The following is a 72089-nucleotide window of genomic DNA, read 5'->3' on the forward strand; positions in this document are numbered from 1 at the left end:
GGACGTACAGTGTGATGATGATGATGTTGTACCCGCTGCTGCTTCCTTTGCTGAGTTGTCAGATACAAGTGAAGCGGTTGATGATGACGATGCGTCTGTGGATGTCACGTGGGTGCCCGCTAGAAGAGAAGAACAGGCGGAAAGGTCAGATGGGGAGACAGAGAGGAGGAGGAGGAGGAGACGAGTTGGAAGCAGGGGGAGGTCGTCGCAAGGAGCTAGTGGCACAGTCAGACAGCATGCATCGGCACCCAGGGTCAGCCAGACAGCACGCCAATCAACGCATGCTGTTGCCACCACCAGAATGCCGTCATTGCAGAGCTCAGCAGTGTGGCATTTTTTTTTGTGTGTCTGCCTCTGACAACAGCGATGCCATTTGCAACCTGTGCCAAAAGAAACTGAGTCGTGGGAAGTCCAACACCCACCTAGGTACAACTGCTTTGCGAAGGCACATGATCGCACATCACAAACACCTATGGGATCAACACATGAGTACAAGCAGCACACAAACTCAAAGCCGCCATCCACCTCCTGGTCCAGCATCTTCAGCCACGTCAACCACTGCTGTCCTCCTTGCCCCCTCTCAACCATCCGCCACTCCGTCTCTCGCCTTGAGCAGTTCCCGCTCATCTGCCCACAGTCAGGTGTCTGTCAAGGACATGTTTGAGCGTAAGAAGCCAATGTCACAAAGTCACCCCCTTGTCCGGCATCTGACAGCTGGCTTGTCTGAACTCTTAGCCCGCCAGCTTTTACCATACAAGCTGGTGGAGTCTGAGGCGTTCCAAAAAATTGTAGCTATGGGGACACCGCAGTGGAAGGTACCCGGCCGAAATTTCTTTGCACAAAAGGCAATCCCCAATCTGTACTCGATTGTGCAAAAGGAAGTAATGGCATGTCTGGCACACAGTGTTGGGGCAAGGGTCCATCTGACCACTGATACCTGGTCTGCAAAGCATGGTCAGGGCAGGTATATCACCTACACTGTGCATTGGGTAAACCTGCTGACGGCTGCCAAGCATGGAATGCGTGGCTCTGCAGAGGAGTTGGTGACACCGCCACGACTTGCAGGCAAACCTGCTGCCACCTCCTCTACTCCTCCTACTCCATCCTCTTCCATAACCTCCTCGGCTGAGTCCTCTTCTGCTGCTGCGTCTTGCTCCACATCAATGGAACCCCCCCCAGCTCCCCAGGTACTATTCCACATCCCGGATACGGCAGTGTCACGCCGTCTTGGGGTTGACTTGCCTTAAAAAAGAGTCACACCGGACCAGCACTCCTGTCCGCCCTGAACGCACAGGTGGATCAGTGGCTGACTCCGCACCAACTGGAGATCGGCAAAGTGGTTTGTGACAATGGAAGAAATTTGTTGGCGGCATTGAATTTGGGCAAGTTGACACATGTGCCGTGCATGGCACATGTGTGTAATCTGATCGTACGATGCTTTGTGCATAAGTACCCAGGCTTACAGGACGTCCTGAAGCAGGCCAGGAAGGTGTGTGGCCATTTCAGGCGTTCCTACATGGCCATGGCGCACTTTTCAGATATCCAGCGGCGAAACAACATGCCAGTGAGGCGCTTGATTTGCGACAGCCCGACATGTTGGAATTCAACACTCCTAATGTTTGACCGCCTGCTCCAACAAAAAAAGCAGTTAACGACTATTTGTATGATCGGGGTGCTAGGACAGCCTCTGCGGAGCTGGGAATTTTTTTGCCACGTTACTGGACGCTCATGCGCAATGCCTGTAGGCTCATGCGTCCTTTTGAGGAGGTGACAAACCTAGTCAGTCGCGCCGAAGCCACCATTAGTGACATCATACCATTTGTTTTCTTCCTGGAGCGTGCCCTGCTAAGAGTGCTGGATCAGGCCGTAGATGAGCGTGAAGAGGAAGAGGAAGAGTTGTGGTCACCATCACCACCAGAAACAGCCTTATCAGCATCGCTTGCTGGACCTGCGGCAACGCTGGAAGAGGATTGTGAGGAAGAGGAGTCAGAGGAGGAATGTGGCTTTGAGGAGGAGGAGGAAGACCAACCACAACAGGCATCCCAGGGTGCTCGTTGTCACCTATCTGGTACCCGTGGTGTTGTACGTGGCTGGGGGAAGGAACATACCTTCAGTGAGATCACTGAGGACGAGGAACGGGACATGAGTAGCTCGGCATCCAACCTTGTGCTAATGGGGTCTTTCATGCTGTCGTGCCTGTTGAGGGACCCTTGTATAAAAAGGCGGAAGGAGAACGACCTGTACTGGTGTCCACGCTACTAGACCCCCGGTATAAGCAGAAAGTGCCTGAAATGTTACCGAATTACCGCAAGTCGGAAAGGATGCAGCAGTTCCAAAATAAATTAAAAGTATGCTTTACACAGCGTATCAGGGTGATGTCACAGCACAACGGGAAAAAGGGGAAAAGGTGAAAGTAATCCTCCTTCTCCCACGGCCACGCCGGCAAGGACAGGACGTTTTACAGACGTGTTGTTGATGGAGGACATGCAGAGCTTTTTAAGTCCTACGCATCGCCACAGCCCTTCGGGGTCCACCCTCAGAGAACGACTCGACCGACAGGTAGCAGACTACCTCGCCTTAACTGCAGATATCGACACTCTGAGGAGCGATGAACCCCTTGACTACTGGGTGTGCAGGCTTGACCTGTGGCCTGAGCTATCCCAATTTGCGATAGAACTTCTGGTCTGCCCCGCTTCAATTGTCCCGTCAGAAAGGACCTTCAGTGCAGCAGGAGGTATTGTCACTGAGAAGAGAAGTTGCCTAGTCAAAAAAGTCTAGATTACCTCACCTTTATTAAGATGAATGAGGGATGGATCCCGAAGGGACTGACAGTGGGCGATACATTCGACTAAAAAAGGCCTGATGAGGGGGACGTAACAGGGATTAAACTGATAAGAATAGTACTGCTTAACACACCACTCCTATCTGGTCGCACATTAGATTACACGTGCAGTGCCCCAAATTTGAAGTAGGAGGACCAACCAAGCATCTTTTTCCATCTCCCGGTTCCTAAAATCGATGCCATATACACGTCCCCTGATAGGGGACGTAACAGGGATTAAACTGATAAGAATAGTACTACTTAACACACCACTCCTATCTGGTGGCACATTAGATTGCATGCGCAGTGCCCCAAATTTGAAGTAGGAGGACCAACCAAGCATCTTTTTCCATCTCCCGGTTCCTAAAATCGATGCCATATACACGTCCCCTGATAGGGGACGTAACAGGGATTAAACTGATAAGAATAGTACTACTTAACACACCACTCCTATCTGGTGGCACATTAGATTGCATGCGCAGTGCCCCAAATTTGAAGTAGGAGGACCAACCAAGCATCTTTTTCCATCTCCCGGTTCCTAAAATCGATGCCATATACACGTCCCCTGATAGGGGATGTAACAGGGATTAAACTCATAAGAATAGTAATACTTAACACACCACTCCTATCTGGTGGCACATTAGATTGCATGTGCAGTGCCCCAAATTTGAAGTAGGAGGACCGACCAAGCATCTTTTTCTATCTCCCGGTTCCTAAAATAGATGCCATATACACGTCCCCTGATAGGGGACGTAACAGGGATTAAACTGATAGGAATAGTACTACTTAACACACCTTATAATAACGCAGAGAGAGGCAACGCAGAGAGAAGAGTCTGAAGAAGAGGAGTCAGAGGAGGAAGGTGTCCCAGGGGGCTTGTTGTCACCTTTCGGGGACCCTTGGTGTTGTACGTGGCTGGGTGGAGGAAGAGACCTTCAATGACATCAGTGAGGACAAGGAACGAATCATGGCTAGCTTGGTATCCAACCTTGTGCAAATGGGGAGTTTGCGGTTGTGCAAATGGACTGTTTGCAGTTGTTTGCGGTGCGTTAAACGGGGAGTTTGGTCTGTCACTGTGAAGCGGGCGTAACCCTTACACTACCTGATCGATACAAAATCATACCTGATGTTTTAAAGCACGTTATTCCAAACAATTTAGGAATGTTAGGTGATTTATGCCCTTTATAGATTAAAACCAGACTCTGCATCAACTGTGTAATTTTCCATGGGAGTTTTGCCATGGATCCCCCTCCGGCATGCCACAGTCCAGGTGTTAGTCCCCTTGAAACAACTTTTCCATCACTATTGTGGCCAGAAAGAGTCCCTGTGGGTTTTAAAATTCGCCTGCCTATTGAAGTCTATGGCGGTTTGCCCGGTTCGCCCGTTCGCGAACATTTGCGGAAATTCGCGTTCGCCATTTGCGAACGGAAAATTTTATGTTCGCGACATCTCTAATTATAAACATATAAACCTGATTCTGAGTGTCTGCTACCAAAGTAAAAAGTATGAAGGAGATAAAACCTGATTTTATAGAAAGACAGGAGACTCATATTATGCATTAACATTCTTTACTTAACTCCAGCAGCAAAGACATTTTTTTCAATAATGTTTAGTGAATAAAAGACAAAAAACTGAGTAACTGAGATGGAACACTTGGTAGCAAATCAGTATTCAGCATAGTCTATATAGTGAAAGATCCCCAATATTCTTCCTCTTTCGAGCTGCGAATCTAGAAAAAGTATCTACTAGAGTGAACTCCAAGGTTAAGAATGAAACTCCAAACAGGATTTAGCTTAAACATAAAAAAGGGTGGGCTAATGGGAGAGAAACAACTCACCTCCTGTCTTTAATAAAAATCTATATTTTCTGACGGAAAATTTTGAATCTTATAGCAAGACAGGAGGCTTGTATTATGCATGTTAAAAGCTCAATAATCATTGAAATATATATCAAATACATAGTTAAGATATTACAAAATTATTTTTGAAACATGCATGCTAGGTGTAAAATAAAACGGTTTAAAATGTAGATTCTGAAGACCAAGTTGCAGTTTACAGATCTGATAAAGAGCCTCCTGCTTGAAACACTTTAGTTGTCATAGTTCAGGGGTAGGCAACCTTCGGCTCTACAGATGTTGTGGACTACATCTCCCTTGATGCTTTGCCAGCAATATGGCTGTAAAAGCATTATGGGAGATGTAGTCCAAAACATCTGTAGAGCCGAAGGTTGCCTACCCCTGTCATAGTTCCTTTTAAAGAGTGAGCTCCAAACACTGAAGTATCAATACTTGCCAAAGACATAGTTTGTCTTACCCATCTGGCTAAAGATGTAGAGGAGACAGGCAGAAAAGGTTTACGAAAAGAGATTAGCAATTGAGAAAAATTAGAATTTCTTATAGATGAGGTTTTAAGCTCATATGTTTGAAGACAATTGACAACACATAAAAAAGGATGGTTAGAAAAAGGATAGAACAAAGAGCGGAGATTCATTTTGGTACGTCTAACAATAGAAAAATTAACACCATCAGGAGTATATTGTCTATTATTTAGGTCTAAAGCCTTAATGTCAGAAACTCTTAAATTAATTGAGGCATAGTAATGTGGTAACCTTAAACAACATCAATTTTAAGGATAAGGAGTCATTGTCACTCCACGATTCTATTAACTGGAGTACCAGAGTAACATCCCAAGTAGAATAATATTTAGTGCATGGAGGATGCTTAAATCTGATAACCTTCATAAGTCTGCAGACTAAGGGATGTTTGCCCACAGCGAAAAATTCAATAGGGTCGTGGTTTGCTTAGATAACTGATCGATAGACATTAATGGTGCGATAAGCTTTGCCTGAATTAAATGAGGCTGACAAATTTTTTTAAATGTTTGCTAAATCTAAATGTACAGGACCCACAGCCCATGCACCAATTAAGCCAAATTTTCCAGGCCGATCTGTAATTTGCAGTGGTACCTGGTGCCCTTGCTTCTGAGAGAATGTCTCTAGTTGAGTTTGAAAATTCACTACGAGATTTGTATGACCCGAGATGAGAAATGCTATTAAAGGTAGTTGGCCTGATATTACTAGAAGATGAAGATTTCCATCCGGATCACGGAGAACATCCCAACGCATCTGTATGAGTTGTGGGTAATCTATCAGCATGCTGAGAAGCTGAGGGAACGATGGTTGTGATGGCCAGATAGGGGTTATTAACACTAGGGTTGATTTCTGAGACCATGCTTTCAGAAGTGCCCAAGATATCGCAAATAGGGAAATGCATAATTGACTCCATCTTTCCAGCATTGGAGGAATGCATCTTGATCTCCTGCCTCTGGATCTGGACACCAACTAAAAATGTTTTCCAATTGGCAATTGAGTCGTGATGCAAACAGTTCGTATTGAAACAGACCCCACAGGGAAAGTAATCATTAAAAGATGCTGGGATCCAACATCCAGTCACTGGAAATGGGAATTCCAATTTGCAACTGTATTGGAGAGGCCGGGAAGATATTCTGCTGTTTCAATCAAAGCAAAAGTGCAAAAAATCTTTGGCAATGTCCGCCAGTTGCTTGGATTTTGTATCTCCTAAACAATTTATGTATTGGACTGCTGATATGTTGTCCATTTTGAGAAGAATACAACAATGGGATTTTTGTTTCGCAAAGCTACGTAGAGCGAAAAATTCTGCCATGAGTTCCAGGCAGTTTATATGCATACTCATACTCTTCTAGAGACCATTTACCTCCCATAGACTTGCCTCCAACGGGCTCCCCAGCCTACTTGACTCAAATCGGATTCTATAATCAGATCTGGCAATTAAGTGAAAATGTCTTTCCCGTTCCAAATTTGAACGTGATCTGACCACCAGCATAGTTCTGTTCTTGTCTCTGGAGTCAAAGAGATCTCGTCTGAATAAAGGAGATCATTGCGTAGATGTTCTCTTTTTAATCTTTGAAGGGCCCGGTAGTGAAGGGAACCAGAAAATCGTTAAAGCCGATTTCTCATAATTTATTACAAAGCCAAGGCTTGTTAACAGATTCAATGTCCATTGAGAATGTAGTTGAAGAGTTTGCCCACTCTGTGACATAATCAATATGTCGTCTAGATAGATTATCATTCTCACTCCCCTGCTTCGAAGTAGGGATACTACTGGTTTGAGCAATTTGGTGAAACACCAAGATGCAGAGGATAAACAAAATGCCAATAATTTGAATTGCCATTTCTTCCCTTCCCATATGAATTGTAAATAATGACATGAATGGTGAATAGGTACCATGAGGGACGCATCCTTCAAATCTACTTTGATCAACCAGTCGTTGAGTATCAATAGGTCTTTGAGATAATACAATCTGACAAAATTGTTTAAATATTTAAAATTTATGACTGGTATGTGACCAGTATCTTTCTTGTTCACCAAGAATAAATTGCTTATGAAGCCTGGACTGCTCATGGGCACCTGTATGATTGCATTTTTTGAGCATAAATTTAATATTTCTTGACGGACCAGAGTTAGGTTTGGATGTTACCGGGAAAGGTACTTTTTCTTTGAATGGGATATGATATAAAATCTATTTTGTATCCCAGAACTGTGTCTAGTATCCAAGAATTGTTTGTAATCTGACTCCAAACATGGAAATAATGAGTGAGTCTGCCTCCTAACCCTTCTAGGGAAGAAAGGGGAATTGTCGTACTTACCGGATGAAGATCTGAAGCGAGACATTCCCCGATGGCCTCTTGAGCTCTGAGGTCTTCCACATAGTGGGAAGAATGGAGTTGTTTGGTGAAAGGAGCGGCTGGACAAGTGGTTCCTTCCTCTTCCAGCCCTTCCAAAAACCTTAGGGTTGAATACTTTCCTCATAGATGACTGAGCCTTATCAAGGGAGCTAAATAAATTGATATATTTATTAATATCTTTAATAAAGGATTCTCCGAATAGGAGACCTTCAGCAACTGGTCCAGGTTCAGAAGTGGCTAAATTCGACAACTGAGGGTAAATTTTCATTAAAATAGACCCGCTGCATTCACTGGTCAGAGTTCCTTTAGCATTCTCCAAAAAGAATACAATGCGTTGGGTCCAACCTCTCAAAATATCAATGCTGGGAGGAATTCCACAAGCTTCAGCTTGTCTAAAGTCTCAAACATTTTTGCCACGGGACCAGATATGTCCATTAATTTATCTTGAAAGATTTTACTGATCTGTCAATTCCTTTACTTGAGTTCTTCCCTGATTTTGTTAAAAATTGCACAACAGTGGGATCTAGGGGTCTGTGCGACTCTCTTAGACAAAGTTGGTCTTGAGCATTCAGCTCCTAGCTTATTTCTAGCCACTTGGTCAAGGGGTTTCCTCAACCAGCTTTCAAGATATTTGGCTACACTAGCCATGGGACACCATTCGGCTGTCCTAGGGTGCTTAATATTGTCTGGGTGAAATAATGGTTTTCCATTATAATATTCCCTTAATCAGATTTAGAAAGAAGCTCAAGTGCCTCTGAAACAGATGAATAATTTGAGGAAGAATCAGATTCCAATTTTTCATCTGCTGAGCTTGAAGATGAGTCATCATTCGAGGAGGTTTTATGGGAGTCAGGTTTGCTACTGTGAATTGTCTTTCGATCTTGTCTGTCTTCCTCACGAGCAGAGGGTCTTTTGGGTGGTTGATTGCACTGTTCAGTTCTGCATGAGACACTCATTTTGTTTTGGTCTTGGTCCTTCCCCATCTTATGTGACTTAGCACAGCCAGGGGATTCAAAAGGACAGTCAAAGCAGTGTTTGCATTTCTGGGTGGCCTTCACAGACCTCATGAATCCCTGAGCTAAATTCCACAGGTGACCAGAATTGGGCTGAAAGAGTATTAATTAAGTGAGTCTTATCACTAGGTTTTGAATTGCTTATGGCCTGGGCCACAGATTTTGCAATTGGTTCTTGCATGGAAGACATAGCAGTATAAATTGCAGATGAAACTGATTTGTGAACGGATAAGTCTACAATATTTTGTAAAGAATCCTCAGTGAGGATTTCACAGTCATAAGTAGAACCAGGTTTTTTTGACCGAGAAGAAGTTTGTCTAATTTCTTTAGAATTCTTTGTTCAATATTGCAACAAATTGTAATTTGTAATTACTATTAGTAAATAGTAAAATAATGTTGCAAAAGATTAGGTAAAATACTGACAGGAAAGTCAAATAATTTCAAAGTTATAATAATTACCTACAAAGAGCAACAAAGTTGTAGAGAAACACTGTGCTGAGGTAAAGTCATCAATCTATGAAGGACTAACTGAAATCACTCGTACAGTGATTCGCATGAAAAACTGGCAAATTAAACTTAACAGTGAAATACACGTTCGTACAAAAAAAACGCGAACGCGAGTATGATAAACTAATACAAAAAAAATGAATGGCTGCAATTCGCAAGAAATCTACTCAAATCTACTCATTCAAAATAACTGAATAGTAACAATTCAAATGAAAACTACTGAACGCGGACAGACCATGAACTCAATTCAGATGAAAAGGCCAGTGTATATAAACCAAATATATATATATTTAAACAAAAAATAATAATATTGATTATAATACTGATTGGCTACCAAGTGTTCCATCTCAGTTACTCTGTTTTTTTGTCTTTAATTCACTAAACTTTATTGAAAAATGCTGGAGTTAAGTAAAGAAAGATAATGCATAATACGAGGCTATAAAATTAGGTTTTATCTCCTTACTTTTTACTTTTTACTAGCAGACACTCATGACTTGGAATCAGATTTATGTTTATAATACATTTTATTTGCTGACACCAGGTTAGTTTAGAGGAAATAGATTTGTTTTTTATGCATAATTGTCTGCAAAAGACCGCTTCTTGACAGAATTTCTGTTTAGAAATCTCCCCGCTAATCACGAGCTTTGCTTTCTGTATTAAAATTAATAAATAACTTTTGGTTGTACTTGCGGTCTTGATGAGGTTGCTGTCCAGGGACACCTGTCAACAACAGGAGAAAATGTATTCATGCTTACCATACTTTTCTTTTCCTGGTCAAAGGCCATCGCAGCACAACAATGGGTTAGCTCCTCCCATCCCCAGATAAAAAAAAAGAACCTAATTAAAATAAGTGCATAAGTACACCCTCCTACCCCATCAGCCCTCAGTCTAAGTTCGAAAGCCAAATCCAAAGAGGGGGGGACTTTTGTGCTGTCATGACCTATGACATGGAAAATATGAATACATTTTCCGGGCAATACCCCTAGTAGCATACAAATGGGTAACACCCAAGCAAAGACCAAGAGAGGGAAAGAAAACATTTATAAATATGTATAAACCAAAAGTGTATTGAAAATCAAACGTGAAAACATTAAGCCATCATTTAGTTAAATATCCAACATTTTGCCAAATTTGTTTTACTGAGCAGCTCTAACGTCCAATTGGTAATGCCCGATGATAGTATTAATAGAGAACCACAATGCAGTCTTACAAATCATATCAGGTGAAGCTTTAGTCGCTGCTGCCCAGGAGGAGAAAAGTGATCTAGTTAAGTGGGCATTAAGTCCATCTAAGACAGGAACCTGCACAGCTTGGTAAGCTTGAATAATAGCTGAAACAATCCATCAACCGATTGCATCCATGGATGCTTGCAATCCACTCCTTGCTCCATTTGGAATAACAAAAAGCCTATTAGAAGCGATCCACTGTCAATGTAGCTCCTGAGACATCTGACTAATTCCAGGTCTGAAGATTCTACTGTGTCTTCCTGGGCTATGCTCAATTCAGGAAGAACTATATTCTCATTCAAATAGAAGGAAGATGTAACCTTAGGTCTAAATTCTGGTACAGTTCTTAGTATAACTCTATTAAGATGGAGAACTAAATAAACTTTCTTTGGGGAGAGCCTGTAGTTCCGAAACCTGTCTTCCTGAGGTCAAAGCTACCAGGGGGACTGTTTAATTGGTAAGAATGTGAGTAGAGAGACTCCAAAGGTTTAAATGGAGCAGATTTCATATCCTCCAGAACGAAAGGCAAGTCACATGTAGGATAAACAATCTTTATAGGAGGGTGAATATTAAGCACTGATTTCAAAAATGTGGAAACATCTATGTCAAAGGCCCGTTTGAAATTAGTGAGCACAGATAAGGCCAAAACATGTACCTTCTTGGGTATGTAACTTAGTCCTTTATGCAAACCTGCCTGAAAAAACAAGATATCCTTGGCGCATATATTATGAACATCTATACTTTTGTCACATCCTGTTCCTGGCAATGGCTTCTGGTATCCAGTGCTCTTTTTGCAATTCTTGCTTAGTTTTCTTGGTTTTTCTGTTTTTTTTATTCCATGCCTGGTTTCTTTATGCTGGGTTTTCTGGGTTAATTCCTGTATTCCGTTCCTGGAATTCCCAGTCTCTTGGATTCCTTTAAATGTTTGCTTTATGTTGCCACACCCGTTCCTTTTCCATGAACCTTTTGTTTCAGTTGTTTCCTGCATGCAGTTGCTACAAGTCCTCTGCCCTTTTCTTGCAGGTAAGTGCTGTTTGTGTTTATTATTGTTTATTTAGTCATGCATATCTAGGTAGATAGGACCCACCTTAATTGGAGGACTTTGACGCAGTTGGTGGGCTGCATACATCTTATCCATTTATGTATGTCTAAATCTCCAATGTTTTACATATATAGTACTTAGTTATGTCTCCTCTTGTTTTGCCTTGTATCTCTTGTCTTGTTTTATTTTGTCTTGTATTCCCAGTTCATGTACAGTCCTATCCTGCCCTGTTCTTGTTTTCCTCATGTCTTGTGTACATGTTCTGGGTTCTGCTTTCTGTCCTGCTCTGGTTCTGGGTTCTCCTAGTTTTGTCTTATTTTCTTGTTTGGTGCCTATTCTAGTCTTTCCTTGTTTATGTACTGGATACATATCTGCTGCAGAGCCTCCCTATCCAGTTCCTGAGAGGTCTGTTTCTTGTCATCTGGCACCTGGGATCCGCAGTAGCTGCATCAGGGCCTTGGCATGTGACTGCACAAATGCTGGTGCTCAACGCCAAGGGGCGTACTGTTACCCTGCACCAGGTCCTGAATGTCTATTTCCACACAGTGACTCCTAATATCAAGATCCTGCATACTGGGTCCCGGTCACCGGACCGCCACCGCTGACAACTTTTGGATTTTGGCCAGGCTAGGAAAGCATCCCTTACTCGATAGTAGGTGGATAAGGGAGAACATTTCCTCGATTTCATCAAAGTGTTTACTACATCTGGGGATAAAATTGTTGTTTAACCTCTCCCTTTCAACTTATGGAGGAACTGGGGGAAATGCCTACCTCCGTACGAAGTCCCATTTGCTGAATAGGGCATCCCTCCTGATGCTTTATGCTGACAGTAAGATGATAATGATTAATTTCATTATTACATTTATGTGTCTGTTGTACTTATAGTTTTTTTTTAATAATACTAATAATTAAATTAAATTATTTAACCAGAAAAGTTACACTTGGGCTTTTTTTCTAGAATGTCTTGATGTCTAGATCAACCCAACATAATCATACTTATTTTATTGGCCTCAGAATAATGGAGGATTGTGTTGACCTTTCTGGGAATTGAATATTTCATTTAAAATACCATACGAGCCTTGTCCACTGATGTATCATAACCAATAACAATGAGATTCATTTAAAGTAATTATATTTTCAGGACATATCTGGGATTGCCTTTTGGTTCATCAAATGACATGAAAACTGCTCAGGTCTTTGTATAATGTATTTTTTATCTGGAATGTGCAGTATAGATATTAATTGTGAGTATGAATCTGCTTCTTGTTTCTATAACATTGTCTCTTTAAGGTTATTACATATAATAGCATTTATTTTCACTTTACATTTAATATGCTTTCATGGTCACTTTAATCAACTGAGCTTCTTGTACTGTATTTGTAATGGTTTGTGAGTTAATTTTGCAAGAGGTTTGTTAAGAACTCCAACATCAGAATTTAAATTCAACCTCTAAAAGATAACCTTGTTTTGCCTGGTTGTCTGTACATTCTACTAAATATGTCTGAAATGTGAGTCTATTTGTCACACATTCACATTCATCTTTGTTTTTTCCAAATATGATTTTGTTTAATATAGTGTAATTTAACAGCTTGTTTAATTATCAAGAATAGTGTTTCAAAAATCCATTAGGATTACATGATGACACACAGTGTTCATAGGTACATTCTGGCTGATGGTTGATAGGGGGCACTGTAACTCTATTCTTTATTGGAATGCTGTTGCTTTAGAGATAAATAGAACCTGCAGAGGGACAGATTTTACAAAGAGATGAAAGGAACCAAATAATGAATCCCGATGAAATTTCCTGGGGATAAAGCGTGGTAGGATTGAATTACAGAATGTCACATGGTGATAGGTGAAGGGGGTTTCAAATGAAATGTCCTTCGTTTTTAATCAAAGTTCAAACTTATTACCAATATCTTCCAACACATGAATGAAAGGACTAGTAATCTAAATTGTATTGTTTTTCCTACGCTAATTGTAAATATATGACACAGAAGACCTTGCACATATATTTTCTCCATGCAGCAGAATGCTAAAAACCAAATGCAAGCATAAGAACCAGAGCAGATAAAATGAGAACTTTGAAATAACACAAAATTGTATTGTGATTATCTCAAATGTGAATGCTAAAATAATTGCATGCTAAAAATGCAATTATCATACTGAATTGAAATAATTTTTTTTTAAAGAAATACATCTCATACATTGTAAACATAATGATTAAATGAAAATAATAATTTTAAAAAACCTATAGGGTCAGGAACAAAAACATATGTTTCTGATCCTATAGTGTTAAAACCACCATGTAGCCCCCCTGGCCCTCTCTTGCCTCCCTAAATATAGTAAACTCATACTTGTATTTAAGCATGAAGCTGCTGGCTCTGCTCCTGTCTGCCTCAGACATGCAAGCTGTCTGCTGACATCATCAGAAGTGTTATTCTAAGCCAATCACAATGATTCCCCATAGGATTGGCTGAGACTGTGAAGGAGGCAGATCAGGGGCAGATCAAACACAAGTCAAACACAGCTCTGGCCAATCAGCATCTCCTCATAGAGATGAATTGGATTAATAACTCTCTATGAGGAAAGTTCAGTGTCTGCATGCAGAGGGTGGAGACACTGATATGTTGTGATGTACACTAAGCAAGACAGCTTAAGGAAGCAACTCTAGCAGCCATCTGAGGAGTGGCCAGTGACGTTATCACTAGGCTGTAATGTAAACACTGCATTTTCTCTGAAAATAGTGTTTACAGCAAAAAGCCTGAAGGTACTGATTCTACTCACCAGAACAAATGCAATAAGCCGTAGTTGTTCTGGTGACTATAGTGTCCCTTTAACTGAGCCCCGAACATCTTTCAATAATAGAGCACGAGAATATATGTTTTTGTATAGAAGAAACCTTTCATAATGTAAGACACTACTTTATTAAGTAAAGTGGAAATTGAGTAAAATTGGTAGATAAATATAAAAATGATGACAGTATTCTTAATTTTTAGGACAATATTTTCAGTGTCCTATTTTTATAGTTCAATTATTTTGGATTAACATTTGTAATTGTATTGATAATTCTCCATAATTCCCAGATTTAGGAAAGAAATGTAATGTATAAGAAATGTACAAATGTATGTGGTGAATTGAAATGCAAATTTCACCTCAGTCCCAGTTCCTTAACTTCACTTAACCACAACTTACTGGCATTCCACTATTTCCATTGAGTACTTTATGCCAGTGGTGTAGTGTGGGTTGCCAACACCCAGGGCAAGGCAAGTATTGTGCCCTCCAACCCGTGGACTCTTTGCACTTCACTGAGTCCCTTAACTGGCACCTAGGTAGTCTCACTCCTCATTTCCTACAAGCCTCTTCTTCATGATGTAAGTCACACTGATAGTTGTGTATGTGACGGAAGTAACCTCGACACTGGTTTTTGGAGGGGCCTGTTTGCTAGCCTCTTACCCTGTGACTATGGCCCCTGTGTTAAACCCTATTTGAAAACACCAATTGTGCCTCCTGGACTTATAACAGACTCTGATCGTGCAATTGGGACTATATGGGTCGTTTACCGAACAGCCGCACAAACTGGAGACCACAATGGAGCTTGTTAAGCTTAATTGATACATGGTTGCAATTCCACCTCTGTGGTCTAAGTGTTTGTCTGGGTGGTCGCAATTCCTATGGATGACCACGAAGTGGCGGCCAACGTGTTTGCATGGACGAAAACCGTGAAAAGACTACAGGGGGTCTTAGCCGCAAATGCCCTCGAACTATTTTTGGCATGAAAACCTCACAGTTCCTGGTCGGTCCTCCAGCGGCACTTAGCCGCGATTCTATGGAACTATTTTCAGCTATGGGACCATGCCTGTGGTCGGTAAAAACTATGACTTTCATAAAATTTCTGAGCCCCTGAACTGATTTGGATGGTTTTTGGATATGTTGGTCACCCAGATCAGGCCTATCAGGGGATATAACATTTGTGAGGTTTAATGTATTATTAGGGTACTTTTGGGGTGTTTTAAAAAGTATGCTTTTTCTGTTCTTGGAGATAATTGGATTAGAATTAGTACAGTTACTGATCCAATTATCTCCCAAGCAGGAAGGTGGGATTGTATTTTTGTTATGGGAGTGTCGGGCATTTAATCACTGTTCTTATTGATCTGTGTCTTTGTGTTGGAGTCCCCAACAAGGTCCTTGTGGGCGTACCCCTTGCATGGGGATTCTCATAAAAGGCCAAGTGTGGCTCCCATTAAATTGAGATTTGTTTACCCCTTCTTGGAGTCTTGGCTCATGTTTGGGGGATTGGAGAACTACATACACTCTGGGAATTGCTATATCACAATACTCCCCTGAGTATAATCACTAGTTTTTATAAGAGCTGTTCCTGCTACGCTCTGTGGACTAGGAGAGGTCTACCCACTGGAAGCTGGATCCTGGTCTTGGATCCAGGGTGGGTGGAGGACAGCGAGACCCCAACCAAGCTGCGGCGGTTCGTGGAGTCTACGGTGGTTATGGTGTTCCAGTACAGTGCTTATGGTGCCCACAAGTACTAGGAAGCAGCGATTGATGGAGGTACCCGGTCGGAGTGCCAGGCGGTTGTCACAGTGTAATTTTTAAAATCCACCTCATGCCCAAAGTAAAGTGTATAGTGGATTTCAAAAGTTAAGCAATGTAACTATCAGTGCCACGCTACTAAAGAACCATTATGATACCATTTAATAGGTATTTACATTGAAATTGAAATTTTGCACCCCTGCAAATTTCACGCCACTGTTTTATACTTTGATTCCAGACCCTCATTCCTTCTCAATTTCAGTATTACCTTTAATACTTGATCTGCACATGTTCCCCCCTTTCCCTTATGTTTTTACTTGCAAAAAGGCTTCACTTTTTACCTGCTGTATACTCGTTTATCTTTATAGTGATCTCTTTACATCTCTTCTCCTCTGAATATATCGGCAAACATTTACTTGACAATTCTTCATAATTCTCAGGTTTATCAAATAAATATCAATAGGAGTTTATTCACTAAACATGATATTGACAGCCCAGTCAAACCCATTATATTGGTGATGGCCCATGTTATATAGAATATATGTTGTAAATGCAGGGAAACACCAGTGAATCAGCTGGCCTCTGATAGCCCATGACTAACGTTATACCTGCTTTAGCTCTCAGTTTGTAACCAAATTGTTTGTAGCTAGCAGGCATAAACCTATTTTATTCCCATGATTGAGACATAGGCAACTGCCATTTTTCAATATGTTATGAAATCTGTAGTAGTGGATACTAAGTTTGCCAAGAATGGTATATTAGCTATTTTAATATTTTATACTTTTTAGATGTTTTTATTTCAAAATACATGAGCAGGACATGGTGTGCATTTTCATGAAGACATTAGATGAATGAAGACATATGTGACAAATGCATTTACCTAATGTTTGTTTTCTTTGTTTGCTTGCTTGTTTTTATACTTACCGTTAGTACATTTGAAAAGGTCTTCAAATGCCATGAACCAATGTCAGGACAATGCTTTATAATATAAAATAAATTGTCCAGTTGCATAATTTGTAAATATACTTGCATAAATCAGAATGCAGAGTTAAACAACTTTTGAAAGGATTTATGCACCTGCCCTTTAACTGAATATATAAAGTCATACACAGTGTTCCAAAAATATCCATCATAGTTTTCTTCATGTTTTTGCAAATAAGTACTGTTATGACTTTTTATCTCTGAAAATAAGCTAGAATTGCATAATATTAAGCTATTAATTTGAAATAGTATATTATCTTTCCATCGTAGTCTCTAAAAGGTGAGAATTAAATTACACGCATAGTACAGCAAACGGTCAAACTGAACAAAGGATAGCCACAGCTTAAAACCGGTCCTTTGGGATAAATTTGAGAGCTTATTGTCTCTTCTTGCGTCTTTTTTGTCATTATACATATAGAAATCATCCATAAGCATATCCCATTCAAATTGATGGTTTAAACCCAAGATATCACAACGTAACCCATCAGTAAGTTATTATTGGTCTCTTTCTTGGCATGCTTTGGTGAATAAACCTGCTAGACATTTTCTTTACTCTTTGGAAGACTACTAGGAGTGCTCACAATATCACACTGTACATTAGACAAATAGAAAGTAACAAATTGTACCAATGTGCTGCAGCTCCGAACTTTGGGGATTTAATAAAATACCTGTCAATCTAGAATGTCTGTCTGTCTATCTGTGTATATTTCTCTCTGTCTCTCTCTCTCTCTCTTTCTCTATCTATAGATCTGTATATTTTTCTATCTCTCTATCTAGAGTTATAGTTTCCTCACGTCACTGTGAATTTTATCATCTATTCTTATAAACATAAGTCCATTTTGACTAGGAGATGACTTTGATGACTCCGTCAATTCTGGTCTCCCTTTAAAATCAATGTAGACAGCACCCCATGTGAGCATGTTTCTCCTATTGATCTATACAGGGTCGGCGCAACCGTTAGGTGAACTAGGCATTCGCCTTGGGCGCCGGCCTGCTGGGGGCACCCACTGGGATGTTTCCTGGTGGGCTGCCCCTGTCTGGGGCACAGTGCTGGGCGAGCGGCTCTTGAGCCATCAGGGCCGATCCTCAAGGTGCCCGAAGGTGGGGGCGCAGTGAGGAGCCATGTCACAGGGGGCCAGAAGGTGGCCATCTGGCCACCTCAGGGTGCCCTCGAAGCTGTGCCGGGTAAGGCAGAGCAGGCACCTGCTTACCTTGATGGCAGGTGCCTGCTCTGCCAACAAATGTCGGTGACCGGCGGAGAGGGCCCAGCTAAGGAGAAGCCAGGCGATGAGGGAGGCTGTTCTTGCAGCCTCTCACTCCTCCCTCATGCATCCTCTGTGATGTGGGGAGCCTGAATATGATGTAATTCCAGCCCTGGCATACTAAACAGCGCGCTGGAGGAGTGAGGAGCTGCCCCACACTTGACCCCAGGGAGGTAGGGAGGCTGGATGGGCCTCAATATATAAAATTGTGTTTCTGTGTCAGTGAGTGTTTGACTGTCAGTGAGTGTCTGCCTGTGTGTGTCTGTCAGTTAGTGAGTGTTTGTGTTTGTGTGTGTCTGTAAGTGAGTGAGTGTATGTCTGTCAGGGAGTGTGTGTGTGTGTGTGTGTGTGCGTGTGTGTATATCTGTCAGTGAGTGAGTAGTATGTCTGTCAGTGAATTTGTGTGTGTCTATGAGTGTATGTATGTCAGTAAGGGTGTGTGTGTGTTTGTGTGTGTGTCTGTCAGTGAGTGAGTGTATGTCTGTCAGTGAGTGTGTGTGTGTTTGTCAGTGAGTGAGTGTATTATACTGAATGTACAGCAGTCTTTCTTCAGGCTTAAGTTCATATGAGAGAGGTTAGATAAAGGTGTATTCAATGTAGGGAGGGTAGGAAGGGGGGGGGGGTGGGTGGGGGTGGGGGTCTCCAAACATTTCTAATGTACTATCATGTAAACTGTGTTATATGTATTGCCAAAATATTGAAAAATGTGCTAGGGGGAGACCTAATAATCAGACTCTAGTTTACAGATACAGAAAAAGCAGTGAGGAATCTAAAACACTATTAAAGAAATAATGTGAACTCACACTGGCTTAACATACAAAACCGCATCATGTTTATGTAGATAACGAATGCCATGAAAATACATGTCATGCTAATTAAAGCATGTGAATAATGAGACTAGACTGCTCCTATGTAAATTTATAGTAAAGTATATATTAGGCAGCAAGTCAGTTCTTGAGGTTCATATGTTTCAGAAGCAGGAAAAATTGACAAATTAAAAGATCTGGGTGGTACGCAGTGATTAGTATCTACCAAAAGTAGTGCAATGAAAGAAAAACGGTGAACAGGCGTCAGGGTCATGGGCGTAAAAGGCTCATTAGTGCACATGGGGAGCGAAGACTAGCCAGTCTGGTCCAATCACACAGAAGAGCTACTGTAGCTGAAATTGCTCGAAAACATAATGCTGGCCATGATAGAAATGTGTGAGAACCTTCACAGTTTGCTTTGTATGAAGCTGTGTAGCAGCAGACTGGTTTTGAGTACCCATAATGACCCTTGTCCACCACCAAAAGTACCTTTCAAGGGGACATGAGCCTTAAAACTGGACCATGGATCAATAGAAGATCTGATGAATCATATTTTCTTTTAGATCATGTGGATGGCCCATTGTTTACAAATGTTGAAGAGATGGCAACAAAATGCATTATGGGAAGTAGGCAGGCTGGTGGAGGCAGTGGTGTCCTTTAGGCAATTTTCCGCTGGGAAACCTTGGGTCCTGGCATTCATGTGGATGTTACTTTCACACGTACCATCTACCTAGAAATTGTTGCAGACCATGTACACCCCTTCATGCCAATGGTGTTCCCTGATGGAAGTGGCCTCTAATGCACCCTTCCACACTGCAAACATTTTTAGAAGTGGTTTGAGGAGCATGATAAAGTGTACAAGATTTTGGCTTGACCACTGAATTCCCTAGATTTGAATCCAATTGAGCATCTGTGGAGTGTGCTGGAACAAAAAAGCCAATCTATGGTGGCCCCACCTCAATTTGCAAGACTTAAATGATCTGTTGCTAATGTCTTGGTACCAGATACCACAGGACACGTTGAGAGGTCTTGTGGAATCCATGCCTTAATGCCTCAGAGCTGTTTTGGCAGCACGAAGGGGGATCTACACAATATTAGGCAGGTGGTTTTAATTGTGGCTAATCAGTGTATGTTTATGAGATGTGAAAAAAAATATATCATTAAATATTAGAAATCCACATCTATTTAACCTGTAAACTTGGTGACTCCATCTTAGCTCCTTGTCAGTCATTGTTATAAGCACAGTCCTTTGCACCTGGCAGTCAGTATAGAGTAAGCAGACAGAGAAGAGGAGAACTATTTTTTTTTTTCTGTTTCCACTACACATTTGCAATGCTTGTTTTGCCTTGTCTGAACTGGAATATGATGCTACTTGCTAAGCTTTTAATATAACTATAAATGAAGACAGAGCACATTTTGTAGATGACTTTACTGTGTTACCTAACTGTGTAAATGCCAAGGATGTTGCAGTTTCTCTTTATACTTTTCACCAGCTCATATGCTACCGGGTCCAGTTCTAACAGTTATATTCAAACATTTGTAGTCAGGTCTTATGAGTTATATTATATAGTACATTGCTGCAAAAACTGACAGCGCAACATTGCATAGATGAACAGTTCAAAAAGGAAGTGTCTAGACCCTGACTGTGCACTTTTTTTTTTTTTAGTGACACCATCAGATACAATAACAAAAAATCCCCGCTGTTGCCATGTTTTTCTTTAACAATACAAGCTTTGTTAGTGTGTTTTGTGACGAGGTGATAATACTGTAAATAAACAGGGCTGCCCTGTCCTTCTTTGAAAGGCAGCTGTTTGCCAGTCGAAAACAAGTTTAGAAGCAGATGTTGTTTAGGCTTTGAAAACACTTGACACGGCCGTTTACTTTTTAACAAAAAGAACGTTGAAACCTTGGTGCATGCAATTTACATAAATACAATTATTAATTAGATACGACATCTAAGCCCTAACTAGCAAAGGAGCAAGATAGGCTCCTGGCTGAACTCATTTCAAATGGTCTGAATAAGCTGCTCTCAGGCGGGTCATATAATTTCTAAGACAATAACCCTATAGTGTGGTACAATTTAAGTTGTTTGTATAGTTCCATTATATTTTATTTCTGAAGAACTGGAGGAGACAAATGTCAGGCATTCAACTGATGGAATACAACTCCCATTAATAGTTGAAACCCAAAAGAACTGTAAATCATGAGAAACGTTCATGGTAGCTGTGGCCCTTATGGTCCAGTATTTGAGTACATCTAATGTGCGATGTTATCAAATGCAAGGTGGGCTCTAAGCCCTATGGGGACCTTAATGAGCTTTATACTGCCTCCACGATACCATAAACAACCGACAGGCTTTATTGAATAACAGAGAGGGTGCAGCTAACTACAAACACAATTAAAGCACATTAAAGCTCTGGACAACATTCTCAAAGGCTTGTCATCAATTAAGCTAATCACTAAAATCTCAATGTTAGAGATACAGGATTAACACATATACAAGGTTATTTACTAAAGTCAGAATTCAAAGTAAGGCCAGAGAAGCCAAACTGAAAGCATAACTGACTTAGAATGTTTTTCCAGTTCAGCTATTTTAACCTGTTATTTTAACGTTCACTTTTGTGAATAAACCTGTTAGTGTAAGATTGAAGCTTTCCTACCTTTAGTCAGGAGAGACCCACTAAGTGAATGATTATCATATATAGCAGAGGTGTTCCCTCAGATTTTTTAAAACTACAGCTTCAATGATGCTTTGTCATTCCAATGGCATTCTAGAGGCATGCAAAGCATCATGGGAGTTGCAGTTTTACAGCATCTGGAAACCTACTAATGTGGTTGTCCTGCTATCCTTCCTCAGCCAAGGAGTGGTTCTCGATTCCCCTTAACTATATAAGCTTTTAATAAACCGCTTTTATTTCCAGTTATATTATGCATATATAATTTAGGCAATTTATATATCATGTCTGTTTGCTTAAATTGTAACATTTTTAACTTATTCTAGTTTGGAATTAATTTAATTTTTAAAAATCTCGTTTATCAAGTCATGGGAAATGTTTACAAGAAAAACAAATGTAGAAAAAAATAAAATTTGTTTCAAGTGGAAGAGTTTTAAACTCCAGCACTTAACGGCATAGACATTCGTGCTGATAAAATATGACAGTAGGTTGGCTTCTGTTCTGCTTTTTCTCACAATCACGCGGGAAATCAACTCAAGCCTATTCTCTTTATACAGAAATGCATTTATTTACATGTATTAAAACAGAAAAGGTGATGAACTGCATTTCATACATGCTCTGGTTTCTATCAATCAATTCCAGAACAATTTTAAGAAATGTTTCCCATCTAGAATTTTCTGTCTCCCTGTTCTGTTCATATTTGAAATATATGAGAACAATTCTGCAAATATTTCAATGGCTTTCCATGAAAGGGTTAAATAAATACTCCAGATAGATGATATATTTTATATGTAAGGGTATAATATATATGTATATATATATATATGGATAACTAAATAGAAGCTTCCAATGTTTCTACGTGTTAAAGAAGAGCAAATCACGTAAATACCATTATGGAAACAGATTGTCCGTAGCTAAACTGCCTGCTGTATAGCCTGGCAGATTAATCTTGAATCAAAGTCCCCTCCCCACACAGACACACACATAGCACAGGCTGATGGCTGAACTGCACTAGTAATTCTCTCTCCAGAGCGGCTGCAAATGTAATCTGGAGCAATAAATAAAAAATAACCTACTCTGGGTATTGTGAAAGGAAACAAGCAGAGGCTACAAGGAACTATTTTACCATGTTATAAAAATAAATAGGAGGGTGGAGTTACAGAATGACAGAGAAAACCACAACGGATAAATCAACCTGGAAAAATATTGAGTTTCTTTTAAAGCATTGACGGCTGGAGGAGTGAGAAGTGTGTCTGGTATCCCAATGATGGAGACATAGCAGGAGGAGGAATGAAAAGTATCCAGAAAAAAAGTGGAAGGCAGAGACTTTCAGGATTTCTCTTGCATATTAAAGCAGCAAGACTGAATGCACCGTGAGGTATGGATTTAAATAAGTAGAAATTCCAGGCTTCAGACAAACTTGTTTGCGAAATACTTAGCACCATGGCATAAGGGTGGTGCCTTAGTCTATCAGTGATATACCATAAAAGCAATAGACAGCTGAGGTTAAATCGGTTCATCCTTTAGTGGAATTGAAGAAAAGCATTTTGGAAGAATATACATTTACGTACTTTTTTTTCAAATCTGAACAAATTGGATTGATGTGGATTGAACAATTTTGGAATTTAAATACCAACGCAATAGAAGAGTCTCATCTTTGACTGCAGAATGACACGTACTATCATGTACCTGGGCAATGCTTTATGTGATGATTACTGGTATTTCTGATTTACTGGCTGGTTTCTAGAAAAACTGAAATATCCAGATAAGTTGCTTTTATTTTTTTATAATTTTTTTTTAATATGGCTTCTTTTTAGAATACTTTTTCTTTTGCGAATAAGCACAATAGATTGCTTTATTTTTTGAGATTTTTTCCCCACATTATTTTCAAGGTTAAACTGATTATTCCAAAATGTGTGCCAATATTGTATACGAGTGGCTTAAAACTTTACAGCTTTCTCAGTACACAGAATCTTTTGTGGATAATGGTTATGATGATTTGGAGGTTTGCAAGCAGATTGGTGACCCTGATTTGGATGCGATTGGGGTAATGATACCTCAGCACCGCAAAAAGATACACGATGCTGTCCACAGACTAAGGGAAGAGGAGAAAGAAGCTGCAAATGGATTATATTTTACATTGGAGCCACAGGTAGCCTCCCCTACGCCTGACATCTACACCAGCCATTTGGTGGAGCAGTATGAAACCAAAGCCTGGAAAGAGGCTCAGGGACACAAACCGGTGCAGAGGAGTAACAAGACCGGACACCTTAGCAAAAACCTGGTTACTTATCCAAAACTGAAATTAAAGATCATGATAAGGGATAAACTAATCCGGGATGGAGTCAACCTCAGCAAGCCACCTTTCTCCAAAAAGGTAAGAAACATGTAAAAATTAAAATGTTTCACATGCCAATAGCTTTGAAAGCCGGTTTGGGAGCAACACTGTTCTTGGGCAATGCAAGAGTTACTGTTTTTTTCCTAGTCATGCCTCCCTAAATCACTTTGTGTAGGTAATTGTTGCATTATCCCATTGTACAGCGCTACGGAATTTGCCGGCGCTATATAAATAATAAAATGATAATAATAATAATTATCTGTAAGGGCTTGTGGGGGCAGCAGTGAGTTAATTTATTTAACAAGATCTTTAATAATGTATTATACTGTATCTACTTTGTATTTGACTCTAAAGATTTGATGACGGTATATAATATACTGTCTTAATGGAAGTAGCAGCCAGGAAACATTCCAAGGATAGGCAGAGCTTCAGAAAGTGGATCTTGCTGAGTGGTACTAGTTACAGTTGTACAACTGCAATCTACATACAATAAACTTTCTAAGATCAAGCTTTTAAGGTGAATAATGTTTGTGCTTTGTCTGTACATTAAATTTTACTTGATTTTAGGCAATACCCCCTACTTGGCAATACACTTAGAAAAGCACCTCTCAAACAGGGTACACAATAACATTGCTCATATATGTTGCAGTGCCATTTTACAGTCACACACTTCATATAAGAACTATGCAATCAAGGCTATTTAACAGTAAACAAACAACGCAACTCTCCCACCTTTTGTAGTCTGGCAGAGGATCATGGGAGTTGTTATTTAACTGGGAAGACTAAGCCATATCTTACACGCTTGCATTGTTAAATCTTTGGGGATTTCTTAGGGCCCCAGGAGCACTGGAAATGCATCTTCTCTTCGTTAATGCTCAGCAGGTCTGTTCTCCCTGAGCTTTGTGTTATGCTAACAATTTAAATCTAATTTGAAGAGTGAATCTCATTTGCCATAGAGCTGGATTTTGTTCTTAAGATATATATATATATATATGTGTGTTATCAAAGCAGATCTAAAATCAGTTAGAAACACGTCTGTCCTGAAAATCTATCTTGTTTTTTTGGCAAATATTGAAAGGAGAACATGTGATGCGGATCTGATTTGCACGTGCTTTGTTTTATAGCTCATGCAATGTAATACTTTTTGGAGGGGGGTAGCATTATCACATTTTCACTGAAATATGTTTGTCGTGGTAAAGTCTTCAAGGCTACAGATACAGAGCGTATCTTATTCTAACAAGGATATAATAGCAGTGGGATTATCAAATGTGTCTTTTTTTTTGCATTCCAAGGATGTTTTCACTAAAGCGTACCATGAATTCTAAATGTATGTTAAGGAATGCATGCATATTTTGCAGCTTAGAATAAAGCAGCACAACTTCACCCTGAAACATTCAGAAAAGGTTTTTTTTTCTTACAAATATGGTTATGGGGGTTGGGGTGGGGTTAATGTCAAGATATGTTTTTTGAGTAAAATAATTCAACTGTACACATTATGTGTCTGCAAATAAAAATGGTAATCACATAAAAATGGTAAGGACCTGTAAGAGCAACAACTGTTCAAATGTATAAACGGGAAGAGGGTACATTTATTAGATGACTTCTTGCATCTTTATTTTCAGCCATTCTGTTCTGGGATTTTCTGTGCTGTAAAAAGTTTTCATGTGAGAATATCCAGTCTCAATACTGTCCCTTCTAGTTTACACATGTAAGGCCCATTTAAATAACTTAGTACATTCCAACCAAGCCTAGAGGCAGAAATAGAGCTAACATGATCATGCTTAAATATTAAAAATAGTAGAAATATATCTCCCTCGTTGTCTTCATTTTTAATAGCACCTGTCATACAAAATAACATGGCATCACTTAATAGATTATAAACGGTACTAGCCAAAATTCTATGCTTGTGTAATATGTTATTCCATGGTGGATATTGCAATGTATCTTTCTTTTTAGCAATGACAATTATGTATAGACTAACAATTGGATGCTCCAGTACCCATGTGATTGGTATAATAGTAGAATATACCTGCATTTGCATGCATTCTCCTTGCTTTGTTTATTGCTGCAAGCTGTTTTTAGGGTGACTCACTAAAGTACTTACTAGGAGTTCAAAGTGAATTTCAAAATAACGCCAAAGTAGAACAATTGTCCAAGTATTGGAAAATTATTTTTCATTCCTAGAAATTCTCAGTTTAGTGAATATGCATTTTGGAGCAAGTAAATATACAATTGAGTTCATCAAGCAGGAATCAAATGTAGGGTGAATACAAAATTACATTTTTCTGTTGATTGGTTATCATAATCTATAATAATATTATAATATACATTTTAACACCTTAAAGACCACATGTTACACTTTGCTGTGGGAACTATGACATATAGGAATATGATCTTACAAAGCAGAATTGAGGCAGATTAGATCACTGGTTCTTAAGGGGTTAATGAATTACCATCCACACATTTTGGAACTGGCAGGTACACAATATCTATACACTGTCTTACTCATCGCTATATAACCTTCTCAACTGTCAGCTGCTACAAACCTGTCGTTTAAAAGGTTAATTCTTTACAAGGCATGGTTTTCTTAATAGCAGGTGTAATAACAGATGTAGGGATTTGTGAAGGTTCTACTGGATTGTAGCAATATGTGGCAAGTAAATGAATAATACATGCAAGTTCTATGCGAAATATTCACAACTGTGCAAACTTTAACCCTTGCAAAAGGTCAGTGTCCTTCACTGCATATGTTACTAAAGAAAGTTAAAGTGAAGATGACTCATTTAGAAGTACTTTAATTTGCCCAATCAGTTTGACAAAGTAAGTCAATGAGTGAACTGGTTTAGTTACATATGTGTGTCATTTGTAAAGGAAACCTTACCGCTAAAATACACTGTGAAATTATTCTGTCTGAGGTAACTAAACACATTATTACCCCAAATGTATGTGAGCTGGGTTCACAAACCAAAGCCATATGGAAATCAATACATGCAAAATAATCATATTCCAATATACATTGAAAATATTTAGTAGCCCCAGTGGATGGTGGAAAAAATAACAATTTGCCCAAAATGTTGCACGTTTGTTTCATCTGAGAAAGCAGATTCAGAATGTGATATTATACATATCTTAATATTATGAATAGGAAAATAGATCACTAGGATCAATGTGTACATGCTGAATTCAATTATGATTATATCTCAGAGGAGACAGCTGCCACTTTGCCAATAAAAGAGAAGAAGTTTTAATTTGTGAGCAGTGATATTTTTTCATGATGTTTGGCAGTACACAGTTTGGTTAAATATCACAGGAGGCAAAAAAAAAAAAAAAACTAACAGGAAATATAAACACTGGATGAACAAAGCGTGTTTTTTTTTTTTTTTTTGCTTTGCGTGGTTAAAGGGACACTCCAGGCACCCAGATAACTTCTGACCATTGGAGTGGTCTGGGTGCCAACTCCCACCACCTTTAACCCTGCAAGTGTAATTATTGCAGTTTTTATAAACTGCAATATTTACCTTGCAGGGTTAAGTCCTCCTCTAGTGGCTGTCTATCAGACTATGCATTAGGACTTCCAGCATCACCAGGTCTAATGCGCACACGGCCATTGCCGCACATGCGCATTAGGTCTCCCCGCCTGCTGACGTCAGAGTTTACCATTGACTTCAGTTTATAGGACCCTGAGACTAGCAAAAGGTTATTTCATCTACTCATTGATATAGTGAGAGCTAAACCTGCAAAATTCTGCTATGCAGTCGCCATGTTTGTTGGGCCAAACTTGCTTCACTTCTGATTTAGTTTACTACAATTTCAATTTTATTGAATAAGCCCCGTAGAAAATGTGCTCTGTTTCTTCATATGCATACAAGGGAAGCATACACATTTCATACTCCTCAGTCCTGCCATTCCAGGTTTGTTCTCTGGTGTCCCCAAATGTCTCAAATAAGCAAACTGCGAGCATAGATTAAATGTGCTTACATTGCACAAATAAAGTGCTGACACTGCTCAATTTTAGGAGGACCTACCTATACCATGTCATCAGTGACATGCACTGCATTATTGGCACATCCCCTAACTAACCTGTTTTGCAATTACTCTTATATTTTATCACATCAACGCATAGAAATCGTAGATCTTTTTTATTTATTACATATATTATGTTCTGCTTATTATGTAATGTACTCCACTGAGAACCTTATTATCAAGTTATGCCAAGTAATTTGAAAAAGGACTGGCTTTCCTGCCTTCCCAAACTGATGACAGGAGTCCAATGAAAACTTGAAAATAACATCAATGCAAAATGGTGATTTTGTGCAAGTGGACAATAACCTTTTTGAGTTTTGCTACTGTTAGGGTGTCACAAAACACCACTATTCCAAGCATGCATGGGTTAAAGGTTTAAAAAACAAAATCACTATTTTTCTGCACAAAACTGAAAACAATTATGTAAAAATCTTTCTTAACCTCACCACACCTATCATAGCTACCACCAAACACCACAAAGGCAATTTTTAAATGGGGCACTTTAGGTTATTCCACCAAATCAAATTTAAAAACCTACAGTTTAGTCAAAACACATATAAAACCAGAAGTTATGATATAAGTCTCTTCTGTAACAAGATTCTTATATCAGACAAAGGCAGAACATTTGTTATTAAGACAAATGGTGACAGTGCATACATATAAAATAAGTTACAAAAAACTGTAATTACAGCAGATACAGATAAAAGAAAAACAGTGGCATTTATCAAAATAACCTGATACTCACTGTTTTCAAGAGTGTTTTTTTAAGGAAAATATAAATCCACTTCAAATTTGAAAGCTGTTGAAGCGTTCTTTAGGTTTTTAGACTATATTGGATATGCTTTTTTGCTAATCCCATTTACAAAGCTTGGAGGAGGGGCAGGAGTTGCAGGAATTCCAGTTTTATGAGTGGCAGCTAATGTATTCGATAACCTGGCTGAAAATGTACAAAGCTATATCCTTATGTACAGATTCTGCTGATATCTTTGTGACCAGGCCAGGTCATCGTGGTGAATCCAGATAATTAATTTAAGACAAAACATGACATATATCTCATACAGAATGCCCCCCAAAACAAAATATCTTCTAAAATCACTTCCCAAACTTCAAGTGAATGATCCTTTTTGCATTAAACTTGCAATATACATTATAAGTATGGTGACATTTCACAAGCCCTCTCTGACAGCCTATTTGACAAGGTAAATATTACTGTACCTCAGAGATCAGTCAGAAAATTTCTCCAACCTGTTTGGTTTAGGAATAGGAAAATAAAACATAATTGCTGTACCATTTCAGAATTTTCCAGACACCAACAAGATTCAACCCATTGCTTTCTCCTTATAGGTCTTTGTTAAAAGCAGCCAAATTAACACTTACTACACTGTAATCAATCATACCACCTAGATTTGGTAACCATTTCATTCACTACACACATTAGTTAACCATATTTTGACATTGAAACAATGAATACAAACGTTTCTGAGATTTTAAAGGGCTAAATCTCTGTTGAATCGATTGATATACCTGAGATTTACCTGTGCTGTCCTATTTCATTAATTATCAGGTATCACAGGTATATTATCAGATATCACAGGTAAATCCCGATGGATCAATGCATTCTGACATAGATTAAAAAGAATTTGATTAGTTTGTAACAGCTGAAATGCATTTGTCAAAAGTCTACAAGTCAGATGTGATCAAAATAAAAAAAAATCTGTGATCTTAAATGAATCTACACTGAATTTGTAATTTATTCCATTAAAGTGTAGCATACATCTCAACAGCCCTGGATTCAGCAGGACAGTCCCAAGCAAAATCTGGTTCTGGGTTTGATCTCTGGTGTCGGACTTCTGGGTCACCAGACAGAAGACCCAAATAAGTCAAAGGTATGAGTGCACCTTTAGACAAGTTAGTGCTCTGTGCAAGGACTACCCTGGATGGGGGGATGACATTGTATGCGGCAAATGGTCCTGCCCTTCATATTACTAAAAATCCCTCATATTTTCCTCCAAAAATCATACTTTTTAATGTTGCCAGGTATGCTAAGGGACTTGATTTTTAGATCACTAACTAAAAAAATGTTGTTTACAAAACAAATACAATATCAATATGTGATTGTGGCATGCAGTTATTGGTTTGCAAGGGCTTTAAGCAATAATGCTACATGAATTTGTTACTGAGATGTAATGTCTGTCCATATCCAAGATTTTCCACATTGACCATTTTATATTGACTTGTGGGGATCTAAAAACACAATTTTCTAAGGTAAAATTGAACATGCATATATATTACATTTCATATTTTAATATAGTTTTCTATAAAAACAAATATAGGCCGGTTAAGACTCTCATAATGACAGGTACAGTAAATGAAATTTTATGACATTAAAAGCAATATTCCAAGTCATTTTTAAGTATTATTTCCCTTTAAGCCTCAGATGTGTTCATGGAAGCTTCTCTGGGCAAATTAAATGGGCTAGTCTAATCAAAAAGGGATCATACAGTGTGCGTTCATTTCTTGAAGCTGTTAAATAATTGTCTGTGGCGTCACAATCCTATAATCCTATATTAAATGCTTTGTTGCTAATACAACCCTGTAATAAAAGTTAAGTATCATGCATGCAATGGATGAATACTACATTATATGAAGGTTTAAATACAAAAGTAAATATTTGATATCATGCTAGTTATATTGTTGGTGATTTCTTATTTTCAGTGTTTATGCAGATCTGCCAAGATGTGTATGCAACTTAAATATATAGTATCACTTAATTTTAAGTGTTACTGCTCTTTTAAGACTAATGAAAAAAAAAAAAACAATCACGTCAGTGAAAGTTTCCACCAATCTCTCTGATTTGCTTTTCTTCTATGGGGACAATTTGTCAGCCTGCTAGAGGGGTACTGATAATGAGTTTAGCTTCCTCCCTTACTGTATACCAGTGGTAGTCAACCTTTTTCTACCTACCGCCCACTAATGCATCTTACTTGATGGAAACATTTTCTTACCGCCCACCAGTTTTCGCGCAAGTGCGTAATATTTTTTAGGAAGGAGGGTGTTTTAAAAAAAAAAAAAAAAATTGTACATACAATTATCTTTTTATTTCTACTTAATGCGTGTTTATAATGTTTTTAACTTTATAAAGTTTAATGAGAAAACAATAAAGTAAATTGAAATTACCTTTACTAGTGATTAATGAGATCCATGAGGTTGATGCTATGAGACTAAATATTTGATATCTGGTTCGATTTTCATAAGGAATAAACGAAGTTCTCCTCTTTCGGTGATATTCAGATGACTTCTCTGTTTGCTCATAATATGATTTCTCATCTGTGCGTCAGCTCCCCTCCTCTCCCTCCTCAATTCCTCTTCCCACTTTTTTTTCCCTTTTTTCTATTTTTTAACCTTCCTTATAGCAATGCCCAGTAGGAAGGCTGAGCTAGGTAGCCCACTTACTGTTACTTACTATAGCCCACTATAACAGACAGGCACACATACATACATACATACATACATACATACATACATACAGACACACACACAATACACACATACATACAAAAGACACATACATACAGACAGGCACACATACATACATACAGACACACAGACAGGCACACATACATACAGACACACACACGGACAGGCACACATACACAAGACACACATACATACAAACAGATAGGCACACATACATACAGACACACACACACACACACACACACACACACAGACATGCACACATACATACAGACACACACAAGACATACATATACACATACACACACATACAGACAGACACAAGACACACATACATAAAAGACACACACACACACACACACTCATACAAATACACATATACATATACACATATATACAGACACACAAACAAGACATACATACAAAGACACACACATACATTGACACATACACACATACATACAGACACATACAAGACATACAAAGACACACACTTAAAAAAAGACATACATACACACACACGACATACCTACAAAGACACATACACACAAACAAACACACACACACAACATATTTTGGTCACCCTCCTGTTTCCTACCTTTTAGGTGCAGGAGGGTGACTTTCCCTGTGGTTCAGTGGTGGCTCAGGTGGATGGGAGTCAGAGTTCCCACTCTGACTCCCTCTGCTTCCTCCCGCGCGGTCTGTGTGTTAGCTGGGAGGAGTGACGTGCAGTCACATTCTCCCAGCTCTGTGATGTAATCACAGGGGGCCCGGTCGCGCTGTTAAAGCGCCCAGCGCTGACCGGGCCCCCTTACAATCCATAACCATTGGGTAGCCCTGACAGCATGGGCCACCCGATGAACTCCTGCGGTTTGCCAGTCGCAGGTACCGCCAGCTCGCACCCGCCCGCCCAATCTCTCAAAATAGGGAAATTCCTACCGCCCACCTGGAATCCTGAAATGCCCACTAGTGGGTGGTAGGGACCAGGTTGACGACCCATGCTGTATACAAACATCTATAGCTCAAGATAGATTGGATGCTTTCTAGCAGTTGAGGAGAGTAGCATGTGCTTAGGGTATGCTGTATGGCTTTCTTGCAATAAGAGGTCTGCAATTTACAGAGGTCTGTTCTTACTGTATGTAGGCATTGTTCAATATATATATAAAGATCATTTTAATGTCTGAAATGCAACATACTGTAAATGATGATTAAAATCATTAATTTTTTTACCCACTTTTCTGTAAAGGATCAAAAAATACATGAAATATAATAATTACATCCCAATGTGTTAGATATCTAAAGCAAGCTATGAACAACATTTTTTCAAAGAATTTTTTTCTAAACAAAAATAACTCCGCATTGAAAAAATATATAGGCGATTTAACAGTCTTCACAGCACCAGAATTATGTGTTCAGACACTTAACAGTATTGTACTTCAAGCAATGACAAATATTCAATAGCATTAGTCAGCAGAAAATTCCGGTAACTAACATGCACAATCCCAGTAGATTTATAAGACTGCTATAGATTGTCTTGATAAACTGCATACCTAATATTTATTTTAATATTTTAAATGATGTAGAACAGTGGTGCCCAACCTTTTTTGAACCAAGATCTACTTTTAAAGTTGCCAGCCCGAGGAGATCTACCAGTTCACACAGGAAGCCGTGTCAATTGCCTATCAGTGCATTTAACATGCACACAATAAACAGAAATAATCAGATATCATAAAAAGTAGTTTGTGAGTTGCAAAGCTGTGGCAATAACTGTATTTCCCTACCTCAGTGGGACTTCTGGCATTGGGAAGAGGCAGCTAGTTTCTCATAGTCAGGGCAGTAGGAGCTGGTTGCAAGCCTTAGGCAGGCAACAAGGTGAATTGTGTCATTGTGGTTCTGTACTTCGACTTGATGATTTTCATGTGAGAGAAAGCAGTCTCACACAAATAAGTTGATCCAAAAAGTGCAGGCAAGTTCAAGGCACATCTTCTGAGGTTGGGATATTTTTGTTCCTGCAGCAGGTCCAGAAGTCTCCTTTCTTGCCGGCTGTTGCCCTGTATTTGATCTTAATATCATTTTGCAGTGTGAGAATCTCACTCTCAACAACAGAGCTATCCAGTTCAAACAGTGCTGCTACTTTGGAAGCCATGTAATCCACATCGATCCCTCCCCAAATGGAAAACACAGATAGCTGGCAACAGGCTCAGTGGATGTAAAGTCAGTAAAATGCTTCTCAAATTCTGACAAGATGCTCTGAACTTGCTCCTCATAACATGCACTGTCAAGATGTGCAGAATCTTTGCCATGACGCTGGAGTTCTGTTTGCATGTGAGAAAAGTTTTGCAGGTCACAGTGTTGCAGAATACTTGAAAGCAGTTGCAGCTTGCTTTTAAATGTATTCACTGAGCCAGGGCCGGCGCTTCCTATAAGGCGAACTAGGCAGCCGCCTAGGGCGCCATATAGGAGGGGACGCCCTGCACCCCCATCGCCAGCCCTTTAAATGCTGCAGCCACCTGAGCGCTCTATAAAGAGCGCTCAGGCGGCTGGCGCACTGCCTCACCTCCCTTCCCCTGTAGCGTGGCCGAGCTCCTCTCCGGTCCGCGGTCCCGGCCGGACTGACAGGAAGTGCACACTCAGTGTGCATTTCCTGTCAGTCCGGCCGGGTACAGGAAACAGAAACTCCTGTACCGCGGACCGGAGAGGAGCTCGGCCACGCTACATGAAGGGAAGGTGAGGAGAAAAGGGGGGGGGGAGAATTAGAGATTACAGGGAGGCGGGGAAGAAGAGATTACAGGGAGGGAGGAAGGGGGAAAGAAGAGATTACAGGGAGGGGGGAGAGATTACAGGGAGGGAGGGAGGGGGAAAGAAGAGATTACAGGGAGGGAGGGGGGAAGAAGAGATTACAGGGAGGGAGGTGGGGGGGAAGAAGAGATTACAGGGAGGGAGGGGTGGGAAGAAGAGATTACAGGGAGGGGGGAGAAGAGATTACAGGGAGGGGGGAGAAGAGATTACAGGGAGGGAGGGGGAAAGAAGAGATTACAGGGAGGGAGGGGGAAAGAAGAGATTACAGGAAGGGAGGGGGGAAAGAAGAGATTACAGGGAGCGGGGGGAGAAGAGATTACAGGGAGGGGGGAGAAGAGATTACAGGGAGGGACTTCGAACGGGACTTAGTCTCTGGAGCTGCAAGTTCAGTATGGAAGAAGGTAAGGGTCAGCGGTGTTCGTGTATTTGCGCATCCGATTTTAGTTCCACAGAATCTTTAGCATACCCCGCTGACCGCATTCGAATGAACAAAGATGGCCGCCGCCACGTGTTCGTTTGCACTAACTGCGGCCACCCAGCGGTCGGCAATTAACCTGCAGTAACCTCACAGCCTGGGAGGTAAATTGCCTGCATACTTTAACTTCTGGGTGGTCTGCCTGTGTGGTACTTGGTTCAGTAAGCCCTATTTACTGAACCAAGTGGGAGAAAGCCAGGGGCAAGTTATTTTACAGGTCTGGGGACATAGTCTTAAAGGGACATTGTTCAGCAAAGTCACAATATGTCCCCAAACGGTTCTTAAAGGGCCATACACACCCAATAAAAGTTCATAACTTTTCTGGGGCACAATCTTCCAGGGGCCATAGTCATGAGGAAGGAGGCTGGCAAATAGGCTTCTCCACAATCAAGGGAAGCAGGGCAATTTTCCATTTAAAGGGCCAGTTACAAATAGCAGTTTGTAACAGGGGGAGAAGAGATTACAGGGGGGGGGAGAAGAGATTACAGGGAGGGGGGAGAAGATATTACAGGGAGGGGGGAGAAGAGATTACAGGGAGGGAGGGGTAAAGAAGAGATTACAGGAAGGGAGGGGAGAAGAGATTACAGGGAGGGAGGGAGTGGGAAGAAGAGATTACAGGGAGGGGGGAGAAGAGATTACAGGGAGGGGGAGAAGAGATTACAGGGAGGGAGCGGCGGAAAGAAGAGATTACAGGGAGGGGGGGAGAAGAGATTACAGGGAGGGGGGAGAAGAGATTACAGGAAGGGGGGAATAAGAGATTACAGGGAGGGAGGGGGGGAAGAAGAGATTACAGGGAGGGAGGGGGAAGAAGAAGAAGAGATTGGAGGGAGGGGGGAGAAGAGAAGATTACGGGGGGGAGAAGAAGAGATTACAGGGAGGGGGGAGAAGAAGAGAAGATTACAGGGAGGGGGAGAAGAAGAGAAGATTACAGGGGGGAGAAGAGGAGAACATGGGGGAAGAAGAGGAGAACAAGAGGAGAGGGGGAGGAGAACACGGGGGGATGAGAACACAGTCAGGGGGGGTTTGAGAAGAACGTGGGAGAGGGAGAGACCACTAAAGGAGGTAGGGGGTGGTGGAGAGACCACTAGGGGAGGGTGTTGAGGAGAGACTGCTAAGGGAGGGTGGGGGGAGAGCAGAGAATACTAAGGGAGGGAGGGGGTGTGTGGAGGATAGACCACTAGGGGAGGGTGGGGGGGAGAGTAGAGACCACTAAGGGAGGTGGGGGGAGGAGAGTAGAGACCACTAAGGGACAGGGGAGGGGACACAATGCAACCCTTACACATAAAGACAATGAATCCTTTGCACACATACACAGAAACACACAATGTATCCCTTACACACACATGCAAACACACATTGCTTCTCTTACACACACACAGAAACACAATGCATCTTACACACACTCAACGCACCTTGAGCTGTGTAAGGGGCCCCAAAAAATGGAGCTGCTTGCCGTTCTCCCAGAACATTGAACTTTGTGACCACAGTTACAAACAGCCTCCAGAGATCCTGTTCTACACCAGACCAGTGGAGCCAGACTGCAGCCAGAGCCCATCACCATCCTCATCTGGTTGTAAGTAGGCAATCTAGTATATTATTAGTGACACTAATCTCTAATTTACCTCACATTAAAGGGACACTTTAGTCCCCAGAACCACTGCAGCTTAATGAAGTGGTTCTGGTGTCTATAGTTTGTCCCTGCAGGCTTTTTAATGTAAACACACACTGTGTGCAGCACTGGCGTTACTTCATATGGCAGATCATATGGGTAGGGCATTGTGATGTCACTGGGGGGTGGGCGGCAAATCTTTCTTTTGCCTAGGGCGGCAAAAATCCTTGCACCGGCCCTGGAGAGGGGGCAAGGAGGACAGCAGTGGGTAACGTGGCTGAAGATGCTGGACCAGGAGGAGGATGGCGGCTTTGAGTTTGTGTGCTGCTTGTACTCATGTGTTGATCCCATAGGCGTTTGTTTGTGATGTGCGATCATGTGCCTTCGCAAAGCAGTTGTACCTAGGTGGGTGTTGGACTTCCCACAACTCAGTTTATTTCACATCAGTTGGAAGAAATGAGTGATGTGCAACCATTATTGCCAGAGGATGTAGATAACAGGGATATGCCTCAGTCAGGCAGCATTACACACGTACGGTGTGATGATGATGATGTTGTACCCACTGCTGCTTCCTTTGCTGAGTTGTCAGATACAAGTGAAGCGGTTGATGATGACGATGCGTCTGTGGATGTCACGTGGGTGCCCGCTAAAAGAGAAGACGAACAGGGGGAAAGTTCAGATGGGGAGACAGAGAGGAGGAGGAGGAGACGAGTTGGAAGCAGGGGGAGGTCGACAACTAACTGCTATTCAATCTATTACAGTCAAAATTGTATTTTTTTTTTTAAATGTACACTACTGTTACACCAGATATGAGTTGCACTGGTGTGACACTGTGCCCTGGCAGGCCCTGAAACGCACACTCGTGAAGGAAACTGACTGCTATTATATTACAGTCCAATAAGTTTTTTTTTTTTAAATGCAAGCTATTGTGACACCAGTGAGTGAGTGGTGGCACTGGGCAGGCCCTGAAACGTACACTAGTGAAGGAAACTGACTGCTATTATATTATAGTCAAAAAAGTTTAGTTTTTTTTTAAATTCAAGCTATTGGGACACCAGTGAGTGAGTGGTGGCAATGGGCAAGTGGGCACAGTATACGCTGTGAGCCTGAAACACACGCTGGCAGACAACTAACTGCTATTCAATCTATTACAGTCAAAATTGTATTTAAAAAAAAAATGTACACTACTGTTACACCAGATATGAGTTGCACTGGTGTGACACTGTGCCCTGGCAGGCCCTGAAACGCACACTCGTGAAGGAAACTGACTGCTATTATATCACAGTCCAAAACTTTTTTTTGTTTTTTTTTAAATGCAAGCTATTGTGACACCAGATATGAGTGAGTGGTGGCACTGGGCAGGCCCTGAAACGCACACTAGTGAAGGAAACTGACTGCTATTATATTACAGTCAAAAAAGTTTAGTTTTTTTAAATGCAAGCTGTTGTGACACCAGATATGAGTGGTGGCACTGGGCAAGTGGGCACAGTATACGCTGTGAGCCTGACACACGCTGGCAGACAACTAACTGCTATTCAATCTATTACAGTCAAAATTTTGGGGTGCTCTCCTTACAGCAGAGATCAGATGAGTCCTTCAGGACTGTAGTGAACACTGAATACACTAGCCTAGCTATCAATTTCCCTATCAATTCAGCAGCAGCTACAGTGTCCATACTCTCACTAAGAATGCAGCTTCACAATGAATGTAAAATGGATGCTGTCCAGGAGGTGGGAGCGTCTGGGAGGGAGGGTCTGCTGCTGATTGGCTGGAATGTGTCTGCTGACTGTGAGGTACAGGGTCAAAGTTTACTCAATGATGACGAATAGGGGGCGGAACGAACAGCGCATGTGTTCGCCATCCACGGCGAACGCGAACAAGCGATGTTCGCCAGGAACTATTCGCCAACGAACAGTTCGGGACATCACTATTGGGCACCATTGGACTCCCCTAATCTATATAGTTTTTAATCCTTAGGCCCTCGCGTTTATTCTGCTTGTATGTATGATTTTAGATATTTTCCTAGACTGACATTATGATCTGTGTACTCCACTTCAAATAAAATATTCCTGGTAGGCTGCACTTAGAGCTTGTGTAATTCTACAAGATTTAAAAAAAAAGTGTCATCTTATCATTTATCCAAAATTGATGCATTCTATTTAATTTGTTCTGCAGCGTGAAAGCCACTAAATAACTCAGAAGCTCTCTAGACATAGATCATAAATTTCTTCTGCATTTCATTTTGTTTTAATAATTAGAATTCATTTTTAGGCAGAAAAATATATTCTAAAAGCTTTTTGGGGTGTATGACTAAGAAGATTGAATGTCAACATAGCTTTTTAGAAAATTGTTGCCAGGCAAGAAATTACAGCATAACAAAGAATGTAGGATGCATCAGCTTTGAATACGTGTCATAGCTAACATAGGCCTTGGTTTAATATTTTTTGATAATCTATTTAAATAATTTAATATTTTCAGATAAACTTTTAAAATGGTATTATATTTTGAAAAATATTTACCGTAAATCTTTTTTTTTCTTTTTTTTATATACGGTACATATTTTGTTATATATGATACCTTTTTCATTTTATTTTTTCCATGTTTGGTTTTTATTGAGTTTTAGCATGGTAAAAGGAAAACAGTGGGGGTACAGAAAGGAAAATGGGGTTGGGGGAGTTTGTTTACATGTCTCACAGTACAATAACACAAGTTTATACATTTTTGGAGTTGGACATTGTATACATTTCATGTTGCATATGGAGCGTAATACATACATTGTTCGACCATTAGTAAAATGACTTCATTGATGTTGGTAGTGGTTGTCAGTCACCATATCAACTGAACCGTTGGATGACTGAAGTCTGCCCTGGTGTGGTTGACTTTGTATGTGAGAACCATGCGCCTGTTGGGGATGGAGGGGAATAGGGGGTGGGTGGGGTGTGGGGGGAAACATACAAGTTCTCTAACTTGTTGCTTAACATGTTACTTAAGATGTTCTCTCGTCTTAGTTACTTAGGAAATAAGTCCTGTAAGTCTTGTGAGTAGGGTAAGTTACTGAGATAGGATACAGTTCTTGAGATAGGATAGGGATCACGTCTCTTGGTTATTTAACTTCTAGGTATTGGTGATTCAAGGTTAGGTATAAACCCGTTATGTTGTACTTTTAAGGTTTGTCACTGCCGTGCGTGATGTGTGCCAGCTTGCCCATCTTTTGTTATACTTTTCTGTTTGACCCTTCATTCTGTATGCCATTAGTTCATAGTCTGCTATGGAATCCGATCTATTCCATACCTCAGTGGGAGAGGGAGGGTGTCTCCTCTTCCACTGACTGGCTATGCTGGTTTTCGCTGCTGTTAACATGTTTATAAGGACATGGTTATTAGCATCTGACAACAATTCTGGGGACAGATGAAGCAGATAGCACTCTGGTGTATGTGGAATTTTACGTTTCGTTAGAAGTGCTATTGCTTTCCCTATCATTAACCAGAACCCACTCAATAGAGGGCAATTCCACAAAATATGGTGCATGTTGCCCCTGTGCTGTGCACATCTCCAACAGTTATGTGACACCAATGGATACATAGTTGCTAGTCTGGTAGGTACCAAGTACCACCTCATTACAATTTTACAGTATGCCTCCAAGTGTGATAGGTTATGGGATATCCTTCGTGTGGTCTGTCTTGCTTGTAGCCAGATTGGGGTAGGAACAATAATGGTAAGTTCTGATTCCCACATTTCCATATATTTGTGTTTTTGGAAGGGGTCCCTGTCGTTTATGGCGGTGTAGCACCATGCGGGGTTTTGATTGCGGACGTTTGCCTATGCAGTGTAGGCCAAAGCTTGTCAGTTGTGATTCCTCGCAATGACAAGTTTGTAGGGAGTGGAGAATATGTTTGATTCTTATGTATGTGAACACGTCTCCGGCGGGGAGTGTAAACTCCCTTTGGAGATCTGGGAATAATTTTAAGCCTTCCTCCGTGTACAGCTGTGTTACTGATTGTATTCCTTTTTGACGCCATGGTACCATATTGATGTTGTCGGAGAGCTCAGAGAGGGTTTGTATGGGAGCAAAGAATAAAATATTGTTTGCACCCATGAGTGGGCCTGCCCATTTCTTCCAGCTATTAAGTAAGAATCTCGTACTGATCAAGGGTCTCATTTTGTTTGTTTCCCATAACATAGGTGATTGTAAAGTGGATTTTATTGTGCGTGGGTAAATGCATGCGTTTTCAAGAGGTGCCCATATTGGAGGTATGATACGAGATAAAAAATTGGTCGCAAGAGAATACTGAGAACGGGCAGCAACTGAAATTGCCTGCCCTTCGGTCGGTCACCGCTCAGTTCTCAAGCTGTTTTTTGCTCATCTTGTGCCATTACAGAGAGAACTTCTCTGAAACATATCAGACTGGTCCCACCCATACGGGCAGTCCAGATCCGAAATGCCAGCAAGTTCCCTCTGCACGAGAGACACAGCAACCCCAGACGATCGTTTCAGCCTTGTAAGGCATCATCAGTGAGGCATAGCTGATATCTCCCTAGGCACCGTGAGCAAGGTGTCCACGTCTGGATTATCCCTTAAACTTGTGGAGAGTAAAAAATTGGTCGCAAGAGAATACTGAGAACGGGCAGCAACTGAAATAGCCTGCCCTTTGGTCGGTCACCGCTCAGTTCTCAAGCTGTTTTTTGCTCATCTTGTGCCATTACAGAGAGAACTTCTCTGAAACATATCAGACTGGTCCCACCCATACGGGCAGTCCAGATCCGAAATGCCAGCAAGTTCCCTCTGCACGAGAGACACAGCAACCCCAGACGATCGTTTCAGCCTTGTAAGGCATCATCAGTGAGGCATAGCTGATATCTCCCTAGGCACCGTGAGCAAGGGGTCCACGTCTGGATTATCCCTTAAACTTGTGGAGAGTAAAAAATTGGTCGCAAGAGAATACTGAGAACGGGCAGCAACTGAAATAGCCTGCCCTTCGGTCGGTCACCGCTCAGTTCTCAAGCTGTTTTTTGCTCATCTTGTGCCATTACAGAGAGAACTTCTCTGAAACATATCAGACTGGTCCCACCCATACGGGCAGTCCAGATCCGAAATGCCAGCAAGTTCCCTCTGCACGAGAGACACAGCAACCCCAGACGATCGTTTCAGCCTTGTAAGGCATCATCAGTGAGGATTAGGGATAATCCAGACGTGGACCCCTTGCTCACGGTGCCTAGGGAGATATCAGCTATGCCTCACTGATGATGCCTTACAAGGCTGAAACGATCGTCTGGGGTTGCTGTGTCTCTCGTGCAGAGGGAACTTGCTGGCATTTCGGATCTGGACTGCCCATATGGGTGGGACCAGTCTGATATGTTTCAGAGAAGTTCTCTCTGTAATGGCACAAGATGAGCAAAAAACAGCTTGAGAACTGAGCGGTGACCGACCGAAGGGCAGGCTATTTCAGTTGCTGCCCGTTCTCAGTATTCTCTTGCGACCAATTTTTTACTATGATACGAGATAGTATCTCCAGCCCCTGTGCTAGGGCTGCTGTTTTATACTAAGCACCAATGTTTGGAATGCCAAGCCTGCCTTTGTCTGGGGATAACCAAGTTAGTTGTCTAGCTATTCTTGGCGGTTTCTTTTTCCAAATGTATGCGTTGAATATGTTTTGGAATCTATGTAGCAGTTTGTCACTTAGTGTTATAGGTATGGTGCGGAATAGGTATAAGACATGGGGCAGTGCCATCATTTTGACGGTGTTCACTCTCCCGAGCCATGATATTTCCAAGTGTTGCCACTTGTCCAGTTGTGACTGTAATTTGTGGGTTAGTGGGATATGGTTTTCTTAGGTCAGCTGGGAAGTTGATTTAGTTAGGTTTATTCCCAAGTATTTCAAGGAGACTTTCCTCCAATCAAAAGGGTGCTGTAGTTTGAGTGTTTGTAATGTGTGGGCGGGGATGCCTATAGGTAGTGCTTGTGTCTTTTTGAGGTTGTTTTTGTAGTATGAAACTCGACCGTGTAACAGGAGTAGATTCATCAGAGTTGGGATAGATCTCACCGGGTTTGTGAGGAACATTAGCACGTCGTCGGCAAAGAGTGCCAGTTTGTGGTGCCCAACTGGGGTGTCCAGTCCCTCTATTTTTTGGTTGGTTTTGATGTGGTGTATAAGTGGTTCTAAGCATAGTATAAATATTAGTGGGGATAATGGGCATCCCTGGCGCGTACCATTACTAATCTGGAATTTGTCTGATAGGAACCCCGAGTTGAAGACTCTCGCTGAGGGAGTCTGGTATAAGGCCTTAATTCCCCTCAATGTATGTTGTGAAAAGCCCATTTTTAGTAGAGTAGCATCCATGTACGTCCAGCTCAGGTTTGTTTACTGGTATTGGCCCAATTTATCAGATTGATAAAGTGTCTGGTGTTATCCCCTGCTTGTCTCCCAGGAACAAATCCTGCTTGTTCTCTGGAAACTAAATCGGTGAGGTGGGTCTTCAGCCTTGATGCCCATAGTTTCGCATATAGTTTTATGTCTGCATTTAGCAGGGATATAGGCCTAAAGTTTTCGCATTGCGTGGGTGGCTTGCCTGGTTTGGGTAGGGTGACTACATGGGCTTCCAGCATCTCCGTTGGGAGGTTTCCTGACTGCTTTATTTTGTTGAATAGTGTGGTGAGGTATGGAGTCAGGATTGCTTCTAGTTTATGGTAATAATTATTAGATAGCCCGTCCGGGCCAGGTGCCTTGTGTTTAGGGATGGAAATAATAGCTTTGCGGATCTCGTCTTCTGTGAACGGTTCATCTAATTGAGTGCTTGTTTGTGTTGTGAGTTTAGGTAGGGAAATATCTTTCAAAAAGTCCTCAATGTTTCTAGCGTTGGGATGTAGTAGTGTGGGATCATTTTTTTTAGATTATATAGCTTGTCATAGTAGTGTGCTAATTCATTGACAATGTCTAAGGGGTTGTAAAGTCTATCCTTTGTGGGTGATTCGATATAGGGAATTTTGGTTTGTAGTTGTTTGGTTTTCAGTCTATTGGCCAATGCTTTGCCCGCTTTGTTCCCATGTGTGTAAAATTTAATTTTGAGGGCTCTCAGCCATCTTTCGGTCATTAAAAGTTCTAGGGCGTGCACATCCTTCTGTATATCAGCAATTTGTTTTGTCAATGTTTTGGACGGGTTGGATTCATTCTGTTTTTCTAGGGATAACAGTTCTTGCTGTAATGTCCTACGTGTGTCGTTAGTGCGTTTTTTATGCTTTGATCCTTCTCTTATAAATATGCCTCGCATAACCGCCTTGTGTGCAACCCATATAGTTTGAATTGGGATGGAGTCCATTGCGTTAAGGGTGAAGTATTCGGACGCTTCTCTAGATATGGTATCTAGCACCTGTGGGTTGTCTAATAGGCCCTTGTTTAGTCTCCATTTGCCACTTCCCCTTACTTGGTGAAGAGACCTAAAGGTGATAATTATCAGGGCGTGGTCTGACCATGTCCGTTGCCCTATCTGTACTTCGTCTATGTTAACCAGGGTAGCCTTGTCAACCAGGCATAGGTCAATTCTTGTATACATTCTATGTACCTGTGAGAAGTAAGTATAATCTTTTTATTTCGGGTACATAGATCTCCAGGCGTCATAAAGGTTGTTGTTAAACATTAGTTTACTTAACTCAGTACAGTTTGCGATTGCTTGTGAGGTAGGGCCTTTGTTGTGTTCTCTTTTAATATCTAGTTCTGGATCCAGGGTGCATTTGAAATCACCGCAAATAATTGTGTGTCCTTGCCGTATTTTTTCTATTTGTTTCAAGGCTTTACGGGTGAAAGCAATTTGGGCTTCGTTTGGGGCATATAGTGAGACTATCGTAATCACCATACCATTCAGGTTGCCTACCAGAATTAGCAGTCTGCCCTCTCTATCTGTAAATCTTCCAGTCTCCTGGAATACCCAATCCTTGTGAAAGAAAATTGCAACTCCTCTAGATTTGTGGGGTGAGTAAGCATGGACAGCCTGGGGGTAGTGGCTGGAATAAAGTTGGGGTGGTTTGCAGGCGCACAAATGCGTCTCTTGGAGACATATAATCGCCGCTTTGGATTTGTAACCTTTTTCATTTTTTAATATTTTGATTTTTTTCTGTAAGTTTATCCAAAAATAATAAATCTTTAGAAAAGCTTATCCAAAAATATTAAATTGAGGAATAGCATGAAAGGTCAATTATAATGTAATAATTTATCTACCACCATTTTTTAACACAATTCTGATCTTGTGTACATAAAGTAAATTATGAATATAAAACCTCATGTTAGATAATTAAATATTTTTAATTCCTTCTGAGTCTATTTAGTCAAATGTTAACCAATAAGTTCTAAATAATGAAGCATTGGGCTTGTAGTAGTTGATGCTCTGAAAACTTCAGACTCACATCTACTGGTATTAGCAAGATCTTGGCATTGTTAGTAGACGGTAATTTTTTAATTATTTATTTTTACTCAACAGACAAAGCAAGTATACATTAACTGTTGGGCTTTCGCAGAAACCAACTGAGATACAGTTCGTGAAAAGAAAATACTTATCTGAACAATACAAACCGAACGGTATAACTTTCCTGGACCTTTTGTGGCTTGCCTCCTATCGAGGGTATTTTTATTTTATTGAAATATGTAGCAGGTTTGTCTATGAACCATGGAGTCCTTTTCAAACAGCCCGAGGGCTTATCTGTTCCTTCAAACCTTTCAATCATGTCTGGTAAAAATAAAAAATAAAAAAGAATGCCCCCCCCCCCTGAAATCAGGGGGGCGGCTCTAATGAAAAAGAGAAGAAAGCTCAAGCTAAGAGAGGAATAGAGAAAGAAACAAAAAATTAGTAACAGAAAGAGACGAGTAAGAAGAAGAAAATGGGCAGACGGGGGAGGGTGGAGGGGGGGGGGCAGAGGGCCTCCCACGGGTGGTAATTTCCTAACAAGGTCAGCTTGGAAGTAAATTAAACTAAATCACAGTAGTTCACGCTGCATATGGTATGTTTATTTGTAAACATATAAGATGTGAGTTGCATTTACTAAACTGTGGACTGCTAGATTTTAGAAGGTGATGATTAAATTGTGGATGTTGAGATTTTAGAAACGGATAACTAAATTGTGGATCTCTTGATGATTGCTGTTACAATTCCCATAAATAAGTGTTAGCGAAAAGCACAGCAAGTGACTTGGTAAAAGATCTTGCAGAGCACTGCTTAACAGTTGGAGATTCCATATAACATTACTCCTGGCATAAGGGATTAAAAGAGATTCCATTTAGTAATCCAAGGTATTCCTTAAAAATAGCTACCATAGACAAAAAAAGCAACATAACTAATTATGTGTTAAGCAAGACCAATTTTATCTGCATTAGGTCTTTAACAACATGTGGTATGATTTAAACGTTTACTGGTATTCCTCATTATGTAATAATAACTACTGAGTGCTGAGATTTTACGTGTGCTACTTGACATGCTTGGAGAAACATTTCTACTGACAAAAGAGAGTACATTAGGTGGCAAAAGTAAACACAACATAAAGGCCACTAGCAGCATGTATTATGTAAAAATAGCATTGAAAAAAATAATCAAGTGAAAATAGTTGTTTATTTGTTGTGAAAACCTCAACTCAACCCACTAGGCAGTCTTATCAGTGTTAGCACAGATGAGGGATTTCTATGCTGCTAATGTATCAGTCAAGAACTGGCAGCAAATTTGTATATGTTTAGATTCTGTATTGAACCAGGTCCCACAGTGTCCCCAATGTCCTCCTCCTGACTAGCTCCTATATTTTGCATAGATCCTAGTTTATCGAATTAGAAAATGCAATTCATGGTTATTAATGAAGAACATATATAAAAAATCTGCTGTAATTAAAAGAACTACTATGTTTCTGTCTTTGTTCATATTTTTTTTATCTATATTGTGATCAATAAGTCCCAACATCTAGTGTACAGTGTGACCCATAAGTAGGGAATTTAAAATGCAGAATTACATAGAGCTTTCTAAATAAGTTAATGCACTGTCATGTTTGCCTGCTTTCTTCCTTTTTATAGTTTGTGAATTGATAGTTTCTCCACAGAGACGTACACGGGAGGCTTTTCACAGATAGCATGTAGTTTGAAGTGATATATTAATTAGACCATCGATGACTACGTTTGGCACATATTTTTCTAAACCACATTTCCTAAGAGGCTTGGTCAGCCTTAGGGCTTGGCTTAAAAGGATTCTCTAAGCATAGTATCTGCTACAGCATGTTGTGTTTGGTTACAAGTGTCAACTGTATTTGAGTGGGTAGACACAAACGGAGGTTCCCTCTCAGTGAACGCATGGTCCAGCCCTTTGCCTACCAGACTGCTATTGTAAAATTTCCACTTCCACATTAGCACTGTCAAGTTCTTCCAAATGTGGATAACAATGATTGGCTGAAAGCACAAACTGGAATACTAAGCCAATCAATATTGGCAAATTAATATTGTCAATGTGGATGTGGAAATTCCGATTGAGCAATCCATCAAATGAGGAGTTGGATCACAGGGCCAGTGAAACCCTAGACAAGGGAGATTGCAACCGAGCCTACATGCATCTGCAGCACTACAAAATATCAGAATAAGTGCTCAGGTACTTCATAATACATACAAGTGTAGAAAACTGCATATGCTGCTCAAGACAAGATGGTCTTCACAATCAACCAATAAAAAAAGTACAATACACACAGTGCATAGGTAATGCCGAATAATAAACCCACACATTAAAAAACAGTGGAGATACAATGATCTCCTTCCATATGCTTGGGACACTGAAAAACAATATTTATATATTACAATAAGAAAGAATAAAGCAAGAGGGATTGTTAATAACTGGAATGGGAGTTCAGGATTGACAGATTAGTGGTTGATTTTTTCTTAGTTTTTATACACATGAACCTCTGCAGTTCAATACAGTCATCACTAAATAGGAAGAAGTGAGTATTGCTTTCAAATCTATTAAATATGTCATTTACAAGTACTATTTATTTTAAACATATTTTAGCAGGAAAGATACATTAAGATTTCCCGAATCTTCAAGTATGTCATTTTCAACATGCATTGCTTTAGGAGCTGTAATCGATTAAGACAAACAGTTGTGATTCTCGAAATAGCATTACTCATGTGACAGGTCATGTGAAAGAAGAAATCTGCAATATTAGGAGGAATGTATAATTTAATAAATTGGTCCTATGATAAGATTTGCTGTATTCTTTCTATAGACTGTTTCTCTGTTATTATTTTTGGTTGCTAATCTAACATAGAGCTGTAATATTTCATATTCAAAACAGCACATTGCAGATATCAGCAGAAATATACAGAGAATGAAATATACATAGATTAAACTCTGTACACAAATTCTATATTGTGCATTTGAAATGCCTTTGCTTAGTTACTTAGCTGTTCAGTAAATCACTTACTCATCAAACATGTAGTGCATATGAATTACTCTCTTTGTGGTATAATTTCTTTAACATTCCTTATCCATTGTGTATTTTGGCTTTGGCTATTAGCTGACATTTGTTTTGTAACAGAGATTAGATTGGCTGATATTTTTATTTATTTTACATTGACTGCCATTTCCATGTCTGTTTACAGCAATGGTGGTTCATTTGAACCCATTCAAAATCAATAGCTTGTAAGAATTGTTACAATAATATGAGTTTGCCTAACCCAACCCTCTAGAAGTTAAATTATTTTTTGTACTAAAATGTGTACAAATGTTTCCCAAATCCTGAAAATGTACCTGTCATTAGTTGCAGAAGCATTTCCAGCTCGAAAGATCCACAGCATTTTTGCTCATCACATATTTCCTTGTTAACACTGTGCATTGTTCAGTCAAATGCTTCTCGCAGAGAAGCATCAAAGACAAATGTATAGTCCAATGCTTATCACAGACATGGGTGGTTTTATTGAGATTTAGAGATTCATAAAAATAATAAAATAAATCATGGCTCAATGCATATCAATGGAGAGTACACATCATCACCCTGTAGAGAGCATGGAGATGCCAAACATGACAATCAGTCTCAGTGACAGCCACAAGTGGTGCTCATAGGAGGCAGTGTAAACAGTGCTTTTTTTAATTTTATTTTGGAGACTGCAGGGAAGGTCTCTTTGCACCAGAACCACTACATTTAGCTGTAGTAGTTATGGTGCTTAAAGTGGCCCAATAAATGTGTATAGTGTATTGGGATACAACTTTTTCATGTTTTTGTTCATATATTTGAGCCGCAGCCACTGATGCTGCGCAAAAGTAGTGGGAATTGACTGCAGGGCCTATTTCTGTGAGTTGTAAGTATTAGATCAGGTGCTGTTTTCATTTTGTCAATTTTTTTCTGAGATAAATAGTGATTTGCTACTATCTGCCTACCAACGGATGAGGTTGATTGGAGTTTATTACACATAAGCACTTTAGCAAGCGATAGTCTTACTGTCCTGAATACATGATGCATATTTTAACTCTTACCAGTCTCAAACAGGATTTCACTAAGAATGATAGGAGTTGTAGTCCAGTAGGGGCAGACAACTACTTGCTCAGTTTCGTTCTTAGAAAAAAGGGGTATAAATTCAAACAAAGTAGCTTGTGGGGTTTTCTATTTTACTCTGACCTCTGCATGTTTTTTTTTTTTGCTATATATTTGGTTTTTTTTTTATCAGAAAGTTAGAAAATCAAATTACCTGGCAGCAGGTGCTTTAACACTGTCAGTGTTATTTGCTAAAGTGAAAATTCAACGTGAATTTGAAATGTAAGGCCAAAGTAGCTGAGCTAGGAGCATGCATGACTTTTTTGAACTTAATATCAAATTAACTTTGAATTCTCATTTTAGTGAATGATCCTACCCAATCCTGAGCAGTCTGTTAGAGACGTCTGGGGTTAGAATGCTGTGTATGCTGACACCAAATACAAAAATTACATCAAAATGAAGTTGCCAGCCAGGAAGAGAATTTTCCTGCTGACTGATTGTCAGTCCAAGGAGGCTGCCCTAAACAAAGAAAAATACATTTGTCTCTAAAATGAAACTTTCTAAAATATAAGACTGCAGGGGAAGAGCTTTGCTCCAAAACCACTTCAGTAAGATAAAGAGGTCATGATGCATAAAGTGACCCTTTAATAAAATTTAGTAAATATGCTTTTAGGCTTCTATAGAAAAGGTACAATTACACAGATACAAAATACAAGACTCAGAGAATATAAGCTCGAAAACACCTGTGGGGGATTCCCTCACCCACACCTTACAATTATACCAAAAATGGTTGTTGTTTTTCTATAGAAAAGGTGACCGTTAAATTGTCATGACTATATCAACTTATTTAAAGATTTGCATCTCCAAGGTAATTTATCATAACATATATTGCTGTGGATAATGTTCCTAACACATTGCTCACATACAAGCTGTATATATATGTCTTTATTTTATTCAATAGTAGTAACATTTCCTAGAGAGTAGGATGCTGGCAAGTTCTGCATATAATAGTATTTTCAGGCTTAGGTTACCCTTTGTATCATATGTACCCATTTTGCACTATTTTTTTGTGTTCCCTTTATTCTTTTCTATGCATTTAACAAATCAAGAGCTCTTGTCTGAAGAATTCATGTCAACGATCCTTAATCCAGTGCATATCAGTAAATATGTGTTTCTTTTTCTTCAATGTTTTCCTCACCACTCAATCTATGTACACTTGCTATAGCAAATAATATTGATAATAAATTATTCAAACTAGACACTAACAGTACAGTAACTACTCTTGGATTACATGGTACAAGGTTCTTCATCTCTTACTAAATTATTTTATGTCCTGTGGCCCTACAGTCCATCATTTGAACGGCAGTATTTTAGATTCCCCTGATGTGCAGTTTGGGCTGCATCTCTTCAGGTGGAGGTAGAATCTGGTAATGTCTCTAGTATAAGTCTTGTATTTGTTTTCTTTATCTTCAACAGAGATTCTGAACATTTGGCATTCTTTAAAACTGTTATCTCATCCTGGGATTTTTTTTCTATATTCGATGAGTATATTATATACAGTTGATACTCTAAAAATTAGAATATCGTGCAAAAGTTAATTTATTTCAGTAATGCAACGTAAAAGGGGAAACTAATATATGAGATAGACGCATTACATGCAAAGCAAGATAGTTCAAGTCGTGATTTGTCATAAGGGCGATGATTATGGCTTACAGCTCATGAAAACCCCAAATCCACAATCTCAGTAAATTAGAATATTACATGCAATCAATAAAACAATGAGTGTACATAGAACAATATCGGACCTCTGAATAGTATAAGCATGCATATGGACTCAAGAGGAATACAACATCTGAAGCCCATGTCCAGGATCCGTCTGTGTGTGGTGGCTCTTGATGCACTGACTCCAGCCTCAGGCCACTCCTTGTGAAAGTCCCTAACACCTTTGAATGGCCTTTTCCTGACAATCCTCTCCAGGCTGCGGTCATCCCTGCTGCTTGTGCACCTTTTTCTTCCACACTTTTACCTTCCACGTAACTTTCTATTAATGTGCTTTGATACAGCACTTTGGGAACATCCAACTTCTTTTGCAATTACCTTTTGAGGTTTTCCCTCCTAATGGAGGGTGTCAATGATGGTTTTCTGCATGATTGTGATTCCTACTGAACCAGACTGAGAGACCATTTAAAGACTCAGAAACCCTTTGCAGGTGTTATGGCTTACTTAGCTGATTAGAGTAGGACACTGTGAGCCTAGAATATTGCACATTTTCACAATATTCTAATTTACTGAGATTGTGGATTTGGGGTTTTCATGAGCTGTAAGCCATAATCATCGCACTTATGACAAATCACGACTTGAACTATCTTGCTTTGCATGTAATGCGTCTATCTCATATATTCGTTTCCCTTTTTACGTTGCATTCCTGAAATAAATGAACTTTTTCACAATATTCAAATTTTTCGAGTATCACCTGTAGGGAGCTTTCTGTAATATCTTTGAAAGCTTCATGATAACCATTTGTAAACAAGAGACATTTTAGACTAGTGTTCACTGTCAGTCATGGTTAATATTAATTTAAGAATGTGTATTATTAATTAAGTGGTTAATGACATGTATGGTGATAGCTTTGAATATTTAGAATATACTTAAAGAGACATTCCAAGTACCATAATCACACAGCCTATTGCACTGGAGATAGTTGGTGAATTAAGTTCTTCTTAGGTTTTTGGCAACCTGTTTCCAAACGGAATAACAAGCATTGCATGTTTTCCCAGCTCTCTATATGCACCCCTGTAAATGCACCCCAGTACCCTTCCAGTACCAAGCTTACCTCTACAATTCCTTTGCGCTGCATGCAATACAATAATTATGGACAAATAATTAGGTGAACTTGACAGCTTCAACAGAAAGGCTAGGCTTAGGCTATTGTAGAATCCTTCGTCTTTTGACAAACTACTTGAAAATGGTTTAATAATATATATATATAGAGACTGTAGCCGTATTAGTCCAGTGATGTAGATGTAAAAAACAGATCAAATTCAGAACTTGTAATACATTTTTTATTGGACTAACAGAATTTTTTAATGACAAGCTTTCGGGAGAACCTCACTTTCTCAAGTCTGAAGCATGTCTGAGCAAGACGACACATAGAATTCAAACCTGAGTTATGATACAGGGGTTAACCCCTTAAGGACACATGACGTGTGTGACACGTCATGATTCCCTTTTATTCCAGAAGTTTGGTCCTTAAGGGGTTAAAGGACCACTATAGGCACCCAGACCACTTCAGCTCATTGAAGTGGTCTGGGTGCCAGGTCCATCTAGGGTTAACCCTGCCTGCTGTAAACATAGCAGTTTCAGAGAAACTGCTATGTTTACATATGGGTTAATCCAACCTCTAGTTGCTGTCTCATTGACAGCCGCTAGAGGTGCTTCCGCGCTTCTCACTGTGATTTTCAAAGTGAGAATACGCCAGCATCCATAGGAAAGCATTGAGAAATGCTTTCCTATGGACTGATGGAATGCGCACGTGGCTCTTGCCGCGCATGCACATTCAGCCGATGACGTCGGAAGGAGGAGGAGAGTCCCCAGCACCGAGGGAGCCCGGCGCTGGAGAAAGGGAAGATTTGTACATGAGTACAGATAAGACACAGGTTTGACAATTGACAACATTCTTGCCATATGTAGACTCCTAGCACTATAACCACTGCAAGAAGCTTTAGTACTTGATCATCTCCCTAATCAAACAAATATATATATATATATTTGTTTGATTAGGGAGATGATCAAGTACTAAAGCTTCTTGCAGTGGTTATAGTGCTAGGAGTCTACATATTTTATTACTGGCATATGCATTTTAGTGATTAGTAACAATTTGATTAGTTGTCACTTTTCTATGGTAAATCGATTTGTAATTGTGATCATATTTTATTTGTTTGTCTATTTTTAGTCCATTTGAATCTATTATTAACCTCTATGATTGTGCTTTGATAAAATGTTGTGAATCCTGTCACACAATAGAAAAATAGCATGCCATTTGCAAAGTAACATGTGGTATGCAGGTATGCATCATCTAACAATGTCAGTATTTTTCTAGTTAAACTAAAATATACTTACCATAGTTATGAGTTTAATAAATACATTGAAACCGTACATCTAGCAAATGTACATTTTATACTTTCTACAAAGTACAATTCCCATGCTGTAATATTTCAAATAGATGTGAGTTTCTCCTATTACCGTGCACCTTCAATGTTTCAGCTGCACAGTATTAACATCACTGTGTAAGATAGAAACCCTAACAATCCATTTCTAGAGGACAAGCCACAATACTGTACTGTAATCTGACTGGGTCCAGGCAATCAGTCCATGCTATTTCCCGTTGTAGCAATAGCCATGTGGTGGTTTTCTCAAGTCATGTAAATGATACAAAATATCAGAAAGTGGTTCTAGTGATGAACTTGAAATACATGAAAAATAAATGAAAACTTGCAACCCAGTCTTTGCTTTGTTTGTCTTTACTTTTCGTATGTTCCCTGTCATGTATATGATTTAACTTTGTTTAATCAGAGGTTTAAACATGTCGGCCATTAGGAAGGGTTGACTAGGGTATCGGCTCTGCACCCCACACCTTCAGGTTCTCTGTACACCAGGAGGTTTGTTTTGCATTGAATCCCATTTTTCAGTGACTGCAATTAAAGGGTTATGCCTCTCTCCAGTGCATACACCTCTCTTGCACTGCTGCCGTGAGAGCTGGAGCAATAGAATGAGACCAACATGCCATTACAATGGCCTTCAGCAGAGTGACTGAGATATGGTCAATGAGGAAAAGCATGATATCCAAACTGATGTACAGAGACCACCACGTAAAACAAAACCGTACATACAAGAATGACCAATAACTGTTATTTAAGTATGTCTTAACCTTCCATAAGTTTAATTTTAAAATGAAAGAAGAGCAATCACAAAAGCTTGAGTTCATATATATATCCCATTGTACAGAGCTGCGGAATGCGTTGGCGCTTTATAAATAAGAATAATATACACTAACTATATAGCGTGAATTTAAAAAAGACTGGCAATATCTGACTCAATGTTACATTAATTCACCTAGATTTAATACAAATAACCCACTCTTATCGCTTGCTACTGTGAGTTAGATATCTGATCTCCCTACGAAAAATATCCAAGTGGGATTATCTTCAACGTGAAGTGACGGCAATAAATCTGAACTATCAAATAAAGTAACATATAGAGGGATTTTTTAAATTATTTTTTATTATGCTAGAAACAAAGGCATGACACTTCCACTATAAATGAAGCAAATCAGAAAACTGAACAGAAAGCACATCTCATTTCCACTTTAAAACAAAAGAAAGTTTGATTTGTACACAGACACAATTATTACAACTCTGTTCTCTTATTTATTTCTTTAGCAGTTTTAAAGAATACATGGTTCCCTGGCAAGAAGTTCAACATACAGAATTTCTGATTTGATGAGAGAGAGGCTGGTGTGATGAAACAGAAAATCAAGATCCAAGATCCATTTACTGTGATGATTGTCATTTTAAAGTTGAGGAGAAGAAGATATGGCATGTATCTAAATTTGGTATAATCACACAATTAACTAGGTTGCTGGCCTTGCAGCAGTCTGATAAACCAGTACTCTGCAAGAAGAACTTGAACACTTGCGGTTTTAATATATTTACATGTAAGACCACATTCTGATATTCTGTTTTCGTAAGGTCTGTTACTTAGAACAGGCTAATAACCTGAAATTCAACTTTGGTTTTTAACTATGGTCCCAATGATGGTGGGCAAGCCTCTATGCTTGTTGAGCATCATGGGAAATGTTTCTCACATACAATTGGGCTGTCAAACTTAGGTCTCATTGACCTGGAACTTTTCAGTATTAATGTATTTTGCTTATTTCTGCTTACCTGCAAATACAACTTAACTAATACATTAGACATACATATTGTCAACATGACTGTGCTGAATAGACCAACTATGGAATACAGAAAGTGTTTTATTTGTAATGTTTGTGAAACAACATCATATTTAATAAACTTACAATAATATTAAAACATGCCTTTTTTTTACTGGAATCACAACATTTTGGGACTAAGTCTAAGCGAAGTAAGATAACCATGAATTGCTACACCAGCTTTACTTTAAAGCAAAATTTTATAGTCAAGATTATCCAGATATAGGAGATATGTAGAGATATAGGAGATATGTAGAGTTATTCAAGCAAATTGTATACTACCATAAGAATAATTATTCCACAATACATTCAAGGAGAACTGCATTTTATTGTTAAAGGGACACTCCAAAGACCTAAAACACTTTTGCTTGCTGAAGTCTTGTGTGTGTGAAGAATGTGTCCTCTTTTTAATTTTACAAAAAGCGCAGCTTTCAATTAAAATTGGCACTTTTAAACTTATCCTGGTTACACCCCCATGGCTGTCGGTCAGACAACCAATTATGTTACTTCCTAGTAGTTTATCTCAGGAACGCAAGAGGCAGGCAACTGCTCAGAGCACCTGCCTTACAAAGACTTCACACTGAGATGTGTGGTCTGGGGAAAAGGCAATATCTTGCCAAGGCTGCAGACAAGAGATATGCAGTGTATAATTAAATTCACACATTCTTTCACTGGGAGTTTATCTACTAAACAACTGACAGGGGAGTGTTCCTTTAATTAAGCAGCCGTTGGCCATTAAATACAGCTTAACCCCTGAAGGACACATGACATGTGTGACATGCCATGATTACCTTTTATTCCAGAAGTTTGGTCCTTGAGGGGTTAAAGAATGAGAATGCCAGGAATTATCTATGTATAGAAATAATAAAAAGAAATAAAGGCTGGATCGGAAACTGTCTGTCCTTCCATCCATACATTCAAGTCTAGGTCATTCAAATGTGTTCTGCCCATCTGACAAATGCATAAGGAGCAGTATGACATCTTCACATGTGACTGAACATATGATTTAGTAATTCTGATAAATCCAACTGTGTTAATAACATTCACATGTGATCATTTGATCAGATCCTGGAAATTACAATGTGATCTGAAAGCTCCACAGCTCAGCAGTAAAACAGTTAAAAAAAATATTCCTTATGAAAATTATTGGACATGGTCGCATTTGTAATAAACTGTTAATTTATAACCTCCTGAGTACCAATTTTATTAGCAAATTCTTGGAAGCTTGGAAGGAAAACTTGAGAAAAGGAACGGCAATCACAACCAGTCACATTGTATATTGAATAGCTATACTTTTGACCTGATACATTATCGCCATGTATAGGAAGAAAAAGTTCTCTATTTGAAGCCTGTGCTAGCATCATTAGTGACTCAATGCAATTCAAGGGAGTATTATGATCTCTAAGCAGCATTTAAGACTAGTTCAACAATCATATAGTTTAGAAACAAAACCAGAAAATGCAAGGTGTGTTCTAGTAAATGCAAGGTGTGTTCTAATAAAAGTAATAAAAAAAGATAATACAAGGAAACAACAGTCTAGCCAACTGCTTTGAATCATAAAAATATATTAAATTTACCACAACAATCAGTCCTGTATTGTGGACCAATTAAATCAGTCTTCCACAGCACAGGACCAATTGTTGTAATGGATATCAGATATTTTCATATGCACCAAAACAACTTTAGCCTAATGAAGCCATTCTGATGTATAGCTCATGCCATTACACTCACGTCTCAATTCTCTGCCATTTAAGTGTTAAATCAATTTTTTCATGCAGCACCAGCCACACTTTCCCTGACTCATTTTCATACAATCTCAATACACACTTTAAGAAAAAGGAAGTTTTGTTTAGAATTTCTTATCCCCTGCTCCTGTTAGTTACTTGCTAAAGCTAACAAAAGCCTCCCATGTGTGATTAAAGATAATTTAACAGAGCAGAGCAGTAGAAATAAACTTCAAATGTAAACAAACTGTGCTGAAAGATCTGATTGAAAATTAAATCTTTCTTTCATGGTGGCTGTAAGAGTCCAAGGAAGGGGACATGTAATGGCGGCATTTATCCCCCCCCAAAAGGATTATTGATTAGTTAGCCTGCAGAGGAATGAACTATACACAAAGCTCATATAATTAAAGGGATAGTTCAGTAGAATTCCATAACATTCAGTGACATAAATGTGGCCACTTCCAGGGAAGAGGCTTAAGTAACTAAAATACTAAAGAATCAGGACCTCATATTTTATATTTGTGACACATACTGAGTTAGATCATCAAGTGGATGACGTAATGTTTGGGTTTTATTTACAGATATTTAAAAAAAATTCTCAGAGGTTGCCTTAATCGTAAATCTAAAGGTGCTATTGGTTTTTAAGCTAGTAGATTTGGAATGTTTCATGGATCATAAGGCTTTTCATGCAAATTAGCCTCCTGCCAAGTTCTGAATAGGCATTTGGAAAGCAGGAGATTAATTTGCATAACCAGTCATATGATGCAAAATTGATGAATATATGATGAAAAATACTAGATTTAATGTTGAAAAACAAACACAAATATTTGCAGATTGATTTTATTTGTATTTATTTACTTTTAATTCAGCATTTCAGTATTAGATATACAGAGAGTAAAATAGGTTGATTAAATAAACCCCACATTAGGATGTGAATGGATTTAAGGTAAATCGTCGGTAAATGATATCAGCAGAGTAACACATTCAATAGATTAGTCAATTTATGTCAAACTGAAGTAAATGATAATTTAGATATGGTCAGTAAAAACTACTTTGGTTAATTAGTAAGCTGATCAAAAAGGATCACAGACAGTAAGGCAGAAGTAAATATATTTAAATGTAGTTATGGGGCTAAAAAGACCTGGTGTTAAGTTAAAAATACAATTATTTATAGCAGGTATGTGTACAATTTGTTTTTTGTTAGTTACCATTGTTAGAAATGTAACATAAAGCTGATGCCAACAAACACACAGCATTGAAAATGAATGCTATGTCATGAACTTATGAAGTAGGATATGGTCAGCCTAGGGATCAAACTGAAGACTTATAAAATCTATTCATACACAGGTTATAAAATATTACGCACATCTATGTTTTGCAAACCTAAACGAGTGTACAATAAATCAGTCAAATAGATTTTTCAGGAAATGGCTAAAAGGAATGTAAAGATTTGCTTAAAGCAGGTTCGTAGTAGTCTTGAAATTGGATTATACAAATGGTACAGTAACTATTTTTCTCTAATGGGATGAATGTGCTTCAAAAGTCTCACTGGCTCCACTTTGGTAGCTGACCCAGGATCATATAGTTTTTGCTTTAGATGAGGGCGAGACGGCAAATATGCATTCACCATGGTATAGGGGCATGTCAGATCATGGCTGCCTCCTCTATTGACTCTTATTTGGAGATTTATATACATGTTCCATTCCAAAATGTGATCTAAAGCACTAAAAGTAGGACAATCACCACAGAAACCAGTGGAACCAGGATATGCATGTCTTCCCTCATCTTTCTGTCTAAAGATGAGGGAAGTGCCCAAGAGCTATAGGAAACTGAAACTGGGGCATTAGCCACATGAAAGCAAAACTGGATAACTGTACTGTTGTGTGTGTGTATGTAAATATATATATATATATATATATATATATATATATATATATATATATTTTTATTATTATTTAATCAGACTCTTAGCAGCAAGTTCCTGCTAGGGTCAGCTGACTTTCATCTCACTGTTAACTTCACATTGAATGTAATAGGTCAGTGAGTGACTGATTGAGTCAAGAAGAACTGAGTTGAGGTAAACAATGGTGCAAACTCAATCACTAATTCACAATTATCCGCAAGACTCGGGTTAAGGTAATAGGACCTATTGTCTGAGAGGTAAAAAGGTATCATCAGTGCAGTACTGAGTAAATTAGGCAGTGAATTTCTTCAAGTAAAATTCTTAAAAGAAAGCAGGTATTTTAACATTAATTCTGAGATGGTCTTTATGTTTACTGTAAAAAAAAAATATCATAAAGTTTGGAATTTAGTGTGCTCATTCTGTGAGAGAGTTGCATGAATTTCAATTACCAGTTACTGCAAATCGTAATTTTTAGGTTTATATCCTCTGCAGTTCACAGACATTGTTTTTTTTAATGGCACACGACAAGCAATTTTAAGAACGATTTACACGCACCTAGTAATTACAAATATTCCATTTTACTTTTACATTATAATGATTTGTAGTTGATACAGTTGCAGTCTGTATATGTGTTGCTTTTTAGCTATAATCTATTCGAAAGACTTTCACTAAAAAAAAAAAGCTCTGAAATTATTGTTTTATTAGATTTAATCATTACATTTAATCCAGCCCTGGCATTAATTAAGAACACACATGACTTTAGTATCTCTTCAGTATATTCACTTTTCCTTTGGGGGCATTTTGGATAACTAAATGTTTTATTGTTAATAGACTATTAATACTGTGGCAGCCAAAATAGTCCATGAAGCCCAAAGCACATTTCTCCATAAATCAGCATTTCATCAATGAGGAATCAGAGCTGGCTCTCTTTGTGTTTTTTTTTCTCTACTTAAAGTCGAATAATATACAAGGTCATGCTTCAATACAGTTTATATAAATGTAATTTTAGAAAGTTTGTCCCTCAAAGGCATACTCAGAACCGTGGACACTGATTTCAGCATTGTTTGGCTATAGGTTCAGAATCTGACATTTATGAATTGTTAGTAATAAAATATAACAGATACAATCTAGGTGTTGGCAATCTCAAAATGTTATGAATCAGAAAGTATACTCTGAATGGATCATCACCACATAAAACATGGGGTGAGATGGCTTTGAAACACTGCTGTTTTTTGGTGGGTTAGCATTTAATAAACATATAAATGCATACAGAACAACACAAACAATAGGAATGCATGAGTATGTTCCCAAGAAATGGTTATGCAATCTTCTAATTTTACTAACACATAGTAACATAATACAATACTAATTTATTTAGACACATTTGTTTTTGCAATAAGAACAATATTAAAATCGCAGCCATTTCCAATTGAACATGAAAGAGAAAAATAATGATTCCTTTATGACTTAATATTAACCCAACTCTTAAGCCCCAACACAATTCCCACTTTTCCACCATGTGTTCATATCCATGTGTGCCCACTCTCCGTGTTCTTCCACTTGAACCTAACCTCCATATTGTCCTCTTCACATCAATCCTCCATGTCCCCCTCATGTGTTTGTGTCACCTCTTACATCTAGTTCCCCTTGTTTCACCTTGGTGCCTATGTGCTTATACCTTCCCTTGTATCTGTCTCCATTTGAGTCCCCCCCCCCCCCTCCCTGCACTACCTTGTAGTGAGGGTCTTGGGAGTAAACATGCTCTGTCAGGACTCTTCATGTTTAGTTCCTCATGCAATGCAACGGGGGCAGGGACATAACAAGACATCATATTACTACTCCCTCTATTGGAACATAAAGCACCCAGTGCAAAAGTGAAAGTCCGGTCAGCTCTCAGGAGGACTCTCATTCAATCTCTGCTCTATGTAAAAAGTACTACATAGTGCGACGCCTTACCAGGCCAGTGCTTGTATCGGGCTTGTAGTGTCTACAGGGTGTGGACATTCTGCTTTCCTACCAGGGCAGCAATTAATTTAGGTAGAAATAGAATGCCACTCCCTCTAGGTACCACCTGTCACCAAATGATCCTTAATGAGCTGGTTCCATGTGACCTTTGCATTTACTGTTGCCAATTCTGTTCTCTATAATTATTCCCAAATCATTCCCATTTAACAATCTTACTAACTCAATACCCACAGAGTATGATGTGCAATTTATTTGTGTTTCCAAAATAAACACTGTTTTTATTTTGTACAAATATAGAATCACCAGTTCTTACAAATTAACATCAACATTCATGAATGTATTTTTTTTTATTTTTTTTTAAACAGCACAATTCTACAAACTACGGTAACTTAAAAAACCTCTTATGGAGCATTACATATCTATATTTACACTAAATGGCAATTCATTGTGTTTAAAATAAATTAATTCAAATCTGCATTTTTAAATTGGCCTTCAAAACTGCAAACACAGTTTATTGGAAGGCATTAGCTATAGCTACCTTGCTGGCTTATTTGTCAATTGTCCCATGCAGATATATACAACTAAACCAGATGCCATGAATGTTATGCCATGAGAACTGTACAGTTAGAATCTGTACATATGAAAATTGGTCACAAAAAACATCAGCAGAAATCTATATAGTATAAAAAAAACTGCTGTTTCATTCAAACGTGAGGCTGTATTTAAACAGGTTTCACTTAAACAATTGTTAAGGAATGCATATTTTTGTAGTTTAAATATTTGCCTGTCTGTTATATCATTGCTTTATAGTTTGTTGTTAAATCAGTTAAGCTTTCAGAATTAAAGTATCTGTAATTAAAATGGGCACATCATTAGCCCAGTCTAAAACAGTGGCACCTATTGTTTCATGACATTTACAGAAAACATATTCCTGGCAAATATAACTGAGTAACCTATTGTTTAATATGAGAGATGCCCTTTTATAGAGTTATATAAAAACACATCAGCTAACATCTCAGACAGTTTGTCATATCTGCCTTGGTCAGACAACCTGAACTGTCATATATTATGTAAAATAAAGCATTTTATTAAAGCTTAAAACATTATGTTACTTCAAGCAAATACTACCCCAAATGGTATTTAGAATGGCTGCAATATGCTATGTAAAGTAATTGTAAATATATAAAGGATAAGCTTATGCATTTTCCTAAATAGTGGCTTTTAAAAGGTATTAAATGGTAATAATAGGATGAACAGACATGGGATAATGTTAAATATATTGCTATTTTATTAAGTGTATGTACTCTGACATTCTCAAGTATATAAATAAAGACAATCTAGTAACCCTTTCAATACCAAGAGATTTGCCAAAAGACAAAATGTCTAAAAAAAATGTATTTGCGTGTTCTGAAAAGTAATGTGTGAAGGTATTTTTGTCTCAGTAGTTTTGGGAATCTGGAGGTCAAGGCAACACCTTGAACTCTTTGTCATGTTCCTCAAACCATTCCTGAACAATTTTTGCAGTGAGGTAGGATGCATTATCCTGCTTAAAAAGGTCACTCCCATGAAAGGGTGTACATGGTCTGACACAATCTTTAGGTAGGTGGTACTTGTCCTAGTAAAATACGCATGAATGCCAGGACCCATGATTTACCAGCAGAACATTGCCCAGAGCATAACACTGCTTCTGCAGACCTGCTTTCTTCCCAAATCCTCCATTCCTTTTATAAAGTCCTGTTTGCATCAATGAATCCATGTCAAACGGCATACAGTGACAAGGCCCCTCTCAGTTGAAACTAACAATCAACAATCAATGCGTTTCATGTATAATTATTTTTATCAAAATCTTAATGGGAACACCACACATGACTTGTCGTTTTGGAGATGCTTTGACCCAGTCATCTAACCATCACTATTTGGCCTTTGAAAAAGTCACAGATCATTTTGCTTGCTTATTTTTAATTGCTCATTTCACTGACTGTTCACCTGCCTCCTAACACAAATCCCACCCCTTGTGCCATTGTAACACAATAATCAATGTTATTCACTTCACCTGTCAGTGGTTTTAGTGTTGTGGCTAATCAATACATATATTATGTACATATACATGCCCTAAGCCAAGGAGTGAAAAGAAGGCGGTATCTTAGGGTGGACAAGAGAGTGGGTGCAGTGGGAGTGATCAAAGGGAGGGAATGAATGTAGGCTGGTGGGGGTGAAATTAGGAAGGGAACATAAATGCTTCTGCTTGCAGGTGTGCTCCCAGTGCTACCTGAAAAGGTAGAATCTGATTATGTCTGTTTCTAGCACCCAGTGTGTGCTGACTACAAATGTAATTGTTGCACAGATTTAACATTAGTCAGCCTCAAACAGATTTCCGGGCTGCCTAAATCATGTATGCCAGTAGTGCAACTAGTCCCCGGATATCTCTGTATTTGCAGGGTTTCAAACAGAAATGCTGCACATCCAGTTTGCTTGCCCTTGGAAACTTGTAATAGCAGACATTGTCATGGAGGTTGGAGTAACCCTTTAGTCACTTGTATTACTGTGATGCACAGCGGTATGATACGTTTATGAAGGTCACTGCTGATCTGGTAACATGAAATATTCAATAATTCAAGTGAAATTCAGTGTTTAATGTAGGTTTCACATACAGTAATGTGAACATTTTGGGGTAATCCTTTTTAAATGTAATTTCTTAACTCTAAACCCCAATCAATTAACATAACTTAGCAAAATATGTATTTAGGACATTTCCTCACATTATGTTGGTGTATGACACAGCTCATATCTCCAAAGAGATATTTTGTCAAGTAAATATTAATATGTAAATTCAATCCATAACCTCACAGAATCCCCTATATGGCATATATTTTCTATTATTTACTGTTTATATATATATATATATATATATATATATTAAAGAATTGTGTCTTAAAGCCAACCTGAAACTATTATTTTTATAATAGGTGTAAAATTGAACAGGGGTATTTTAAAACTCCAGAGTCTCCAGCTAGCGATAATGCCTATGTTTTTTTTTTTTGATCATGTTATGGATTTATGATGGCTCTAACATCTTTCTATTATTTCATTTTGTTTGTTGTAGAAAATTCTTGTATTCAGATCGTGAGTAAGCGTACGCATGGGTTCTGAGATATTCAAACAAACTCCACGGAGCATGTCGAAAAACTAATTAAATGCACAGACAACAACTCAACTAATGCCTTGTTGCCTTGGTTACCACACATCCACATATTTTCTCCTTTGTGAAAGGCACTTACATGCCTTGAAAACACACAAGTGCACACATATACTTTAAAATGAACGGTTTACCTGCATTTATCTTAAATAATCATTTTATTGCAGAAAATTGTTTGGAATAAATAATTTTACTCTCCCAAGGTTTATTATATATATATATATATACACACAAATAAATAAATAAACATAACCACACACACACACACACACACACACACACACACACACACACACACACACACACAGAAAAACAGTTCTCAGTGCATATCCCATCTTTCAGACATTGCTATTTATTTCTATAAAAAGATGTAAACCTCTTTAAAAAATGTAAACATACTGCCATTATTGTGCCATTATTGTAAGAGGTTTGTCAAATCACCCCAAACATGCTCCTGAGATTGAAGCTTAGACTGACACAATTCAAACATGACTGTTCACTTAACACTGTTTTTCACTAAAGTGAATTGTTGAGCAAAGTAAATTACAAATTGTAGGCCAATCATTTTTATCCTGGTTAGACAGGTTTTTAGTTTGGCTATTTTGGCATAAAATTCTCTCGAGTATCTTGTACTCCCTACTACACAGTTGATTGAATAAAGCTCTGTGTATATGCAATATCTGGCAACTTTAATCAAAATTGGTCTGCAAAAATATCCCTCTCATTCTTTCCTCTTCTCTTTTATTTCATGCTAAAATTGATTATTCCTTTCTTAAAATGCCAATTTCTTTCCAACCCTTCATTTTGCTCTTTTTCCCTAAATCCCTCAAATTTCTTGCAAATGCAAAAACTTTTATCCACTAAATCACAGTTGCCTTCCTTTTATTACCACATGCAGCAGGATGTCCTGTTTGTCTGAAATGTTTCTGATCAAATAAATAACTCCTTTATTGCTTAAAGCATGCACATTATTTTATTTGATGCTGCTTACCGTCCAATCATCAACTCCAAATTCTTCTTTGACGTTTTTTTTATAATTACCATTATTGTACTATATGTGCCTTCTTAGTTTTACATAATTCCTAGATTTTGTACAGAACCATAGATAAGATATTATACAGTTAGGTCTGAATATATTTGGAAACTGACACACGTTTCATAATGTTGGCTCTGTATGCCACCACAATGGTTTGGAAATGAAACAACTGGTATGAAGTGCAGGCTTTCAGCTTCAGATCAAGGGGTTGAACAAAAATATTGTATTAAACATTTAGGAACTGCAACCATTTTCAAATAGTACCCTTATTTCATGGGCTCAATTGTAATTGGGCAAAATAACGTGGAACAAATGGACATCACTATAGGCTGGGTATTTGCCTTAAAAAATCCTGGGTTGCATTCACAGTATGTTTTGAGTTTATCTGTAAAGTGAAGCGCCATCAAATCAACTTTGATGAATTTGTCTGGGTCTGAGCAGAAAATATATCCCCAAACACTTCATAATTCATCCAGCTGCTTCGGTCTTCTGTCACATCATCAATAAACAGTGACCCAGTTCCATTGGAACCCATGCATGCCCATGCCAGCACCCTGCCTCCACCGTGTTTTACAGATGGTGTGGTATGCTTTGAATCATGAGCCGTTGCACACCTTTTAATACTTATTTCTTCCCATCATTCTGCTACAGGTTGATCTTTTTTTCATCTGTCCAAAGAATGTGCTTCCAGAAATGGACTGGCTTTTTTAGATTTTTTTTGTAAAGTATAATTTGGCCTTTCTATTTTTGAGGCTCGTGAATGGATTACACCTTGTGGTGAACCCTCTGTATTTGCTCTTGTGAAGTTTTCTCTTTATGGTAGACTTGAATAATGATATGCCTACCTCCTGGATAGTGTTCTTCACTTGGCTGGATGTTGGGAAGGGATTTTTCTTTACCATGGAAGGGATCCTATGATCATTCACCACTGTTGTTTCAGTGTCCAAATATTTTCAGACCTAACTGTATGCTGACATGATCCAGTTAAGTAGCACCAAGAAGGGTAGTTCTCTTGATACACTTATTTAAACTGCATCTTGCCCCATATTTTTTACTTCCCAACTCCACCTTTATTTTCCCCCCACCAAACTTATGTCAGTCTTATTTCTTCATCTCGTTTCACCCTTGAAAACACCTAGCCTTATTCGTTAAACCCTTATTTCTTCCAGCAACTTTATTATTCTCCTTAACGTAATCTGTATCAGAGCACTGACAGATCTTTATCACTACTGCCTTTCACCACTCTTTGCATAGCAGTGCATTCTCAAGCTCGAGAAGCCAGTAGAGAAGCAGAAGTGAGGTGATCAATGCCACATGGAAGTTGAACCAGTGACAGAGTTGCAGAGCTGTCACCTGTTCAAAATAGATATTTCCAGAGGGAGGAATGCATAACAAGTGTACCTTTGACATGTAGCTGCACCACAATCATGAAGGTCACTATGAAACAGGCTGGTACCACAGATCGCAAGTAATTATCAGACTGCACAAATACATATTTACAAAGTATTAGGGTAAATACTTTGCTTCACCCCTTGGTCTCAGCAACCATAGTGGTTTGGAGACACACGCACAAGGTTTTTCTGACCACATATCCTTGCCCAAAGATACCTCTATTGGACAATTCCTTGTTTGAGGTGGGTTGTAGGGGTGCTATGAAACTAATTCTCCCCGATAGGATGCACCTGGGAGTACAACATGTTGTCACTAATGAGGGAAAGATCTGCACACTGAGGAAGCTGTTACCTTAGGGACATACACAAAGGCCTGTATTTGCCACGAGGCTAACAAGGCATTTGCCTTGGGTGGCACTTTCCAGGGAGCAGCAAAAAAGCTGTCCACAAATGCCCAAGCAAATGCCTTGTAAGCCTCATTTTATGGGGACCCAAGAGCTGGCCATCTGCAGTGGTGCTGGAATATGTCGTCAGTCCAGCTCCCGGTATCACTAAGCGGCGTGCGAGGGAGCTGATCAGGAAGATCACAGCTCCCTTTCTGCTTACTTTGGCCCTCTGCCTGCATTCCTGGCTACCCGCAAGCCTGGCAGCCAGCCTGCCTGCCCACCCAGCAGCCCCACTTGACCCCAGGTAAATAACCCACCCAGCTCTCCCAAAAGAGACTGGGTGGATTTAAATTAAGAAATAATAATAATAATTTGTGAGTGTGTGTGTGTGTGCGTTTGTTTGTCAGTGAATGTGTATGAGTGTGTCTGTCAGTGTGTGTGTGTGTGTGTGTGTGTGTGTGTCTGTCAGTGTTTGTGTATGTCTGTCAGTGAGTTTATGTGGAGGCTGCAGTGGAGGAGTCCTGACACTAGAAACTAGGTAAGTAATCGTAAGTTAACTCAAAATTCTTTTAATTTTACACATTACATAATGCAGAATAAAAGTGTGCTTTGCCTTAGCTATTTCTAGTATCACTATGTATGTCTAGTAAGGTACCCTAGAATAGGCTTACTAGAATTATTAAATGAAATTACAATGTCTTTTTTTTCATTTGGCTATGAAAACAAAATGAGATGAAAAATATGACTAGAATATATTTAAATCAACTAACATTTATTTTGTATTTTTTTTATCTAGACATGCAACTCATTAAATTACAGCACAGGGTGTAGAGGTATATTGACAACATAATTTAATTTTATAAATGGAACATAGAACATAATTATCATTTTGGAATATTAGGTTTGAAAGTAATTATAATAAATACACAATTTATCAACTTTAAAGTAAATACTAGCAGAAGCATAAAGCCAATTCACTTATGTCCATACATATCTTAAATCAGAGGCATCAGCCATATTTTCCTACTACAGATTAATATTTCTATACATCCCAATATTTTTGCATTTTTTATTATGCCTTCTCTAAACATCCTTTATAGTTTCCAATATCATATTAGCACTATAACAGAGAACAGCAAATGGGAGTACAATAAAAACTGCATTCAAGAATAATGGATTCACATCTTCTCTATAGTTGGACCGAGGGGGCATTTATGCAATAATGACCTTCTAAAATTAAAATACCCAAGAATGTACAATATTCAGTCCTTAATTCTTCCTTCAAGAACCAATAGCCTCATTGTTAACCTACCCCTTCAAATACTAATAACTGTAGCAGCAGTAGCCAACCTTTGGCACTTCAGATGTCTTGGACTAAATCTTCCATAATGCTCTTACAGTTCTAATGCTGGCAAAGCATCAGGGGGATGTAGTCCACAACATCTTGGATGATGAAGGTTGCTAACTCCTGAACTATAGATATCCCCAACTTCTGTCCATCAATTATTTTATTTTATTTAGAAGAGCATTCAAATGACTTTCTGTTACCTAAGGGATATTATCCTACAAAATGATTGGTTACTTTTAGTTTAATATACCTTATTTTTCCATGTATAAGATGCCCTCATGTATTAGATGACCTCTATTTTTTGAACCCAAAATTAAGAAATCAATCTTTTAAACATCAAATAGAACAACTTGTTAGAGGTGACTTCTGAGGAGAACAACACACTTCTGATTATCATGCCTTCCCTGTGCTATGGTACTCTGTGAAGTTAGAGGCTCTAAAGTGCGTGCTGGGAGACTACAGCTTCCACAATATAGCAGGTGGTGTGAGAGCATGCTGGGACATCATAGTAGAATTCCCTCTGCTCTCTGATCCCTACTTCCTCCCTCATAAATATAAATCAGAAAGCAAGCCCTACCTGAGGTGGAACATACCTTAATATGGCTGCTGCTTTTATAGTTTGGCATGTCTCTGAAGCTCTGTTGGTGTAAGTTCTGATGTGTGCTAGAGCTACCACACATATAGGGACCTCTTTCTCCTTTCCATAGCTGTAACGCTCAATTGTTGATAAGATGGAAACAACTGCAGATTTCTGAGTTTGATAATGTTTATTACTTTAAATAAAAAAAGATAATCAAATTGAACTGTCTCTTTAATTCCTGGCAGGTTATAACCAGCAGCGGTGTTTGAAGTTGTTTTAGGATAAGGTAAATTTAGCACAACCAGCGATAAGTTCCAAATTAGGATGCAGATAATTAAGAAGTAGGTGTTGGAAACAAGATTATGAGTTGATGTGGAGCAGATAGCGAACCACTTAGATTTAGGATGGATATATATTTAGAGCCAATCTGGTTTACTTAACTTATGAAGGAGTGATAATCCAAATTGATGATAGAGATTCCACAGAGAATCGAGGTTGCAGCAGGCAAGAGAATATCCAAAAACAGTCCGAGGTCGTAGGAGAGGAGAAGGAGGGTAAATGATTAAACAGTCCGGGTCCGATACACAGTAGAAGTAAATATTTCAGTTTGAAGTTCGCGGGAGCTTTCGAGTTGATCCAGCACTGTGGTGTTGACGCGGACTCTCTATGAACCCTGGGAACGACCACGTCATAGGAGGGGGAGTGGCCGCGCTCCGAGAACCCGGAAGTCCACGGTTAGCGAATGCCGGAAGGTCTGACAGAACCCCCCTCATAAGAAGCAGCCACCGGATGCTGTCAACGAGGTCTGGATGGGTAGCGAGCATGGTACGCGTTGATAAGTCGACGAGCATGCACCGCGGAGGACGACACCCATGAGTCTTCGTCAACTCCGTAGCCCTTCCACCGGACAAGATATTGTAAGGAACCACGATGGATTCGTGAGTCGAGAATCCTCTGTACCTCGTATTCCTCTTCACCTTGCACCAGAATGGGATCAGGAGTAGTAAGAACATCCCTTTGGAAAGGGTCGGAGTGGTGTGGTTTAAGCAATGACACATGGAAGACTGGATGTAGTTTCATGGTAGGTGGAAGTTTCAATCTAACCACGTTTTCGTTGATGAGTGACAATATACGAAAAGGGCCAAGGAAGAGTGAACTTAGTTTCTTTGAGGGACGGTTGGTAACAATGTTTTTTGAAGAGAGCCATACTAGATCACCAACCTTGTAAGTAGGGGAAGGTCGTCTACCAGTATCAAAAAACTTTTTCTGAGCAGCTGATGCATTTTTAAGGTTATCACGTAACCTGAGGAAGAGGGCAGACATGAACGAGTTATGGTTGGAGACGTATGGATTAGAAGAAGGAAGTCCTTGATCGGGGAATGAAGAAGGATGGAATCCAAAATTTGAGAAGAATGGAGTCATTTTGCTACTAGTATGTACCGAGTTGTTGTAAGAGAACTCTGCCATTGGTAACCACGTGATCCAATCATCTTGTAAATGAGAGCAATAACACCGCAAGTATTGTTCAAGACATTGGTTAACTCTCTCTGTTTGTCCGTTGGTTTGAGGATGATAGGCTGAAGATAATTTACGTTGAATGTTGAGGGAGGAACACATCTCATTCCAGAATTTGGAGGTGAACTGTGTTCCTCTGTCTGATATGATTTCTTCAGGAAGACCATGGAGTTTCACGATGTTGTTGATGAATACTTTTGCAAGTTCAGATGAAGAGGGTAATTTCTTTAAAGGAATAAAATGGGACATTTTGGTGAAACGGTCTACCACTACCAGAATGGTGGTATGATGTTGCGAAGGAGGGAGTTCTACCAAGAAATCCATTGAGATGGACTGCCAAGGTCTTTCTGGAACAGGTAGGCTCAGTAATTGACCGAATGGCGGATGATGGTCAGATTTTGATCTCAGACAGGTTGGGCAGTTTTTTACATAAGATTCTATGGTTCTGTCCTGGCGAGGCCACCAGTAATATCTTTTAGACAGCTCCAGTGTTTTTCTTGTACCAGGATGACCAGCCAGAGGGGAATCATGAATCAAGGAGAGTATTTTATTCCTAAACAAGGGAGGAATGTATAACCTGTCCTTGAAGTAGTACAAACCGTCCTTTTTTGATAGATTGCCTTGTTTGGGAAGTTCAAGATCTTCTTCTTTGAGATGTTTAATATCATCAGTTAATGACGAAATAATACCTATGATTTTAGGAGGTTGAGTTTCGTTTACAGGAAGATCTTGGTGAATTCTGGACAGGGCATCTGCCTTTTTATTTCTGGATCCAGGTCTGTAGATGATTTGAAAATTGAAACGGGAAAAGAAAAGATTCCAGCGTACTTGTCTGGCAGAGAGTGTTTTGTTGGAATGAAGATATTCAAGGTTCCTATGGTCGGTATAAACAATTACAGGAGTGCGTGTGTCTTCAAGTATGTGACGCCAGTTTTCGAATGCAGCTTTAATACTTAATAACTCTTTTTCTCCTACAGGATAATTTCGTTCAGCAGGAGACAAGGATCGTGAAAAAAAAGCTACTGGATGGAGAGGATCTTGAGGCGTTTGGTGTTGAGAGAGGACAGCCCCGATAGCTGTATCAGAAGCATCCGTTTCCATGACGTAGAGAAAAGCAGGATTAGGTAGTTGAAGAATGGGTGCACTTGTGAATCTCCGTTTTAATTCATCAAAGGCTGCTTGAGCCTCTTCGTTCCAAGCAAAGGACCGTTTACTGCTATTGAGCAGGTTGAGGGGATGAGCAACCTTGGAGTAATTTTTAATGAACTTCCTATAGAAGTTGGCAAATCCCAGAAAACGTTGTAAGTCTTTAGTATTAGTAGGAGTAGACCAGTTGACAATGCAATCTATTTTGGAGGTATCCATACTTATTGAATGAGGGGAGATAACATATCCCAAAAAAGTGATTTCATTGACTTCAAATATACATTTTTCTGGTTTTGCGTATAATTTGTGTGTTCTTAATCTGGATAATACCCATCTCACGTGTTTTCTGTGTTCTTCAAGGTTGTTGGAGTAGATGAGAATATCATCTAAGTAAATGATGACACAAACGTCTAGGAGATCTCGGAAGATATCGTTAATGAAATGCTGAAAGGTTGCAGGGGCGTTACATAGCCCGAAGGGCATGACAAGATATTCGTAAAGACCATATCGGGTTCTGAACGCCGTTTTCCATTCATCATTGGCTTTGATTCTAACAAGGTTATATGCCCCACGAAGGTCAAGTTTAGTGTAGATGGTAGCTGTTCTTAATCTTTCAATCAACTCATTGATCAGGGGAAGAGGGTAACGATTCTTGATAGTTATTTTATTTAAAGACCTGTAATCGATGATTGGCCGAATAGTCTGGTCCTTGTTTCTTACAAAAAACATGCTGGAAGCGGCTGGTGAACAGGAAGGTCTAATGAACCCCTTCCGGAGGTTTTCATCTAGGTATTCCTTGAGGGTTTTTAGCTCTGATTCAGAGAGGGGATAAATATGTCCAAAAGGGATAGGAGCACCAGGAACAAGGTCAATCGGACAATCATAGGGTCGATGAGGAGGAAGTGTCTCTGCTTCCTTTTTACTGAACACATCAGCGAACTCTGAATAGATGGAAGGTATAGTGGATTCCCTAGTAACATGCAAAATGGGGATGTGCTGTAGACATGTTCTCTGGCAATATGCAGAGTTAAACGTGAGAGAGAAAGGAGCCCAGGTAATAAGTGGGTTGTGAGTCCGTAACCAGTCTATCCCTAATATTATAGGA

The 72089-nt window shown here is 39.3% G+C and overlaps 1 protein-coding gene across 2 annotated transcripts; it reads left to right on the plus strand.

Moving 5' to 3' along the window:
• Positions 1-22611: 22611 nt before the first annotated feature.
• Positions 22612-54852, plus strand: SAMD5 (sterile alpha motif domain containing 5). Of its 2 annotated transcripts, none has more exons than XM_063441215.1 (2): positions 22612-23983; positions 54244-54852. In XM_063441215.1, the coding sequence occupies exons 1-2, from the start codon at positions 23519-23521 to the stop codon at positions 54250-54252; spliced, it is 474 nt and encodes a 157-aa protein (XP_063297285.1). In that variant the 5' UTR covers positions 22612-23518; the 3' UTR covers positions 54253-54852. The 2 variants fall into 2 exon arrangements, with proteins under 2 accessions (XP_063297285.1, XP_063297286.1); XM_063441216.1 differs by having other exon boundaries at positions 54247-54852.
• Positions 54853-72089: the final 17237 nt, after the last annotated feature.

Source organism: Pelobates fuscus, chromosome 2 (genome assembly GCF_036172605.1).
Source record: "Pelobates fuscus isolate aPelFus1 chromosome 2, aPelFus1.pri, whole genome shotgun sequence".
Taxonomy (NCBI): domain Eukaryota; kingdom Metazoa; phylum Chordata; class Amphibia; order Anura; family Pelobatidae; genus Pelobates; species Pelobates fuscus.

Excerpts from the sequence above, each read along its gene's own strand:
- SAMD5 (XM_063441215.1), top strand. The coding sequence starts at position 23,519 with ATGTGTGCCAATATTGTATACGAGTGGCTTAAAACTTTACAGCTTTCT.